At 36.3% G+C, this 72,089-nt stretch overlaps 1 protein-coding gene and 1 long non-coding RNA gene across 2 annotated transcripts; one reads left to right on the top strand and one right to left on the bottom strand.

Moving 5' to 3' along the window:
• Window positions 1–3,207: 3,207 nt before the first annotated feature.
• LOC111897117 (uncharacterized) lies at window positions 3,208–4,337 on the bottom strand. Its single transcript, XM_023893082.3, has 2 exons — window positions 3,737–4,337; window positions 3,208–3,671 (listed from the first exon to the last, which is right to left on the bottom strand). The coding sequence occupies exons 1-2, from the start codon at window positions 4,335–4,337 to the stop codon at window positions 3,208–3,210; spliced, it is 1,065 nt and encodes a 354-aa protein (XP_023748850.3).
• A 16,126-nt stretch (window positions 4,338–20,463) lies between these two features.
• LOC122197674 (uncharacterized) lies at window positions 20,464–23,826 on the top strand. Its single transcript, XR_006191297.2, has 3 exons — window positions 20,464–20,831; window positions 20,928–21,451; window positions 23,622–23,826. It is a non-coding gene; the product is annotated as an uncharacterized LOC122197674 (long non-coding RNA).
• The last annotated feature ends 48,263 nt before the right edge of the window (window positions 23,827–72,089 follow it).

Consider the following 72,089-nt stretch of genomic DNA (forward strand, 5'->3'; position numbering starts at 1 on the left):
AACTCAGTTTCAAGAACTTGATGCTGTTATGGGCACAACTACATGTATTCCAAGATTGATGTCTGCTGAAGGTTTTCCCGAGTGGAAGTACAGAATAGAGAAATATATTAAAATGAAAGATTTCAAGATCTGGAGAAGCATTCTTAGAGATCCTGTCAGAATCACTATGAATGTTGGAGGTCAATTGGTTGACAAATCTATTGACAACTACACTGATGAGGATTTTGAATTGATTGAGGAACAGGAAAGAGCATTAGCCACTTGAACCATGGCATTATCTCCTGATATTGCTCAAGGTTTTCGTGAGTACACTTCAGCTAAAGCTCTATGGGAAGCTCTTATTGAGGTCTATGAGGGCAATGAAGATATGAAAGAGAGTCGGTAGGACATGCTGAGACAAAAATTCAACATGTTCAACTACATTCCAGGAGAGACTCTTGAAGCTCAATTGCAAAGGTTCACTGCACTCACAACTGACATGAATATTTCAGGGATTTTTTTGACCAAGTCAGAAATCAACAAGAAACTTCTGAATGCTCTTCCTAGATCATGGGATATGAATGTTGCTGTGATTAAGAAAACCAAGGATTTGAATCGCCTCTCTTTTGAAAAAGTCATGGCAGTTATCAAGGCCTGTGAGATTAATGACAAACAGAGAGAAATCAACCATGTGAATTCATACTCTACTACAAATCTTGGAGTTTCATCCAACAATGCTCTATCATCTTTCATAACTCCCTCAGGACAAGTTTTCGCAGTTCAACAACCTCAGATTCAAACTTTCAATGTTGTACCATCCATCCCTCACCATCAAACTCCAAATGTGCCATTTGCCATTCCTCAAACCGTTTTTTCTCCCAATGTGTCAGCTAAAGCCTGTTCTTTGAACTCCAAAGAATCTGATGAAAATCTGGCTCTAGCCACCAGGCTAGTTAACTGTTACAATACCTTTGTAGCTGGAGATCTTCCACCTCAACTATCATTTGCTGATTTGGACCAGATACATCCTGAAGATGTAGAGGAAATGGACATTACATGGCAAATTGCCATAGCTATTTTCAGAGCCAAACAATTCGCCAAGAAGAACGGGAAAACAACTGGGCCATGAATGCTGACAAGAAGGTAGGATTCAATAAAAGCATGCTGAGATGTTTCAACTACCACGAGCAAGGTCATTTTGCTCGTGATTGCCCGAAACCAGATCGCAGAATCAACAACAACAGGCGGATGGTTGCAGTGGGAAACAATCATGCAGGAGCTACAGCTAATGGAGAAACAGCTATGGTTGCTCAATCATTTGACTGGGAGGACCACATTCAAGCCTTGAATATCTCAGGGCCAGAAAATGCTCACCTAGATCAAATTGATGATACTGCTTCAAAGAATAATGATGCTGATCCCGAAGCAGAGATGATGGAACTACAGCTTGCCCTAATGGTATCTACCTCTTCCGAGCCCAAGAAAAGCGAGGTAAATCTACCATCTTGTTCATTTGCTTGTAAAGAATATGGAAAACTTCTTCGTGATGAAATACAAGTCTTACGTAGGCAAGTAGAGGACCTTAAATATGAGGGTTATCAATTTAGGAAAGGACAAAAATCCCTTAAGGCCCAACTAGAAGCTAAAATAAAGGACTTTAGAAAAATTCAGTCAGAATACAGTGAAAAATGTGAACTGTATGATTATGTTAAGAGACAATTTGATGCAGTAACCAAAGAACTTGACGCTTTGAAAATTAAGAATGATAAAATAGATGTTTGTTTCAAAAATTACACTGCATCAAGTAAGACAGTTGAGTCCTTGTGTGAAGCCCAATTAAAATTTAAAGAAAATCAAAACAAGGATCTAGGGTATGATTGTGTTCCTCCACCTTTCAATCATAACTATACATCCATCCCTATGACACATGACGAAATTGACAAGGAGCCACATCTTCGATATGGCAAACCAGCCGGTTTTGTTTCAAGAGGTTTTATTAACATTGAAAGTACTAATGTTTCGACTTCCTCTACAGATCAACCATTAGATCAGGCAAAGCGTGAAGCTAGAGAATCTATTTCTGTTTTTAAACCTGATGTTTCTGTTATGAATAATTTTGAGTGTGTTTCTGATGTTAAGACTGAAAATGTTTCTTGTGTTGGCTCATCATCTGATACTGTTGAATTTAATTTTTTCGATATGTTTGATGAATTGTTTGGTAATTCTGATGCTTGTGATTCTCATGAAGAATCATCAAATCCGCAAGTCAAAACGAATGAGGCACCTTCACTTATTTCTCAACCTATTTCTCATGCATGTTCTTCTGAGAAAAGTAAGAGTGTCTGTAAAGAAAATAAATCTGAAAAATGCAATACAAGTTCAAATAATAAACAAATTTGTTTTAATTGTCGTGTTGGTGGTCACATAGCTAGGAATTGTCAAAATAGGATCTTTGTAAACTATTTGTCACCAAGAGGGGAGAATGAATCTCGAGGAAGGTCTTTAATTAGAAAATCCTCAAGAGCTCGTTCTCGGAATAATGATCAGAAAGATGATAAAATCAGAAAAAGGGCTGGTTTTCAATCAAATAAAAAGGTTTTTACTAACAAAGCTCAAAACAGTTTGCCAAAACCGAACACGGCTCCGCCAAGATAGGTTTCGTCAAAAAGCAATTCTAGATCTTCATCCAGTTTTGGTAGAACATCCAGAAGGTTTGTGCAAACTCCTATGAAACCTACTTCAAAACCACCAGAGAATGTTGTAAAAGCTAAACTTCAATGGAGGCCCAAATCACTTTCTAATCCATCGTTACCACCCTCTGAAGTGATTAGGAATGAAGATCCTAATTTGAAAATTTTAAAATCTAAATCAGAAAAAGTGAAAAGGAAACCCATGACAGTGATGACCTGGGTTCCTAAATCTAAGGTGTTGTTTGTTTTTCTGAAGTGAAACTGTCTGAAGTCTGCGGACCACCTCTGCAACCCTCTGCAGCAGAAGAGGTGGACCAAAGTGTTGCAGACTATAATGAGAAGCATGTTTGTTTTTTTAACGGCTGCAGACTGCTGCATATATTAAAAAAAATAATAATTTAATAAACCGATAATAGTTTTTTAATACCAAAAATTTAATAATTGTAATCTTAAAACATTGAAATAAAATTCAAACAACCAAATTAGTCTTACAATAACATTTTTAAATAAAATTCATACAACCAAACTTTAATAATTTTCATTCCATATTTTGCATCAATTGTTCGGCAATTTCATCTCTTAACTGAGTCATATATTCACGATCCGCTGCAGTACCATGTGTTGGAATCTCATCTTCATCATTATCAACGCCTACATTGTTATTCCGAACCGAGACATTTGGTTCGTCATATCGTGCAAAAAACTCATCATGTAGTCCCTCTCTTCTTATAAAATTATGAAGCGCAAAGCATGCTAGGGTAATGTTTCGTTGTGTAACCAATGAGAATGGTGCCATCCTCTTCAATATAGGGAATCGTGCTTTCAAGACACCAAAAGCACGCTCAATGACATTCCGAAGTTTTGCGTGTGCATGGTTAAATTTTTCTTTATTCGTTAATGCACGTCTTCGACGGAAATCTCCAAGCCAATACCTCACATTACGGTACGGTGCCATAAAACCTCGAATGTTTGCATAAGCGGCATCACAAAGATAATATTTATCTGTAAAAAAAAGTCATTTATTTTTTCAAGCTAAGATAAAACTATTTCAATAACCATAAATTTACCTGGTGGTGGAAGCGGGAATGGTGCATGTGGATTTGCTAATGCTTCTAATAAAATTCTAGAATCGTTTGCTATCCCTTCCCAACCGGCCACAACAAACGTAAACATCATGTTGAAGTCACATATTGCCAATACGTTTTGGTAACAATCACCTTTTCCCCTACTTCTATATAAATCCCGTTTGTTTGCAGGGACAACAGCATGTATCAAGGTGCCATCAAGTGCACTAACTGCTCCCTTAAACACCCATCGTAGCCTCCTATTATGTCCTGGAATGTTTGGATTCGGATTAAAAGAAGTTGGCACTATAATGTCATGTGCGAAAAGCAGCATTTTGTCCAACACTTCATGAAAAAACTTATGAACTATTTGCTTTGAGTGTTGAAATCTCCGCTTGATAATCACATAACGTTGGTTATGACCGATCATCATCAAATACATAGCCATCTTCTCCTCAACCGACACATGTTTGCTATCATTTAACGCGTAGTTTACTCTAAAATGAGCATATAGTCGGACAAATGATTCACGGTACATGCGTAGCACTTCAACACATTGTAGAGGATTACGGTGAAGTAACTCTAATGTAAATTCATGTCCCATCATTTCCGAATCGTTGTCCCGCACTTGTTTTACACCCCTTTTCCAAAAGTAGCGGACGTACAAGTACATTAGAATTATGAGTAGTATCTTTTTGTCGTGATCCATTAGGAACCTATTAATCAACACAAGTACCAAATATAAAACTCAAGTACCAAAAAACCAAAATATATAATCACATAGTTCAAGTTCCAAATAAAAAAAATATAAAACTCAAGTACCAAATAAAAAAATATAAAACTCAAGTAGCAAATAACATAACCAAATAACCAAAATACATAATCACATAGTTCAAATTCCAAATACTACAAATAACATTCAAGTACCAAATAACCACATACTACAAATAACATCCAAGTACCAAATAACCAAAAAACATTACCACATAGTTCAAATCCAAATATGTAAACTTAATGGACAATCTTTCCATCCTTCAATACTCCTAAACTTGTAGTTGTCATCTCGATCCACCCTCTTAATATTTGTGGATCATTAGGCAAATTTACCCACATCTCTCTCATATTCATGGTCCCTCCAAAAATATGATAAGCAGCAAATCGTAGAGGGTCAAACGGGCCTAACTCGAGTAACTCTAGCTTCTCTAAACATTGGGGAATTGTTGGCCCTCGAGTCAAATGTCGTAGAGCTTGCTGCATCTCCAATGCTAAATCATCAGTAGTAATAGAAGCTTTAGGGGAGGCACTAGAAGGTGGCTCAGGTGAGGCACTAGCTCGAGGTCTAGGAGTTGAGGGTTTAGCTCTTTTGTTGGGGTTACCAGAAGGTGAAGCAGCAGAAGGTGAAGCAGCATAAGGTGGTGGCTGAGTGGTATGATTGGAAAAGAAATCATCATCATCTATGTTAACAGAAGGGGTCTCCATAAGTTGTAGTGGTGTGACATGGAAAGAAGATGATCCATGTCCCGATGGTGTTTGGGATGTGCCATAGCTTAGATTACCAGAGGCACTATTTCCATCAAAGAGTTCTGCACAAAGCTCTAGAAACAACAATGGGACAATTTTCAAAGAAGCGGCTTTTGGATGTCCCTAAACCCAATCAATGTAACAAAAGTAGTATAAGAATAAATGACAACTATATAAACAGAATACATATTAATATGTGTGTGTATATATATATATATATATATATATATATATATATATATATATATATATATACCTTTTTAAAGTCCTCCCACTCCTCATTTGTTAGGTTAAAAGTGTTTGTTTGAGGATTGTAAAGGTTGCTAGTTTTGTTTTTCAAGTATAACCATCCCGTGTATTTAGCTTTAAGGTTGTCATAGGCGTTTTTCAATTGTCTTTGAGTCAAATCCACACCAAACTTTTCCTTAATAGCTGTTCCTAACTTGTTCCATGAATTTTTGTGCAAACTCAAACCTTTTCTACCCACATTTTGTACTTCTTCAATGCAAGTGTTCAATAAGAATTTTGTTTGGTCATTGGTCCACGTATGTTTATCTGCCATTGCTAATAAAAAAAACCATATGGAATACATACTTTAGCACACATAACCTTATACCAACAACTTTCAGCATAATTACAACTTGTAATTATGAACATAATCAATTTCAACAAAGATTATTCATATTTCAGCAACAATTATGACACTTCAGCAACATTTTTTGACATTTGAACAACATTTCATGACATTTCAGCAACAATTTGTGACATTTCAGCAACAATTTGTGACAATTCAGCAATAATTAGTGACAATTCAGCAATATTTCATTACAATTAAGCAACAACATATGACATTTTAAGCACAAATTGAAGAAATTGGGGCAAGAACAAAGATTCAAGAACAACTATTTGATATAAGGCATGAACTATTTGATAAGATTAGCACCAACAAGCAAAATCAAAGATTCAACAACAAAAATCAAACAATTAAGTTGAAGCATGAACAATGAAGTAAAACACCAATGAAGTTGCACAACAAAAATCGTTCATTGATTCAGGAGTCAAAAATCGTTCATTGATTAAGAGCCAAAAACGGAGCCAAAAATCATTCAAGACAATCGCTGCTTTCAGCAGCCAAAAACGGGAAAAAAAAGAGCAAGAAACTAACCTGGAAGGACGACCGATGAAAGGGGAGAGGCCGGTGGGGGTTGCGCCGGTGGGTGGTGGCTGCGCCGGTGGTCGCTGCGCCGGTGATCACTGGTCTGAGAAGACGCGATGTCGAGAGAAGGTAGCTCACGATCGACTTGCTGGAAGATCGACTTGCTGGAAGAATGGAGGTGGCCGCTTTTTTTAGGGTTTAGTTTTGAAGAGGTTAAAAGCAATTTTCAAGTATTGTCCCAAGCAGAGGACGGGAAGAGGTTTTTAATTTCGAAGGCTGCGAAAAAACAAACAGCTGCGGGAAAGAAAGTGTTGCGCGTGTGCTGCGCCGCGCAACATGAAGAGGTTTGAAGAGGTTTTTAATAAAAAACAAACAAAACCTAAATGATTCCGCTCATTTTGCAGGGACAGTTGCGGAGGAATGTCGTTCGTCCTTGGTACGTCGACAGTGGCTGCTCCCGGCATATGACTGGAGACATCTCCCAACTGAGCGAAATTCAATCTTTTAACGGGGGTTATGTTTCCTTTGCGGGCGGAGATGATGGAAAGATCACACAGCGCGAAACTGTTACAAATGGAGTGTTGAGCTTCGAAAATGTCAACTACGCTCCCGAGTTAAAGCACAGCTTGTTGAGCGTTTCCCAAATATGCGACAAAGGCTACTTTATCCACTGATAAAGAGTGTATGATTCTCAAGCCAGGCATTGTCATCCCAGAAGAATGGATTCTAGTCAAATCTAAACAGGATGGGAATGCTTACATTATTGATATGAAAAGTAATCTCCCTGAACAAGTCACTTGTCTATTCTCAAAGGTCTCCGAACACAACGCAATGCTATGGCATCGAAGACTCGGTCATGCTAACGCGAAAAACCTGAATCGTCTTGTGAAAAATGAGATGGGCTGAGGCCTCCCTGTCAGAGACTTTATCACATTTAAAAAGTGTGTTTCCAGTGCTCAAGGCAAACATCATCGGAAACCACACCTGCCCAAGCAATTCAACTCCATAAGTCAAGTGCTCCAATTGTTACACATGGACTTATTTGGACCGGTCAACGTCCTGAACATTAACCGAAGATCATACTGCCTCGTTGTGATCGATGATTTCTCTCCATTTACATGGTTCTTCTTCTTATCCAACAAAGCAGGGGTTGTTGATCTGATAAAGAAGTTTGTGGTGATGATTGAGAAGTAGACCAACAATCAAGTGAAGGCGCTTCGCACTGACAATGGAACTGAATTTAAGAATTCGGTTCTTGATCATTTTTGCATAGAAAAAGGGATAGTGCGTCGATATAGCTCTGATCACACGCCTCAACAAAACGGTGTTGCTGAAAGGAGAAATAGAATGTTGAAAGGCGCCGCAAGGACGATGCTATATGATTCCAAACTACCTGTTTTCTTTTGGGCTGAGGCGATTAACACCGCTTGCTACGTGCAGAACCATGTTCTAATCAACAAAGCACAAATGAAGACTCCATATGAAATTCTTTATGGACACAAGCCTTCTGTCAACCATTTCCGTGTATTTGGTTGCCCTTGCACTCTTCTTCACTTAGAATCCAACCCTAAATTTAATGCCAAAGCTAATGACTGTTACTTCATGGGGTATGCCGCACGCATCGCGTATAGGGTTTACAACAAAAGGACAAAGCAGATCGTTGAATCCTATGACGTGCGCTGGCTGGAGGAGAATGTAACAGACACTCGAGTGGGTCCCGACCGGTTATTTGATTACACATCTCTTTTCAAATCATTTAATGTGTCTTCAGATAGTTCAAGTGGATCCTCTTCTGGTTCAAAGATTGTGTACGAAGACGAAGAAGAAGAAGTTGTCTACAGACCCCCATCGGTTGAGGGGGAGTTCTCTGCTCCACGTGATGAAGAGTCCTCTGCTACACCTGAGGGGGAGTCATCTGATCAACCATCTAGTCCAAAGTCTAAATTTCAAGATGTAACTCCTGATGTTGATGCTACACCTCTTACCCCTATTGAAAGATAGTTCATGTCTAGAGATGCTTCCGCTGCCACTTCAACTTTTATGGAACTACTCTTTCCTGAAGAAATTGCAAATGAGTTTGTAGCAGAGTCATCAAATAGGACTCAATCAGCAGATGATGGAGGTTTCAACATTCACACTCTTCCTGTTTCTCTCAATGATATCAGCCAAGACATACCTTCCAGAATCCAACGCGATCATCCGATCGAAAATGTCATTGGCCAGTTGGGAGATGGATTTAAAACCAGAAGTCAGAGTGGAGATGTTAATGCATGTCTCTACTCTTGCTTTATATCTCAAATAGAGCCAAAGAACGTTGACATGGCTCTAAATGATCCCAGTTGGGAGGATGCAATGCATGAAGAGCTTAATCAGTTTGAAAAGCTCAGGGTTTGGAAGCTGGTTGACTTACCAAAGGGCAAAAGGGCTCTTGACATGCGTTGGGTCTATCGTAATAAGCAAGATGATTCGGGAGTGATCGTCAGAAATAAAGCAAGGTTAGTGGTTCATGGGTTTCGACAGATTGAGGGTCTTGACTATACTGAGGTATTTGCTCCCGTGGCTCGGTTGGAGGCTATTCGCATCTTTCTCGCATATGCCTCTTACATGAATTTCACGGTCTACCAAATGGATGTCAAGACTGCCTTCTTGTATGGCAAGGTGAAGGAAGAAATCTATGTTGATCAACCCCCTGGGTTTGTTGACTCAAAGTTCCTTAATCGTGTCTACAAGTTGGACAAAGCATTGTATGGGTTACATCAAGCTCCTCGAGCATGGTATGCGACTCTTACAAAGCATTTGCTCGAGCATGGATACTCTCGCGGCACCATTGATCAAACTTTGTTCATTAAGCATGTGGGTAATGATCAGATATTTGTTCAGATCTATGTTGACGACATTATCTTCGGGTCAACTTGTCCACAGCTTTGCAAGGAGTTTCAAGGCGTAATGAAGAAAAAGTTTGAGATGAGTTCGCTTGGGGAGATGACCATGTTTCTGGGGCTTCAGGTAAAACAATATTCTACCGGAATCCTTATTCATCAAGCAAAGTATGTGGATGATATACTGGAGAAGTTCGGGTTCAGAGACACAAAACCTGCTCTTACACCCATGGCGAAAAGACCTCTACTGGCTCCTGATCATGAAGGCGCATCCGTAGATCAGACGTATTATCGATCGATGATCGGTTCGCTCATGTATTTGACTGCTAGTCGTCCAGACATAATATTTGCAGTCTGTCAATGTGCACGCTTCCAGGCCAATCCTAAACTTTCTCATCTTATTGCTGTTAAACGGATTTTTCGGTATCTCAAAGGTTGCCCAAAACTGGGCCTTTGGTATCCGAAAAATCCAGAATTTGACCTTTATGCTTTTGCAGACAGCAACTATGGCGGGTGTGAGCTTGATAGAAAACCGACTTCAGGAGGATGCCAATTTCTTAGAGATAGACTGGTCTCATGGCAGTGCAAGAAGCAGCATACGGTCTCAACCTCAACAGCAGAAGCGGAATATGTCGCTGCGTCTGCTTGTTGTTCTCAAGTCATATGGATCCAACATCAGCTGTTGGACTACGGTTTGAACTTTTTAGAAACTCCAATTCATTGTGACAATGAGGCTGCTATTCAAATCGCTAAAAATCCAGTCCAACATTCCAAAACCAAGCACATTGATATCAAAATTCATTTTATCCAAGATTGTTATGAGCGTTCGCTCATCAGGCTAGAACATGTTCACACTGACAATAATGTGGCGGACCTGTTCACAAAGCCTTTTCATAAAGCTCGATTCGATGTGCTTGTGGGATTTTTAAAAATGATTCGTTTTGAGGATTAACTTTTTTAGATTTTCTTAGTTTAAATTTGCGCATTTTTAGTCATTTCATTCTCTACCTTGCACAAATTTAGGGGGAGAAATAAACAAAAATCCAAAAATATTTTGTTTCCGTTTTATTTTAAAAAAAAAATCCAAAAACATAAAAATTCAAAAAATTCAAAAAATAATTGTCGCTAATAGTTTTGTTTGTTGTTGAAGGTATGGGAAGTGATATTATCTAGTGATAACAGGCAATCTAAGTCTGCGTAACGTACTCGAAGTTGAAAGGTTTATGCTCTGGTTTGATGCGTCGGTAGGCACGAAAAATTCTAAATGGACTTGACTAGGAAAAGCTGAACTTATGAAATCTATAGACTTGACAAATCTTGACCTAGTTAGATCCGTTTGGCCTGACAATACGACGCTTGGATAGGTTGAGCAGGGAGATATATATGGTAATCCACATGTCACATTTAATGAACCCGTACTTGGAACCGTGGTTTAACTTTTCCTCGATGTGCAGATTCTATCCTTAATTCCGGTTGGATGGGACGACTGGTAAATTCCGATAAATTAGGTCTATAGAAAATCGTTTTCTTTCTTTCTGTCTGTTAGTCATATGTTGTTTCCTTTGCGTGACTTTCAATCCGACCTGGTATACAACATATGCAACTCTATTTCTCTGCATGTTATATATATGAAATTCTTCTTATCTGTTAGTCATAAGCTGTCTCCTCTGCGTGACTTCCAATCCGACCTGGTACACAGCATATGCAACCTTCTACTTCTCAAACCCCTCTGAAACAATAAGTAATAGCAATCTGAATCTGTTCTCTCTCTGAATGATTGTCTGCTCACCCGGTGTAAGGAGTACTCTGGAAGTTCTTGATGGCTGGGGCATATCAGGAAGCGGGAAACATGTTCCAGTACAATTAAAATTGAACACTCAAAGATTGTCTATAGATCTCGCTGCTCAATTTAGGTGGACAACAATATCCCTGGTCCTCGTCAGCTAAATGGTCCTTAAGATATAGTATCTAAGGAATTAGGATCAGATAAAATTTCTAGCAACTTAGGATCACTTTGTCTTACAATTATTAGTATGTCTTAAAATGGTCACAATTTTTCGTGTTTAAGTGGATCACAATACCGACGATCGACCAGACAAAGATGTGAATATGAAAGGTACCGACAAGTGGATAAAGATTGTCTAACAACTTTGATCCCAGTATCACAAGATGAAGTCAAAAGTTTACTTACGCGCATTATTTTGTTTAAAATTTCTTTTATTTTATTTTTGAGGTTATCTTTAATTTTCTTTGTTTTATTTTTATTTTTAATTTTTTATTATTATTTTTTAAGTGTCAAATTTTATTTCTTAAATTTTTAATTAGGATAAATTTTTATTTTTATTTTTATTTTTATTTTATTTTATTTTTATAATCCTCAAAAAGACTTTATTTTTGAAATTTTATTTGGAAATTGGACTGTTAATCTAACCGTGTAAGGGAAGTTGAAAAGTCAAAGTGGTATATAAGGAGGAGTTTACTCCGGTAAACCCTCTTTACTGCCTCCTTTCTTCTTAGACCGTAAACAGCCTTTTTTCTCTCAAATTCTCGAAAAATCAAGTGTTAGTTTTCTTGAAATCGCTCAGTCCTCGTTGAAGGTATGTAAAATCCGACCCAGAAAATGTATTTTGTTGTTTGATTCGACTGCAAATCGAAGGAGTAATCTGTGATTTAAGGTTCGTTGGAGTTTACGGTGTAAGGATATTCAAAGACAGTAAAATCATAGACCATAAATTCATGTACAGTAAACTCCCCTTTCTGACCTTGCGACCGTAAAAGACTTTTGTCTTTACGACCGTAAACTCAGTTTGGCCTTACGGCCATAAACTCTGTTTACGGTCGATTGACCAAGTTGACCATAGTCTCTTGCTGATTTGTTAAATACTTTGTTTTCTTACTTGGTTTGTTAGGTGCAAATAATGGCGTTTCTTAAGACTGCTGAGATGCATAACCTTGCCTTTGTTTTGGATGATCCACCAGTGGCTCACAGAGAATTTATGTCAATGATGTACCGGCTTCGAGAATGCTGCCTGGCTCATGCTATAACGATGAATCCTGTTATCTATGAGAGCCTTATTCAAGAATTCTGGAGATCAGAAAAGGTGACAGAGGTGAACAAAGAGCTGATTATTGAAGCAATGGTGCAAAACTGCAAGATCAAAATTTCAGAGAAATATATCAGAGACACCTTGTTAATCCTTGATGAATCTGATTATCCCACTGAAGCTGAAGTTGAAGAAATTCCTCGAATTCTTGACAAGATGGGATACGAAGGTTCTTATCCTCCAACTGTGAAGAAGCTTCTGCCTCCCCACTGGCGTTTCCTGACTCATGTCTTCATAAGCTGCATGTCAGGAAAGAGATCAGGAGCAGATGAGATCTCCATTAGAAATACAGGAGCAATTGTTTCTATGGCTGCCGGCAACAAGTTCAATTTCTCAAAGTATGTCCTTGATGAATTCCTGGTGAAGGCACCAGGACACGGGGAAATAAGGATGCATTTTTGATGTATCCCAGATTTATTCAAGTTTTTATTGATGACCAATTCCCCGATATGGTCAAATTTGGTGACAAAATGGACACAAAATCCTTGGGCCCTCACACTGTTGGTCTCATTAAACAAAATCGAAAGGGAAAGGTAGTGTTTCAAGGTCTGCATCCTCTGGTGAAGTTTGGACAATTTGCAGAGATTAATGAGTCTTCTAAATCTCATGGAAATTCTGAGAAGACTTTATCTGAACCAACTTCATCTGAACGAGTGTCATCTGAATTTATCATCACGGCCTCAGAACACGAAGATAATGAGACTCCTGATCCAAATGCTCGAGTCAATGACGAACACGAATTACAATCAGTTCAAGTACAAAGTAATTTCGACAAGGGAACAGGAATCGATGATGAAGGGCTTAAGGATGTTGATCTCACGGGATTTGATAAGGATGATATCCCGTTGAATTTTGGTAGTAATGACGATTATTTGAACGAAGTAAACCTCGACAGTTTGCTTGACAATGTCAATAAAGTTGTTCATATGACAACTGAGACAAGGGAAGTAGAAGCCGTTCTCAAAGCTGCACCCATTGTTTCCAATCCAGAGGCGGAAATAACAACTTCTATGGTGCCAATATCAGGGATTCCTCCCCTTGATACTGTCTCACCTACTTCTATGCCAATGGAAGATGATCTCACCACCACACAGGCCACTCCTCCTCCAAACAAGCGACGCATACTAGTTCTGAGACTAGCAAATACGAGTACAACGACTCAAGGTGCTACAGCTCCACCAACAATCACGCCTATTATTGTCTCAACCGAACCTATCAGTGAAGGTCCCAGTATTGTATTTGAAGCTGGTGGTTCCTCATTTCAAGCAAACCTCTCTCCTCCCAGGCCAGAAAAAGATGATGCCTCAGTTAGGTTAGCCCGACTATTGGCTGAAGAACAATTCTCTACACCACTTTCTCGTGGCAAAGGAATTTTTATTCGAGGTGACAACACAAGAGAAGAAACCCCTTCACTCCATGGACTCCAGAGTCAGATTGACGTTTTAAATCAGAAGAATGTTGATCTTGACCAAAGGAATATAGAGCTTGTCATCAAGGTCGCAGAACTTCAAACTGAAAATACAGAGCTCAGTATCCAAGTGGTCGAGCTTCACGAAGACAATGTTTTGAAGTCTAAGCAAATTGCCGACCTTCAGAAACAATATGGTCACTTGGCTGCTAACTTCTTGGAGTTACAAAATAAGCTTGAAGAATAATTTAGTGATGAATTTAAGTCAAATGTTGAAGAACCACATGTTGATTCCCCTATTCCAGATGCTCCAAGTGTTGATGCTCCTGCTAGCTCTCAACCGATCAGATCCCCCATCATTGTGGATCGCTTTGAAGTGGAACCGGAACAAGATCCAAGAGCAAATGCTTCAAAGAGTTCCAAGAAGAAGAAGAAGAAGGTTGTTATTGAGGATGACAAAGGAAAATGGCTTTTCAAACGAAGTGTGGATCATAAGGCACCCTGGGATCAGCCACGAATTACTCTTACTGATCTTAGCACTCAAACTTTCAGGGATGTCTATGGTGATAGGTCAGGAATCGTATCGTTGGGATTCCATGACACGCAGAACATGTTTATGGTGAGAAGGAAGAGCGGGAATAAGGAACTATACAAGGATGCTCATGATTTTCATTCTTTTACTAAGGTTGACCTCATTGAGCTATCCAAAGCTCCCTTTTCAAATCCATCAGGAAATCCTAAGGCCAGTCAGTTCAAATCTTTCTTGGAAGATCAAGTCGCCAAGGGGTTTCCATCAATGAAGACTGCAGAGTCTGTTGTCAAGGTTCACTCCAAGATATTTGATACCTCAACAAAACAGCCAATTACTTCTGTAATGTGGCCTGCTACAACTGAGGTTAAGAAAGTCCCTGTTCTTCAAAATTACCCTGATGGTTCTCTTGCATCCATGCTTTATTGGGTGTATGATGAATCCACGGATGGTGCAGTCATCAAGCTAAAGGAAGATTGCATCCGTCTCTATGAGAAAAGGGATTTGCTTCAATTTCACAAGTGGGACATACATCACCTTGCTACTAAACAGATTGTAGTTGCTGAATCCATATTTGAACCTGCTGCGAAAGAATATACGGCGATGGTGGCTCAAATTATCGAAAAGAAGATGTGGAATGGAGCAATGGGGAGATCTGATGTGCTGGTCGTCGACAAAGACTGAAATCATGCTAGCACCAAACCAAGGGGGAGATTGAAGGGTTTGATAAATGGTTTGGGCTAGGTTTTATGTGATTTGTTTGGTTTTGAGTCTGTAATAGTATTTTTGAGTGTTTACTGTTTTGTCATGTTCACGACCGTAAACGTGTTTACGGCTGCAAACTCAGTTTGTTGTCTAGACTAGTATATAAAGGCTAGGAGTTGGTCATTTGAACGGTTGGTTGCCTGTTAGTTTACGGCTAATACTTGAGTTTTACCAGACGGTTATTTGATATAAACGTGTGCAAGCTCAAGTATTTTCATCTCATTGTTATTCTCGATTTGTGATTGTTTGATTACTAGTATTAGATCCAGATCCGGAACTAACAATTTCGTACTTCGGTCCTATGCCGAGGTGGTCCCGAGAAGTAGTTATGAATGCTTGATGTCTTCGTGATTCATGCATGTTTATGTTATGTGTATATGTTCCGGACTCCGGTCCGATGCCGAGCAAGCCCGATGCAGTATATGTGATTATGTTATATGTTCATGCTTATGTTATGTTTAGTTTATTCCGGACTTCGGTCCGATGCCGGGCGGGGCCCAAGTTATTCCGGACTTCGGTCTGATGTCGGGTGGGGCCCGATGCAGTGGGCGGGGTACCAATTTATGTTGGACTCCGGTTCGATGCCGGGCGGGGCCCGATGCAGTGGGCAAGGCCCAGTATTTGTTATATGTGTTATTGTATGGTATGAGGTAGTTTGGGGGAGCTCACTAAGCTTCGTGCTTACAATTTCAGTTTTGGTTTTAGGTACTTCAGTTAGCAAGGGAAAGGGCTCGGGATGATGGCATGACACACATCATAATTTTCTTAGCCTGGGAGTTTACTCTAATGTTTTATATGAGATTGTGTTACGATGACAAAATTTTATGAGATTTTGAGATACATGCTTTATGATCTTATACCATGGCGATGATACTTATGTTTGTTAAATGATCTTGAAAACGATATTTTTGGGTTGTATTTATGAGATGTTACACTAGCTGAAAGATATAAAAGTATATAAAAAGACATTTAAAAGAATATGTGTCTATAATTAATAAAGGGGTATATTTAAATTTATTTTAAAAAAACTCCTAAAAAACTCGTCTAACTAGCTTTTTAAAAAGCTACCTTATCAGCTAGCTTATAAGTTATTTTTTAGTTTGCCAAACATGACAACATAAAAAACTCGTAAAAAAACTAGCTTATCGGCTAACTGTGGCGCTCTAAACACAGTCTTAGATGTCCATATATGCACATTTCTATAATAAAGTTCGTCAAAACTTTTTTTGGAGCGTGGATCGCTCTTAGATGTAGCTTTAGTCCACTAGCAGTCTTGGTTTTGAAAAATGATGAACGAATTAAGAGTTCGTGAGGTCTCGCAAATATTTTGGTTTTCACAGGACTTAAACATATGTATATAGTTAGAACCAAAAAAACCCTAAGAATTTTAAAACTTTTTTCAAATATTTTTTTAAAAAGAACAAAAAATTAGAATACATTTATAATTCGACTTAATGAATCACTAAAAAAACATTTGATTTGTTTTTTTTTTTTTTGTTCATTTTCATATGAACAAAAATATATGTAAATAATATTTAGTCATCTTGTGCATTGTGGTGGATACCTCATTGGAATGTGTATCACAAAAGTATAAAAATAAAGTTTTGATCCAATAAATTATGTATGGAGGAGGTGGACAAAAATAAAGTTTGAAAGTGTATTTTGTTTGTTACAATACCACAAATGACAACTAATTAAGAAATTATAAAGCTTAATGTCACAAAAGTCCTTAAATTTGCAGGAAATTGTTGGTTTTACCAAAAGTTGAATTTTAGGGTCCTTAATGCCCCTCAAACTTGGATAAATTTTGTAATTTTTGCCTTTTTATCCGGTTTAAAACTTCTCAGCCGGTGACCGGATCCAACTGGGACGCTTACTAGGCTATAAACACTGACATGAGGCTGAGAAAGCAAGTCATGTCATTGTTGCTCCTTTACTTAAAAAATAAAAAATAAGTTGGCGGAATAAAAAGAGCAGCCTAGATTCGAACTCAAATATCCTTTACATGTTTCACATTCCAATTTACTATATATAATGTATGTTTACCGGATCCAAATCCTTCACTATTATCATTATTAATAATACTAAGTGTGAAACCCGTGTGCTACACGGGTTGACTAAAAAAGTTATATATAAAGATATAAACTTTAAATATTTTTTTAAAGAAAACATTAAATATCAAAGTGTAAACATTATAAATTTTTTAAAATAAAATTTCAAAATATATATACAAACAAAATAATGAATAAATAAATAATTCAATTTATATTAATAAAACAAACTAAAAAAAAAAATATTTTGACCAGATAACAAATTTTTTAGTTTGTCAATAAAAAATAACAAAGTTTGATTTTTTTATATTGATTATTTTGTCTAAAATAACAATAAACTTTAAAAGAAACATGTCAATTATAAATTATATATGTTTTGAAGGAAACATATTAAAATTTCAAAATATAAGGAAACAAATTAATGACACATTGATTACTTTCTATAACATAAAAATTAGATAGTTAATTATGAAAATTAAAAATTACCACAAAATGACAAATGGAAATTAATTTTTAAAAATTAACCACAAAATTACATGTGTCTAAATACATAAAAAGTTGACAAGTGGCAAAAAAATTTTATTTATTAGGAAGGATTATTGTTATTGGTATATGGATTTAAAGAAACATATTTTTTTTATACATACAACTATGAAAATAGCATATAAATATTTATTTATTTTTACATGTATAAAAACAAATTTATTTCGTATTTAAACTATGAAAACTTAATTAAACGTATGCATACATACTCGGATAAGGTTTTTATATATTTTTATAAATAACGTTTTTATAAATAATATTTTTAAAAATGGATATGTATTTCTATTTAAATAAAGTGTTTTTTTTAATTTTTTTATATGAATATAATTTGTTTTTATATGTATAAATAACATCTTTTTATAACATATAAAAACATTTTTATACATATAAAAACGTTTTTTATACATATAAAATATAAAACTATGTTTTTATACATATTTATATGTATATTTTATGTGTAAAGATATTTTTAGTATATTTGTATTTATATATTATGTAAAAAAACGTTTTTATATGTATAAAAAATAAATATTTATATGGTATTTTTATGCTTATATGTATGTTTAAATACATTTCTATACAAAATAAATATGTTTTATAAATGCATAATAATAATAATAATAATAATAATAATAATAATAATAATAATAATAATGCATCCGCTACATTTTATATATAAATATATTAATGCGTTAAGAATACATGAAATCGTCCTCGACTTGCTGTTAAGTCCCTTCCTTTGTGTGTGGTAGGTCATGTGTTCCAACCTCCACCTTGTAATTTTCTGTTTTAAAGCTACTAATTTTTCTTGTCTAATTACGAAGCTGACGTGGCATGTAACGTTAGCAGTTATCAGAAAACCTCTATCTAAAATTTTGTGATGACCGGGAAAACCTGCTGCAATGACAAAAATGACAAAATTTATCCAAGTTTGAGGCATTAACAGATCTAAAATTCAACTTTGGATAAAACCGACAATTTTCTGCAAATATAAGGACTTTTGTAACATTAACCCAAATTATAACAATAAAAAATAATATTAATAAAAGCGAAAACTATAGAAATAAATTATGTAAGAGACAAAAAACAAATAATTGACAATTTAGTAAAAGAAAAAAAAACAAACAAAACTTATTAATAATTTACCTTTAAATTTATCATGGTTGCAAATTTTTAGATTAAAATTATTTGAGGCAAAAAAGATATAAATATGGAAATATGCTGTTAGCATAGACAAAATCATTATGTCCGAAAAAATATTTATTTTGCAACTTATATTGAATATGTTAAAGGGAAATAGGGAAATCTCCGAAATAGTCCTAAAGTTTTGACCTATTTTACGGTTTAGTCTCAAAATAATTTTTGTTAACAGAAAATGACAGAATACCGGCTAATGTAATCAGTTTAATCCTTTTTTACCTACTCAACAGGTAAATGCTGACATGGCATCTGACTTGGCGATAAATGCTGACCTAGCAGCTGACAATGCATACCACATCATCTTTTTTATGTCTTATTGAAAAAAAAATACGGATTAAAAGGAAGCAAGGATCAAACCCGTAACTTTAAGTTACAAGGGTCTCACACTTAACCATGAAGCTAGACATACTTTATGTCATAAACTTTTATATATATATATATATATATATATATATATATATATATATATATATATATATATATATATATATATATATATATATATATATATAAACTCGAAATGAGGAAAAAGTAACCAAGAGGAATTGAACTCATTTTATATATATATATATATATATATATATATATATATATATTAAATCTAGAGGAAGTTAGTAATGATAACTTTATGTCTTTAGGTTTTTGTCACAAATGTTTAGTGAATTTGACACTTTTAGTCTTTAAAGTCAAAATTTTTATATTTTTGTGTTTTGATTAAGTTTTTGTGCTTTTAGGGTTTTGCCACAACTCTTTAGTAACTTTGACACTTTTCGTCCTTGCAGTGAAAAGGTTTATATTTTAGGGTTTTTGCAACAAATCTTTAATAAATTTGACATTTTTCGTCCTTGTAGTCAAAACTTTTATATTTTGACATAAAAACACAAAAAACCTCATTTAGAATTTTGTCACCATATTTTCCCAACTTTAGCAACTTTCATATTATTGCCACAAAATTTTTGGATTTTCTCCACCAGTGTCCATTATTTTGGTTGTTGTACCCTTTTAACATCTAATTTTAGGGATTGTCGACTTACTCTCCTATTTATGGTGATTTACACTTTCAACACATATTTTTTAAAATTTGCCAATTTTCCCCATATTACCCTTAAAGCGGCGTAGCCGCGAGTTCTTTGCTAGTGACCTATAAAAACTAAACACAAGGATTTAGCCGCAAAACTACAAGTAGTCTAATGATTCTACCTCTGATGTCTTTTATATATCGTGAAAAACTGATGAAATTCATTTATATTATTATTATTATTATTATTATTATTATTATTATTATTATTATTATTCATATTATTATTATTTTATTGAAAATGCAAAAATGAAATTCTCTTTTAAGTTCGTATAAAAACATATTTATACATAAACATATTTAAATTTTTATTTTTATGTATAAAAACATATTTATGTATTTAAAAAAATGAATTTAAAATCTTATTTTTTTTAAATATATTTTTACAACGTATTTAAAATTGTATTCTTTAAGAGGTACTATACCTACTGCATAATATAATTAACTTTTGCTAATGTTGAAATATATGTATTACATTTTCGTCTATGCTCTGTTCCTAAAGACTCGTATTCTCTCTGGATCAAATAGCAAAATCCTAAAGTTATAGAGCCGAACTTGCATCTAATCCGCCCAACTCATCGTCATCATCACCCGTCGTCTTCACCATCTCTATGCACTTGCAACAATTTTCCGGTGACCAACCCCTACCACGATGCACATTTGCCTCTCTTCTCTACTCTAACTTACTATCCAACCCCGCCACCACTCATCGTCACCAACAATGCAATTGCTGATGCCCCCATCTCAGCCACCATCCGGTGGCTAAGCGTCGACGGTCACCCTGCTTGGACTGTGACATCGGTGACCTGACTCATTCAACCGACCCTAAAAGCCCTTTTTCTTCTATGCTAATATATATCTAAGGTAAATCACAATATATGCTTTTTTTTTGCAAGATTTCTCTTGGTTTGTTGTGTAAACATAACGATTCTCAACAATTCTGACTTTTTAAATTGATAGGTTCGTCTTGGTTGTAGGTGATCAACCCATACTTGGTAATATGCTTCCCTTTTTAGAGAAATTTTTAATCTTTTAGGGCATTTTTTTAATCTTGGTTGCAGGTGTTCAGCTCCTAGCACAAAAGTTTGTTTTGAGGTATTGCAATAAGTTTAAGATACATAAAGTGGTCGGTGGTTATAGAAAATAGGCTTTATGTTTTGGTACTATTTGAGGCGAATCTAATTCTTATATTATCATTTTTTTCAGTATTAAAAGTCTGCTCATTGTTCAAATACCTTGAAATTTTCTTCAAAAATCTATTAATCATATGTTGTTCTTTCAATAAGCCTATTTCTTATTTTGTTATTCCTTCTTTGCAGGTTATTTGGTTATGGTTTTGGACTGATGGAATTAGATAAAATGATAGAGCCAGCTTAAAGCAGAGTTTTTCAGGTGCTCTCCAGAAACCCTGGTCCTCACAACAATAATTGAAGAAATTAAGGGAAAAGGAACCTATTTAGTAAAAAAAGAAAATCTTCCAAAAGGTAAGCCTTGCTTTGTTTAGACTTCGATATGATGCTTCATTTTAGTGTTCTTTTTCTATTATTTTTGTTTTCCTCCACTAACTTATAAGATACAAAGAGGAAGCATTGGATTTCCCTTTTGATATAACTCAATTGTTTTTATAATTTTACTGTAACTCATTAAAATAAGTTCAAAATATGTTCCAGGTTTACTAAATGTTTTCGGATTTTGATTTTTGAACATAGGGTCTACCGCAAGAGAAAAATAGGAACAAGGGTGGTTCAGTGAGATGGTGCATTTTCTGTTAACATGTAACATCCCCTCCCCCAATACACACACATATATTTTTTAGACATAAAAAGGACCATATCATTTATTGTATGAAAATGCCAATAGTAAGATCACTATGCAGGGCCGGTACTAAGGTGTAACATACACGTTCAGTTTTCGTGTTATGTAATTTTAAAAGTGAAAAATATAATGAAAAATTATATGAAGTTGAACATTGAGTTCTAACAGATAGTTTTTACTAGAAATGAAGTAAACTATGTTTAGAATCACTTGGAAAATACTGAAAGTCTTATGAGATTCCAATCTAATGTCAAATATTGAAATTTAACGAAAAAATTAAAGTTGAAAATAAGTAAAAATTATAATACTGAAAGTTGTAAAGAATCTCATTAGAAACATTTAGGCGAAAACCTCATCGAAATCCGAGTTATAACAAAGAAGTTATGACCAATCGAAGATTCGCGACAGAACCGACACAACGTTGTATGACGTAAAAAGTGAGTTTTTGATATACTACTTTTTAGCTTTAGTGATCTAAACGAAAGTCGTAGTATTCATTAAACCGAGAATTTTCATAAAAAGAACATCCAAATCTAACTTTGTATAAGGAAGTTATGATTTTTCTAAGTTTCAAAATAGTAGTAGACAACTAAAAACTCGAAATAAAGATCGGGTGATTTTTAGCCGATGCAACCTAAACGAGAATCGAAAGTCTCGACAATAGTAGTACAACGGTAAAAAGACAGACGAAAACAGACGTCGGATGAAGAAATTATGAATTTTTAACGGACTTTTCCTATCCCGGCTCGTTAAAAATATAATATTAAAAATAAAGTCAAAATTAGCCTATGGAGTCTAAACGAAAGTTGTAAATCATAATCTCACCTACGCGTGAACATAAAGAACGTCAAAAACGGAGCTCGTATGCAAAAGATACGAATTTTTGAAGTTTGGAATTTCGGAGTACGCCCAACATACTCGTTTTCACGGTCCAAGATTGACCACGTCGCCCAAACTCTCGCATACGACACGTATCATGCAGGTTCGACACATCTGATGCCACACATCAGGGTATGCCCAGCGTATAGAGCCGCATTCTGTACGCCCCGCGTACTGGAATTACGCCCAGTGTACGGAGGGTTTTCAGCCACTATAAATAGAAACCGAAGGCTTCCGAATTTGGTTTACAATTTCACTCTGTCTCACCCTTTTACTCTCTCTCAAACTCTCCTAACACCATCCGAAGTCCCGGTATCATTCCCGACACCTGAAGCAAGTCCTGACGCCCCGAAGAGCCGAGAAAATAATATTTTCAAGTTGAAACTGTTCCATGGCAAGGCCTGGTTTTCAACTAAAATCCCCGGTTTTGTCACAGAAAGTCATATAAAAGTCAAAGTGCTACCCAAATTAATACTTTAATCCCCGGTTATTTCACGGCGAATTCAATATATAATAACAATTGTATGTTATGTGTTATATGTGTTATGTGCTTTTCCATGTTATCATCTTGTGTTATTATTTCTGCTATTTTGATAGCAAAGTTGTACCTTTGGCCATGTGATCAGTGAAAGAACTTAGATTCACAATGATATTGGTATGTAGCCTCTGGCCGTGTAGAGCACGTCTCGTAAGAGAATGAATTCTACCGCTATGACATTGGCATAAGGTTAGATATGGCTGAAAGCCTGATGTTATTGATGTTTATCAAGTATCGAAATTGTTATGTCTCATTGATTGTTATGGAAAGCCTGTCGCATGATTCACATATGATTTTGTTGTTCCTTGTTCCCTTTTGTTTCTGCCATATTAAAGTATATATATGGCATAATGTTATATTGTATCTATTATTGAACTCACTAAGCATCACTGCTTACCCCTCTCAGTGTTTAACAATTGCAGGTAATGAAAATCCATTATAGTCATATATTATTGGAAGATTTAGAATAGTTTATACTATTATTTTTGTACTTGGGTTTACGTTTGTATAAAAGCTTAAATATCTTGGGTAGTTATGTAATATACTAAAACTCAGTCGGTTTGTATCCAGAGTTTTGTAATCAAATTATCAATGTAAAATATTGTTTATAAATATTCATGTAGCATGTTTTGGAGTAACAATATTGTGAAGTATCAAAGCACTAGTTTAAGCGAACTAAATATCACAGATTGATATTTAGACTTAAGTTGTCTAACGTTCAATATATGAACGGAGTCATTTGTATGTATATAGATACAAACCATAGGAAAGATTTAAGTGGGGTATTGAGTAGTGATAAACCCTAGTATTTTAAAATATCAAGTTACTTCAAAATTTTATAGAATTAGCTTAAGTGAACTAGGAATTTTGAGAATTTCTAGACTTAAACATGGATTGCTAAGGGATGATGGTACGATATGTGCCTAGTATATTTTAGGTTGAATACCTAAATGAACACATGCACTAGAATATTAGAGGATATATATGCCTTATATTCTAATATGTACTAATTGATAAATGGATATAGTGTGCCTTAGGTTGCTTACCTATATTACATTTACTTGAGAAAGTTTAAGGTCTGTTGTCGACCATAGTATGGAAGAGGAAATTTTATGTATTCCAGATTCTAAAATTTCTATATTAGAACTGATATGAAACCTTTTGAAGTGATAAAAAGACTTATGATAGTCGACATCGATAATTTTATAGATAAACGATCGAGGGATATCGTAAAATAATATTTATCAAGTGAAATCGTAAATAGTGAATTAATACCCATAGAGTGGTATTGTACATTTAAAGTATGTTTAATGAAATAATAACATCTTTGGAAGAATGATGTGCATTTGAAACACATTTGGGCGAGATAAATGTGTTGGTGAAATCTATGAAGTTGTTCCACCGCTATCCAGATTGAAGCAATGATTGCTTATAGAGTAGGAAGAACCGAAGATGTGATCAACACTTTAGAAGTATCGCAATTGATGTTGTTCAAGATTTAGAAGAATTAAATGAAGATCAAAGGAAAGGTTAATGAAGTTTTCAGACTCAATAGGCCAAGACTTTGCCTAAACATTTGATGTAGTATGTAGTTCAAGTAGTAACCCTATACATGATGTTCAGACTTAGTATTAGTAATATTGAGTGACGATTGACTTCTATCACATCCTTATGAAAGTTCCATTGTGTGTTAAGCCGAATTTAACATACATGATTAGGATGGTGAATTAAGTCATTTAGTGGTAAAAGGCTAAGTAACTTACTTGTCTAAGTAAGGTAGAATGCTTAATTGAAGAAGATATACATTCATAGTATTGTATGAGAAGAGATGTTGTAGCTAGGAATGATAGAGAATCAAGTTGAAGCTAGTAGAACATGTTGAGATGTAGCTATAATGCAGACTTCCTTGGATAGACTCCTAAGAAGAAGACTTAATCATATACAAGAATGACGATATCATGGAAGAAGAATGAAATGAATAAATGTGCATGGTTATTTGCATGAGTTAGAAAATGATGCAGATAGTTGGAGATCGTTCGTCTTCACACTACTAGAGTAAATTCTGGTATAATATGTCTTGTAAAGTAGACACTACCCGAGAAAGAATTTATATGAAGAATTTGGAAATGAAATTCTCATCGACCTAAGAAAAATATTAGGATATGCTAGATCGAGCGTATGCATAAAAAGAATTCTAGAAGGTGAATTTAAGAAATCCAAAATATGTTTGATAGAAACGTGAAAGCTCTAATTGAGTCTAGGAGAAATTGTTGTATATAGTTGTTTGAACACACTCAGGTGTGAAAAGTTTCTTTGTGAAAACTTTTGAATGGTGACTTGGGAACCGCGAGACAATACTTGGGACGAGTATGAGTAGGTGTGAATAGTAGTAGAGGCCTATACTACTGGAAGCACAGGACTCACAGTTGGATCAGGGAAAGTCACAAAGTCACCAAGAAGCTAAAAAAATTGATTCCGTTTTTGTTTGAGTATGTCATTACCTTCGTTTCGGTGATGACTAAGAAGATGATTTTCGTTCAAACCTTATTGGTCATAAAGAATGGAGTCCGATTAATATAAATTTCCGAAGTGGGTTGATTGATTTAGAGAACCATGTCTCGTGTAGTGACGAAATTTCAGTCAGAGAATTGAAGAAAGAGATGGTCAGACGGAGAGAAAAATCCAAACAGTAGAAGATATGCTTTGTGCATATGTCTTGGAGTTGGTGCACGTAAAGTGGAAACACCATCAACGCCCAAATTGTAATTGGGAAAATAAGAATGATATAAGAACGAAATATCCCTATTATTTTATATCGATGTGATTTCGGGGACGAAATCCTCACAAGGAGGAGGTATCTGTAACATACATGTTCAGTTTTCGTGTTATGTAATTTTAAAAGTGAAAAATATGATGAAATACTGTATTTATATGAATTTGAGCGTTGAGTTCTAATAGATAGTTTTTACTAGAAATGAAGTAAAATTATGTTTAGATCGAAAAATATTGGAGGTCTTATGAGATTCCAATTTAATGTCAAATATTGAAATTTAACGGAAAAAAAAGTTGAAAATAAGTAAAAATTATAATATTGAAAGTTGTAAAGAATCTCGTTAGAAACATTTACGTGAAATCCGAGTTATAACAAAGAAGTTATTACCAATTGAAGATCCGCGACAGAACCGACACGACGCTGTATGATGTAAAAAGTGGGTTTTTGATAAACTACTTTTTAGCTTTAGTGATCTAAACGAAAGTCGTAGTATTCGTTAAACCGAGAATTTTCATAAAAAGAACATCCAAATCTGACTTCGTATGAGTAAGCTATGATTTTTCTAAGTTTCGATAGCAGTAGACAGCTAAAAACTCGAAATAAAGATCGAGTGATTTTTAGCCGACGCAACCTAAACGAGAAGCGAAGGTCTCGACAATAGTAGTATAACGGTAAAAAGACAGACGGAAACAGATGTCGGATGAAGAAGTTATGAATTTTTAACGGACTTTTCCCGTCCCGGCTCGTTAAAAATATAATATTAAAAATAAAATATTAAAAATAAAGTCAAAATTAGCCGACGGAGTCTAAACGAAAGTTGTATCATAATCTCACCTACACGTGGATATAAAGAACGTCAAAAACGGAACTCGTATGCAAAAGATACGAATTTTTGAAGTTTGGAAATTCAGAGTACGCCTAACGTACTCATGTTCACAGTCCACGATTGACCACGTCGCCCAAACTCTCGCATATAACACGTATCATGCAGGTTCGACACATCTGATGCCACACATCAGGGTACGCCCAGCGTACCTAGCCGCATTGCGTACCCCCCGCGTACTGGAATTACGCCCAGTGTACGGAGGGTTTTCAGCCACTATAAATAGAAACCGAAGGCTTCCGAATTTGGTTTATAATTTCACTCTCTCTCATCCTTTTACTCTCTCTCAAACTCTCCTAACACCATCCGAAGTCCCAATATCATTCTTGACACCTGAAGCAAGTCCTGACGCCCCGAAGAACCGAGAAAATAATATTTTCAAGTTGAAACTCTACCCGGGCAAGGCCCGGTTTTCAACTAAAATCCCCGGTTTCGCCACAGAAAGTCATATTTAATGTCGAAGTGTTGCCCAAATTAATACTTTAATCCCCGCTTATTTCACGGTGAATTCAATATATAGGAACAATTGTACGTTATGTGTTATATGTGTTATGTGTTTTTCCGTGTTATCATATTGTGTTATTATTTCTGCTATTTTGATAGCAAAGTTCTACCTTTGGCCATGTGATCAATGAAAGGACTTAGATTCACAATGATATTGGTATGTAGCCTCTGGCCGTGTAGAACATGTCTCGTAAGAGAATGACTTCTACCACTATGGCATTGACAAAAGGTTAGATAGGGCTGAAAGCCTGATGATATTGATGTTTATCAAGTATCGAAATTGTTATGTCTCATTGATTGTTATGGAAAGCCAGTCGCATGATTCATATATGCTTTTGTTGTTCCTTGTTCCCTTTTATTTCTGTCATATTGAAGTATATATGGCATTACGTTATATTGTATCTATTATTGAACTCAATAAACGTCACCGCTTACCCCCTCAGTGTTTAACAATTGCAGGTAATGAGAATCCAGTATAGTCATATACTGTAGGAAGATTTAGAATAGTTTATACTGTTATTTTTATACTTGGGTTTACGTTTGTATAAAAGCTTAAATATCCTGGGTAGTTATGTTATATACTAAAATTTAGTCGGTTTGTATCCAGTATTTTGTAATCAAGTTTGGGTGCTGACATAAGGTTTTCTGTGCCCTGGGCGAAATGACATAATAGTGCCCTATTTTTATATGTCAAACTATAAAGAAAAAATGTATGTTATAATTTTATAAAGCAATAAATCATTCATACTTCTTAAATATACCTTCATTAGAAGTGAAATCATTAACATCATCTTCAACATGTTTTTCAATATATTCATTAAAAGTGTTCTGCTAACAACATCATGCTAGAAGGGGTACTTTTGGTATTTAGTTCTTTGAATCTGTTCTAGGAAGTTGCTATTTGGGAGTGAGAGGAATAAGGTTAGTTATCAATTTGTTAGTATGTAAATTCCCCAAAGAGTCTAGCATCTATAATAACTAGAACAATAGAACTTGGAGTCCCTTTCAAATTTAATTAAAGATCAAATTTTCCATTTGGTCTGTTTGTGTTTACCTCTTTAGTCCACATCACAAAGACAATTAAACAATACATAAGCATTCAAAATAAAACATGATATAAGCTATCTAATTTCTTTATGTTAGTAAACTAAAACATTTAGAGCTATAGACAAATAACATGTGCCATTTCTACTTCAAACCCCACTAAACTGTTGATCTGAAAAGCAAAAAAAAAGGTATTAATAGTTTAAAACAAATAAAAAATTTCCAAATGCCAATAAACAGACTTCTAAAAGGAGATGAACATTTGATAGATTATACCAAGTAATCAACATTAATCATGATAAAACCAAACAAAATTAAAACAATAAATAAATAGGCAATTGAAAGTTGAAATCTTTGAACAACAAAAACAATAAATAATGAATACCTAAAACAACAAAACATGAAACGTATTTAAACAATTACCTTAAAGCATTACATTGACATCTTTGATTTTACTTCAATTGAAAGGCCAAGAAAGCTTATCCTACTTGTTTGCCTATTTTGGGGAACGAAGGGGCATGAACAGAAGGCAACATCCTTTGATTTTTGTTATGTTATTTGGATTGTTAGATGGCGAGAGGGTGAAACAGAATAATGATAGGTAAAAAGAGTAAAGTAGGTTGTTATTTTCTGCAATTTGCAAATAAAAGTATTACAATAAAGAGTTATATTTTTTGCTTGATTGAAAGATTAATGTTTTACATTATACTTTCATGGTAAATAAGAGGGAATGGTGTATTTAGTGTCAAAGTGCTGTAGGGGGTCATCAGAGCCACTAATTGTTATTTAGTAATGGTTTTGTTATTACATAATGGTTTATTTGTCGGTTTTTATTTATAAGAGGCATAACTATTCCATATAAAAGCTAGAATAACAAAATTATACTCACAGTTTATAGAAATTGTAAGAATGGATTGGACATATATAATTCTACCGTTGATAATGAATTTCAAATTGCCTAATTATTTTTTGTACAATCAGATGAGGCTTATTGGCGATTGACAAATTATATCGCTACAGACAACACTTTATATAGTTAGACAAGACTTTATATAATTATAAGACAAAACATTAGTTTCAAAAAATAAATTTTTTTTTTTGCAAATTTATTATTATTGTAAGGTCTATTAACTTTCATGTTTTATGTTAGTTAAAACCATTTATATTAATAAAATAGTATCTTTCTTTACCATTAGGCAACAAATAGGGTGGGCAAAATCGTTCCAAAGCGAAACAGACATTTGATAAGTGATCTTGGATCATTTTCTAAATCGATCCAAAAAAAAAAAAAAAAAAAAAAAAAAAAAAAACTAAATGAATACAACAAATGAAAAAACAATTGATATATTAAAAAAACAATTTTTTATTTTTGTCAATTTCTTCATATTCAAACGATATAATAAAAATACACCTCCAGCTAATATAAAATCGAGCAATAAAAATTGTGTCTGCCACGTGTTTTTTAGAATATGGCATATTCGAAAGAATGCTATTCGCCGTTAGCATTTTTAATGGGTACCAAAAATATAGCTATAAATGATATAACTTCCGTGAAATGAATCCATCGGAAGAAAACCCATACAGTACACACAAAAAACTATCAACAAATTAAAATGCATATCCAATATACACAAAATACTCTTCCAAAATTCAACTTCGATCAACCAATGCATTATGTGTTTTTTAGAACATGTTTTTAAACCAAAAAAAAGAACAAAAAAAAATACTTTTTTTAACCTAAACTACCAAAATACTTAATCCTCTCTAATAAATGAAAGTTTTTTTTTTGCCACTTGTCACTCTTTGTATTAAATTGGATACATGTTATTTTTTTGGTATTTTAAAATAAATGTTTTTTCCATTTGTCAATTTTTCATTTTTTATCTTTTTCTTAATTAACAAATTATATTTACACATCAATTAATAATTGCCTTAATTAAAAATAGTCAATAAGTTACAATATTAGTACTTATATATATTGTATTTAATATGTTTCCTTTTAAATTCAAAATTTAAATTTTAAGTTTCAAATCTAAAATTTCAAATTTAAATAAATTTTTATATAAACATTCATGTTTTATTTTTGTTTTATTTAACTCGTATAACATACGATCTTACAACTAGTTACTTATATTTTAACCAAAAACAAGAGTTCCCCTACTCACTTTGCTTTCAACCAAGTAAATGAGCCAATGATTGCCTCGGCAAAAATGCCGGAGGATATAAAGGGGACATACTATTCTTTTGAACCCAAGACAAAAATATATCTTTAATTTTAATCAAAAACTATAGAATATTTTGTGTTTTAAACCCAAAACAATATCATAGTTTTTATTTTTAATATTTTGTGTTTTAAACCCAATACATTTTTGTCTTAGCCACCGATGTCAGAGTGGTGACCGTCGACACTTAGCCACCGGATGGTGGCGGAGATGGGGGCATCAGCAATTGCATTGTTCTTGACGATGAGTGGTGGCGGGGTTGGATAGTACGTTAGAGTAAAGAAGAGAGGTAGATGTGGATCGTGGTAGGGGTTGGTTGCTGGAAAATTGTTGCGAGTGCATAGAGATGGTGGTGACGACGATGAGTTGGGTGGATGAGATGCGATTTCGGCACTTCAACTTTAGGGATTTTTGCTATTTGATTCGGAGAGAATGCGAGTCTAGAGGGACAAAGCATAGACGGAAATGTAATACATCCATTTCACCATAACCAGAAGTTAATTGTATATTATGCAGTAGGTATAATATGGTAAGACCCAGTTCGAGATGGGTAGTCTCCACAGCAATTAGAGTAAGAAAGCAACAAGAAGATGGAGCAATTTTCTGATGATCTATTTCCAAAGCAAAAAACAAACTAAATACTACTAGTGGTCTCCACGATTCCCACAATTCTAGGAACTGCACTATCATGCTAGACTTATTCAAGGAACTAAAGAAAAACATGCAAAATAAAGAAACGTTCAAATACGTGCAGAAAACGACTACTTATTGACTTGGTCCTCCACTACCATTTAATCTTCATAACGGGCTAGCATGCGAATGTTCCTCCTAGGTCGGTTATGGGCTAAGCTCGTACCAACTCCCCCCGTCTCGAGATTAACCTTGTCCTCAAGGTGTGTGGGTATGTTAGTGAGATCAAAATCAACTTTATTTTCCCATGTAGCTTCTGAAATGTCCCTATCTTTCCACTTAATGAGGATTTGTTCGATTGGGTTGTTATTTTTGCCGATGGTTCTATGATCAAGAATAACTTCTGGTTCAATGACGGGAATGTCTTCAATGTAGTTTGTAGGTAGGGGAGGATCGAGGGTGTCATAGAACCATAACAGGGGCGTAGTAGGGAAACATGGAAAACCGGGTGTATTCTTGATCCTGGGGGCAGCTCAAGACGATATGCAGCTTGGCCGATGCGTTCCAGAATTTTAAAAGGGCCGAAATATCTCTTGCAAAGCTTGTGAGAACTCCGTTTTTTCACCGATGACTGACAGTAAATTCTGAGTTTGAGATGAACCAGCTCACCGGGTTGAAATTCTTTTTCTTGTCGATGTTTGTTAGCTTGATATGTCATGCGTTGGCGGGTACATTCCAAAGTGACTTTGAGGTGTGAGATCAGTTGTTGGTGGTCTCCTAGTGTTGCATTAATTGAGGCCACTTTCGAGCTACCACTTGTATAGTGAGGAAAAACAGGTGGTAGCCTTCCATACAAAGCTTGGAACAGTGTCATTTGGATGGCACTGTGATAACTTGTGTTGTACCAGAATTCAGCAAGGTAGAGGTACTTGTTCCAATGGTTTGGCTCGTCACTTGCAAAACATCGAAGATAAGACTCTAAACAACGGTTCACGACTTCCGTTTTCCCATCGGTTTGTGGGTGATATGCACTTGAGTGAATCAGTTTGGTACCCAATGTCTTGAACAATTCCTTCCAGAATTTACTGAGAAATAATGGGTCGCGATCTGATAGAATGGTTTTTGGTAGCCCGTGCAATCTGTAGATCTGATGCAGAAAGAGTGTGGCTAGTGATGCAGCAGTGTAAGTGGATGGTAGTGGAGTGAAGTGTGCAAACTTGGATAGTCAGTCCACTACTACCCATATAGTTGACTTTCCATTAGAAGTTGGTAAATGGGTAATGAAATCGATAGAGATTTCTTCCCATACTTGGCTAGGAATTGGTAATGGTTGTAGGAGTCCGTAGGGTTGTTGTGTCAAATATTTTGCTTGTTGACTATTCAAACATTCTCTAATGAAACGTGTGACCTCTTTTTTTAGGTTGGGCCAAAAAAACGCCGCATTGATCCGGCGTATGGTTGCGGTGTTTCCTGAGTGACCTCCCCTAGTTGATGAGTGAAATTCGTGTAGGAGTTTGGATCTTAGTGATTCTATTGGTGGGATGAAGAGGAGTTCTTTGAAGTAGATTAACCCGTCATGAATCTGGTAACCTGGGCAATTGTTAGGAGTGGTTGAAACTCGTTGTAGCCAATTACGCCCCTCAGTAGTGGTGGTGTGTACTCACGGAGTTCTTGTAACCATGGGGAGGTGGGGAAAGAGAGCACCAGCAGGTGGTTATCTTCTTGGCGGCTTAGGGCGTCGGCGACGTGATTATCTTTGCCCGGTTTGTAGAACACTTCAAAGTCATATCCTAATAGCTTAGCAGCCCATTTATGTTGTTCAGGGGTCTGGATGACCTGTGTGAGCAGGTGCTTGAGGCTGCATTGGTTTGTGAATACACGGAAACGACGACCTAGGAGGTATTGGCGCCACTTTTTGATTGCTTCTGTTATGGCATAAAGTTCCCATACATATGTACAAGCTACCTGCATACTTGGGCATAATTTTTTGCTAAAGAAAGCAATCGGTTTATCAGATTGAGAGAGTACCGCTCCAATACCCGTTCCAGAAGCATCTGTGGTGACATCAAAAACTACATCAAAGTTTGGCAATGCAAGGGTCAGCAATTGAAGCATCGCCGTCTTTAGCTCTTCGAAGGCGGTGGTGGCCTGTTGTGTCCACTATAATGTGGACTGCCTGAGTAGGTCGGTTAGGGGAGCTGATATGTGTGAATAATTGCGTACAAACCTTCTATAGTAGCCTGATAGGCCCAAAAAGCCTTGTAATCCTGTGAGTGATGTGGGTTTGGGCAAGTCCTTGATTGCTTGTAATTTTTCTGGGTCCGTTGCCACACCATCCTTAGAAATCACGTGCCCTAAGTATTGAATTTCATGTACTCCAAATATACATTTTGACAACTTGGGAAAATATTGGTGTTGGGTGAGTGTTTGAAGTACAAAGCGAAGGTGTGCATGGTGTTGGGTTCGAGATCGGCTATAGACAAGGATGTCATCGAAGAAGACTAACACATATTTCCTCAGAACCACCCTGAAGATGTCATTCATCGCTGATTGGAAGGACGAGGGCGCGTTGGATAGTCCAAAGGGCATGACGCTAAATTCATAGTGCCCATCAGTTGTTCTGAAGGAGGTCTTGTGTATGTCAGCTTCGTGGACTCTGATCTGGTGATAGCCTACTCTCAGGTCGAGTTTAGAGAATATCAAGGCGTCATGGAGCTCATCCAGAAGTTCATCGACTGTGGGTATGGGAAACCGATCTCGTATGGTTATGGCATTAAGGGCTCGGTAGTCCACACAAAAACGCCACGTGCCATCTTTCTTTTTGACTAGCAGTATCGGTGACAAGAATGGGCTTGTACTTGGTCTAATGATTCCTTCCTTGAGCATGGATGTAATGAGGTCTGTCATGACCTGCTTTTGGAAGTGAGGGTAACGGTATGGCCTTACATTAACTGGTGTGGAATTTGGTTGTAGTGGGATTTCGTGGTCATGTGGTTGAGATGGTGGTAAGGCGGTGGGTGTTGTAAAGATATGATGGAATTCTTGTAGAAAGGATTGAATGATGGGGTCGGTGGTGGTTGACTCTGTTTGGTGAGGTTCAAAGAGCAGGGAATGCATTGATGCTATCAATTGTTTTTGTAGAAAATGGTAGATAGAGCTAGCGGTGGCCGGTGATGCTAGGGGTTCTCCCTCTAGTGTGACGGTTTGATCGTGGTGTTTGAATGTGATTTGGGGAGTCGAAAAGTGTGCTGTGATTGACCCAAGCGAGCCCAACCATTGAAGACCCAACACTACATCAACGCCTGCTACTGGAAGGATAAAAAATGGGATAGTGAAGTTGGCTGAGCGTAAGTGTAACTGGACATCTGGGCAATACCCATTGCAGTAAATGTGGGACCCATTTCCCACCATGACTGAAAACGTGGATATAGGCTTCGTGGGTAATTTTAAGAATGTAGCAATGTGTGGTTGTACAATATTGTGCATGCACCCGCAGTTGATCAAGACAGTGACGGGGTGTCCCTCGATAAATCCCGTGATACGAAGGGCACGGGGTAAGAAGGAGCCAAGCAGTGCTGCTGGAGACAAGGACACAAATTGTGGTTCTGTTTCTACTTGGTGTTGGTGTTGGGTTTTGAGCAATCTAACACTTCCTAAGTGTGCATGCAACCCTAATAAACCTTGGATCTATGTTTGTCTAAATACATGCAAAATAATAATTTTCCAAGGTTTATAACCTATCTAACATGGCATGGGGAACATTTCAACATAAAAGAGTTAGAAGAGATTACATACCTTTTTGATGAGTTTGGTTCTTGAGGAGTTTGAGGGCCAAGCACCAATAGTGTGAATGCCTCAAATGGAATCACAAAACACCACAAACTCTTGGAAAACTTTGAGAGAGAATACACACTTGTATTTTCGGCCACACACAAGCACACACACACACACACACTAGTTCACTAGTTTCACTAGCCCCCATTTCATGCTCCATAAGCATGCTTATATAGTATGCATGGTTAGGGTGAAACCCTAATAACCCATGTCTTTTCCTTTCCAAGGATCCATGGGTTAAAAGCTCCATGGATCATCCATGGACTTCCATATAAGCCTAGCCCATTAACAAATGAGTATTAGCCCACACTATATAAAACCAATAGCCCATAATCTAATTAGTCTTCTTTTTAATCTCTAAATTAATTCATAATTAATTTAAGACTAAGACTAATTAAATAACATAACTTCATATTAATATATTATAACTTATAATATATTAATAAACATATGTGTATAACTCTCATAAAATTATCCATAAATAGTTTGGATGAGATGCAACCCAAATGGACCATGCCGGGTCGGGTCAAGTATATACCAAATAAGTTATGGACTTAGACACCTTATCCAACAGTTGGTCGGTGACAGGGACAACCTCCATGGATATGAAGGTGTGACCATCTGTTTCCGTTGGCATTTCATCTTCCTGGGTTTGTTCCTCATTATTAACAATGATGAGAAATTATGGTGGGCTACACTTGTGACTAGAAAGGTATTTTTCCGGACAGCGAAAGCATAATCCGGCGGCTCTTCTTTGTTGCATCGCATCAGGTGAAAGGATTGTGAAGGGTAAGGCCGATTTGGGTTTATGTGGGGTTGGGAGGATTCTGGTGGTAGAGGGTGGTGTCGTCGTTTGTTTAGGGTTCGTGGTGGGGGTGGTTGGAGTGTTGATGATTTTGGTGGTAGATGACCACTAGTTTGATGTAGTGAAACGAGTCCGGAAACGGTTGTCATTGTTTTTGTCTTCAATGAGTTTGGCTAGCCCTATGGCTTCTGTGATGGTGGTGGGGTGGATGATCGCTAGCTCCTGGAAAATGTCCGAGCGAAGGCCTGAGAGAAAACAATTGAAGAGTGCATCGTTTGGTAGTCTGACGATACAATTGCTAAGTCGTTCGAATTCGGTTTGGTATGCGATGACTGTGGTGGTTAGGCGTAGTTTAAATAGGGTTGCTTGATGATTGTCGTAGGATGAGGGACCGAATCGTGTTTCCAAGGCCTTGGTGAATGCGTCCCATGTGGTTAACAGGTTGTTATTGAACATGTATTTGTACCAACTCAAGGCGTCGCTGGAGAGGTGGAATGCGACCATGGATAATCGTTCCGGTGGTGGAATTTGGTAGAAGGCGAAATATTGATCTTCCTGGAATAACCAGTCCAATGGGTTTTACCCATCGAAGGTGTTGAGGTTGAGTTTGGGGGGTCGAAGTTGAAGGTCAGTTTTGGGAGTTTTGAATTTTGGCTTCGGAAATGAGGTTGAAGAAGATGGTGTTTCAGGTTTTTTGATCAGTGTGGCCAGGAGGGTGTTAGTTTGTTCATATTGAACCGTTAATTGCTTCATAATAATGTCGAGTTGAGACTGGGTGGTTGCTTGATTGGCGGTGGATGAGCGGACTAGGTGAGAGATGTTGTCTACCATGGCTGCCATGGAAGCTTCAATGGTGGGTGATCTTTCGGCTGGGGAAAACGCAGCTGATGATTCTGGTTTTGGAGGCATGACTGAGGACGAATTTAATGAAAGCACCAATTGGTAAGACCCAGTTCGAGATGGGTAGTCTCCACATCAATTAGAGTAAGAAAGCAACAAGAAGATGGAGCAATTTTCTGATGATCTATTTCCAAAGCAAAAAACAAACTAAATACTACTAGTGGTCTCCACGATTCCCACAATTCTAGGAACTGCACTATCATGCTAGACTTATTCAAGGAACTAAAGAAAAACATGCAAAATAAAGAAACGTTCAAATACATGCAGAAAACGACTACTTCTTGACTTGGTCCTCCACTGCCATCTAATCTTCATAACGGGCTGGCATGCGAATGTTCCTCCTGGGTCGGTTATGGGCTAAGCTCGTATCATAATACCTCTTAAATTTCAAGAAATGTCTAAAATGCTTTATATATATATATATATATATATATATATATATATATATATATATATATATATATATATATATATATATATATATATACGTGTGTGTGTGTGTGTAAATGAGTAAATTGATGAAAGTTGTGCAGCCTGAATGGCTAGAAGTGTGTTTTGGAAGAGTAACTACCTGAGTTCGAGTCAATTTGTCATCATTTTTTCAATGTTTTTAAAGTTAGAGTTTATGAATTATAGATATTTGTTCCACAACAAAAGTATCAAAATCCTTCTAGCTTAGTGGTAGAAGTTGTTGTTTGTGTTTAGGAGGTTGAAGTTTTGAAATTCCCCCACCTTTAATTTTTGTTGAGAAAATCCAATTTTTTTCAAAAAAATATATATGCATGTTGACATATCAACGCCATATCAACAACTTTTCCAACATTGCCTGCTAGGTAAGCAATTTAACTGCTTAGCAGGTAAAAAAAGACTGAATTGATTACATTAGCCGATATTCTGTCATTTTGCGTTAACAAAAGTTAAATTGAGACTAAACCGTAAACTGAGCCGAAATTATGGGACTTTTTTTGGAGATCATAAAAGTCCTTATGTTTTGGCTTTATTGACAAAAAAGCCATCCATGATATTTTTTGCAATTAAACCATTGAAACCGGCTATTACTTGTGAGCTCAATTTTCAGGTTAGCGCAAACAATAGTAGATTTCGATGGCTAAATTCTAAACAACATATCAGTAGTGGCTTTTTTGCCAATAGGCCAAAATATTGGTATTTTTTTCAATACATAATAAATTTTAACCTTAAGTTTTATCTATTTTAAGATTAGGAGGGTGTTTGAGATTTCATTTTCAACCTCAAAAGACTTGTTGATGAGTTTTCTAATAAGTGTTTGGATTAGCTTTTATGATCGTAAAGTCAATAAGTCAATAAATTGTTTTTTTCAAAAAATGTTTGTTTGAACTTATATGTTTTCATATTACCATATACTTTTTTAACTTATTGACTTTTCAAAAATATAATAAGTCAATAAATTGTTTTTTAAATGAAATATCAAACACTCTCTAAATTATAATATATTTTTGTTCATACAACCATTATAATTTGTTTGGTATTTAATATATGATAATAAATAAATATATAATTTTTTAATTATACTTCTCCTTAATAAAATATGAAACCGATTAAAATATAAAAATATATTGTTATGAAATTTATATGTCACATTTTGATATTGGAACTAAATCAAAATTTGATATGAAATATACATCCACATATCAAATATTTTGTTGAAAATATAAGGACTTTTTATGCATATTTTCTTATTTTAAAAATAAAAATATGATCAAGATTTAATTCTTAAATATAAGGACTTTTATGTATATTTCTCTATTTTAAAAATTATAATATGATTTAGATTTAATTATAAAAAATGATTAAACTAAATGAAAAACTATACTCCCATCACATCATCGAGTTTAATATTTAATATTTTAATAGGATGAATTCGGCAAAACTAGCTGGATAGCGGGTAACAGATAACGCTAACATATAACTTTTAGATTTGAATCGTTTAAAACATAACGTTTTGTCAAACGCAAAAAGTTAGAAACTCAGAAACACTATCAAACCCTTATCAACGATGTCGATAATATCGGATACCCTAAATAAAGGAACTGGTTATCGGGTTCCCCTGCTGAAGAAGTTTCTTGATGTTGCCTTTACAAAACGTTTTTCTCATGTTTTAAAATAATTCCATAAACTTTAGTTTTGTCCACATGTTAAGTTGCCCACCACCTATCACATGAGGGTACTACCATAAACACGATGAAATGATGTTCTTGATAAAGAACATCTTTCAAATGTCCCTACCAATCTATTATTGTCTTTTATTTTTATTTAAGCCTATCATTTATAATAATAATTTAAAATGCCATAAGTATATAAAATATATGATTTTTAAAATTTTCATTTAATTATTTAATTATTAATTATGTTAATATTGAATATTACTCACACTTTTAACAGGATGAGGATGCAAACATCATACTTTTTAATGGTTATAGTCTTAAGAAATGTTTATTTTATTTTATTATTATTAATAAATTTGTTAATATCAACATTGTGAAAATCGTAGGGCGATAATTCGGCGTTCGACTGATCTTAAATGATTAATCGGACTAGACGGTAATTATCCGGAGATTAATTAGGGACCCTAAATTATTAATATAATGATTTAAAAAATTAGTATACCCAAAAATTTAAGTATTTGAAAATTCAATATTTTAAAATTTTGAAATTTTGAAAATTTTAATATAATATTTTAAATTTTGAAAACTTAAAAATTTAAAATTTTAAAATTTTTGTGTAGTATTTGAAAAATAAAAAATTTGAATTTTTTTAAATATTTCCTACAGAGGACCCCGAAACCCGAGTTTGACCAACTTTGGCTAATTTCCGTCAAACATCCTAATTGTAATCGGTTCAAGGCTACCAAACGATTAACCGCCGATTAATTGGCCGTCTAGGTCGATTTCTGCAACACTAGTTAATATAGATGATGACTTACCACTAGACATAGGCCAAGTGACACGCATCTGCTCCCAACATTGGACGGTCGTTGGCGCAACGTGGGACTCCCGACAACAGTTGGCGATCGAATCCCCATGCCTGCGGGTGACTGTCTCACTAGGGGGACCCACACGGGCTGTAACTCCCCAACGGACACTTTCGCCTCACGACAAAGGTAATGCTTAGAGCATTACCACTTAAGCCCATCACAAGCTCTGACATGATAAAGAACATGATCATCCAATCAATGCGCCCGATCCTTTTCAGGTCTGATGCCTTCGGCGACCGTACAAACTAGCTATAAGGCCTAAGTATAAAAGGTGACCCTTGTCCATAGAAAAGTTAAGCTCTCTCCAACTTAGACTCTCATTACCACCACTTTCTCACGTCACTAACTTGATTGTTAGAGCGTTCTCCCGGGATCCCCTACCGGAGATCGGCTGACGGATTGTTGTCTGTTGTGATTATTTAGGTGTTCATCATTACCGTTGGAACTAGAATAAAAGTTGGAGATTTGAGTCACATCATTTGGCGCCGTCTGTAGGAATCGAACCCACGCCCACCGACATGTGACAGCCAATACTAAAAACCATACATCAAGCAACTACCGAAATGGCGAACGAAAGAACCAGCGAAAGAAGTGAAGCACCTAGGAGGCCTATATGTTTAATGTCATCACTGAAAGTGACACCATCAGCACTAGTTCTGACAGTTACCGGCACCACACCTTCACTCGACGTTAAGGAAAAGTTTACTATACCGATAAGCGATATATGGAGACCAACGATGTGTATCTCCACATCACCTCTCCCAAATTTCATACATCATCCTAAAATTCGAATTCCACTACTAAACACCATTACCCCTCATGTGGTCGTACATCGAACAATAAAAGCCTATCTCATTTCGCAAACGAAATGCTCGACCATGGGATACCAAACATAATGAAATTGCCACACTTGAAGGCATACAATGGCATCACAAACCCGAATAGTCATATATACACGTACGAATGGACAATGACCTTATTCAAGATCGACGAACAGTACTGGTGCACATACCTCCCCACAAAGCTTAATGGCAACGCTGTAACATGGTTCAAGACACTCCGACCAGGAAGCATCTACAACTTCGGATAGCTAAAGTATTTTTCCTAACAAATTTCATGTAATTGAAAAAGTACAAAGGAGATTCATAATCAATCATAGGATGTACACAACGGGAAGGAGTTTCATTTTAGCACTACTTCAAATGCTTCACGGACACCACGCTGGACATACCAGGCCATGACGAGGGGTTGATCGAAGGAGCCCTCACATGGGGCCTCCTATTGGGCCCCATGTCCCAAAAGTTCATAGGGAGGAAACCACAAAAAAAATGATGAGTTAAAGGAGATGGTAGATTACTACCTAATACAAGAAAAAAGGGAATCGTCAAAGAGAATGTACTTAAACGCCATGGCAACTCCCCAAGTGAAAGAATGCCACCATCCAACGCCTACTAGGAATGCTCAAGCGGACACTGGTATGATGAAAGATGAAGGAGACCACTAAGACAGTTCTACCCATTCTACAGGGATGAAAGTAAGGGTGACAATCAGAAATCTATATTATGAAGGACAAATATGTTGGAAAGCATACGGACGTGGAAACTAGATACTATAAATATCATTAGCTCACATCTCATGACACGACTAACTCTATGCTAAAATGAAAAATGGAAAAGAAATAGTTGAAGGGAAACTTGGTCGAGATCGAAAGAAGCCTACATGCTAAATCGAAGCAAACCACTCCAGAGAGAACGGGCGAGACAATGACCGCACCCAGGAAATCTTAGCCATATGGCTCAACCGTAAACGGGAGGCCATCAGGGGTTCCATTAGTGTTGATAATGTCACCAATAATAGGCTAAACCTATCATTCTTGGCAGTACTCCCACGCCCTACATAATGGTGTGGGGACGACCCACTCATCATCCAGGGGTCAATAAAGAATATCAAGATACGTCGAGTATACATCAACATTGGTAGCTCTGCAAACATCATCTACAAAGACTACTTCTGTATACTAGTTGACTGTTGGAAGGAAGGCCTTAAACCAATAAATGGAAAGATTGACAGGTTTCATTGGGCACAATATATGGGCTTTACGAACAATCCATCTACCCTTCATGCTCACCAGTCACGACGGGCACAAGAGGAAGAAAAGTCTAATCGATTTTGTGGTGATCAGGCACCTGGAAAAACACAATATCATACTAGGGAACACAACACTATTTAGGTTAGGGGTAGTATTGTCAACCATACACGTTATCCTAAAATTCTGCATAACCGAGGGCCTAATGACTTTCTTATCCAAACCACCAAAAACATTTCAATTTCATCAGATTATGCAACCGTCAGACATCACCAGGGGGACAAAGAGGCCAAGATCAAAAATGCCAAGTGAAAAAGAAGTCATAAATGCCAGATATCCTGACCAACCAATACGGATAGGAACTAACATCCCTCCAGCTTCAAGGGAAACACTGCTAGAGATTCTCAATAAATACAAGAACATATTCGTATGGAAGACTATAAACATGGTGGGGGTCGACATGAAGGTGATAGAGCACGTAATGAACATCGAAATTGGAATAAATAAGTCAAACAAAAGTGTAACACCCGTTATCCAGGATTGATCGATTTAGGGTTTCAAGGAGTAGAAAGGTTGATTCTTGAGGAAAATCAAGTGCCACAACATTACCGATGGGTAGTCACGAAGTGACAATCAAAATACGAGAAAGCGTGTTTTGGACCATTCTCATGACGTGAGACATAAGGGCTCATGACGTGAGAGCTGTTGCAGCCCACCCCATGATCTTTAGGGGTTGCTTCGTATTTAAGCACCCTCGACTCGGTTTTATGGTTCATTCCTCAACCTCATCTATCTAAATCTCAGAAATGCTAACCGTAGTTATTTATGGTGGTGTGTGATGCTCATTTAGTGATTTTTGGTTCTTTGAAGAAGAAAAATAATCATTGGGTGCATCCTTTTGGCAATCAAGCTCCTACCTTGTTACCTTACAGTGCTTTTGGACCTTTGTATGTCATAAAGTTTCTACTTTTATCTATAATGAATGCTAGATCTAAGGTTTATGCTTTCCTTTTTATGTATGGCTTTGATAGCATGCATGGGATCCATAAATTTAGCAACTTTATGTGTCATTGAGGCATTTCCTTCTAGTATGAGTTCAGATCTGAGTTTTGGTATTGATTTAGACTCCAAGCATGAGTCTTGATCTCATTTTCCCTCTTATTGACCTAATTGGTGTTCAAGTCATGCATTGAACATGCATTGCTGTAAAGCTTTGGTTTTTATGGTACTTAGGGTTAGGGGAGACCCTCTGGAAAGTCTCAAGTAATGGATTAAGGGATTAAGAGATTAATGCTCAAAGTTGGCCAATGCATATATCACGATGTAAGCAGCAACTTGTAACATAGTTAGATGTGGTGTTCGTGACTATTTTGTTCTATTTCAATCATAATGTGACCTATGGGTGGTCACGACGTGACCATTGGTTGTTGTTGACTTTTTGACCATGGTTGAATTTTGGTCAAACTAAGGGTTTTGGATTTCAGACTGACAAGGTGCTCTTTATTGATGTTAAGTGCAAGGTATGATCAGTCTTTGATAACTGAGAACTGTGGAATTTAGCTGCTACTTGTGAGGTGAGTTCTCTGAGTATACTTGCCTGTGTGGTAATATGTGTTGACCAGGCGAGTCTTATTTGTTGGTTATTATTGCATGTGAATTGAGTTGCTAATAAATCCTAGACTACTGTAAGTCCACATCGTTGCTGATAAACCGTGAGGTGTGCTAATATTCCAGAGGGTGTGCTGTTAGCCACTAGGACTGCTGATAGTCCCCAGGGTTGTTGAAGACCCATAGCTATTATATTGCCCGTTGAGAGTTTTTATAAACCTTTTTAGAAAAGATTCATTTCAAGAGCAGAAAAGGGCAAATGCGATGTGTACGGTTAGCTGGAGCTCGAAAAGTGATTTCCCAAATATCCATATTTGCTTTATGTACTATAGTTGACTTATTGTTATATGTGTTATAGTATGACGTGTAAGCTTTAAGATAGGCTAAGGATATACTCACGGTTGCATGCTAGAGTGCCTGCTAGAAGCGATGTCATTCTGTGTGTATGCTATATATGCTGTTAGAGATGCATGTGTAGGCTAAGGATCCTCAGGAATTGTGTGTTAGAATTGCCTGATTTTTATGATGCTTTTTACCTATTGGTATTCTGCTCGAATGTTGGTTAGCTATTAAGTGAATACGTTAAGTTACATGCCATGAGGATTAAATAGTTTTATAATGTCCGGTTTGGCGTATTGTGTCACACCCCCGAACCAGACGGCAGAACGTCCGAGGGCTCTTGTGACTTAAATTGAATACCATCACAATGAATATACATGAATCTTAACATAAATCATCACCATGCATTAAAATAATACAACTAATATTGTTTACATCCAGTACATTGTTTTGAACATTTCAAATTCATAACATAGATTATCTGATAGATATCATAAGCAAAACACCCAGACATTACTTGGTATATTCTTCGGTTTACCTGTTACCTGAGAATACAAGTTAATTTGAAAAACGTCAACATATGAAATGTTGGTGAGTTCATAAGCAATGTTGTGATAAAATGATTTGGTGTAGTTTGTAAAACCCAGAAAATCCGATATTTTCTGAAAAGATCATTGTTTATAAAATACAAGTGTGAAGATCCGTAAATATATGCTTGTTGATTTTCAAAACATGTATAAATGTTGAAATTTAGTATAAATCGCGCAAATGAAGATGTTGAACTTTCTAGGAAAACCCGATGTTTTCCCAATACATAAAATACAGTGATTTCTTAATTGTTATACCGTCACGACGAATGATTTTGATTACTCGGGTGGCGTTGGCTTAATTTGGGTTTGTGAGTTGTTATAACCACGCATTAGAAAATGACTAGTTTATAACTACAGATTTCGAACGATCCTTAAAGGCGTCGCCCGTTAGTACTCACTTAATCCACAACCATAATTACTCTTGAATAACGTCCTAATTCTGTTTATCTTGATTTCTCGTAAGCCTAACAAACGAGGAAAAAGGGGAAGTACGAAGTCCCGTTATTTCCGTGAGTTATTTTAGGCTGTCGGGGATGCGAAAGGCACGTTGGCCCAACTCGCATTTGATTTCTTGACCTCACTAGCAACACTAATGGGCCACTAGGGCCCAATAGCACATTAGAGCCATTGAAGTCCTTTTACATGAAATTGGGTCATAGGAGACCCAATAGCACATAAGCATATTCCCTTTGGGCCCAAAGATCATGTTGATGGGTAGCAAGGCCCAACAAGCATGATTTGAAACTTCCAAGCCCAAAGTTTGTATATTGGCTCATCGTAGTTATCGCGTATTTCTTTAGGTGGTTTGGTTTAGCGCTTGTTGTTTTGTATTGATTCGAGACCGAACTACTTCGTTTGTAACGATATTTGTTGTTGAAAGTATATTTGTTTCCCGTATCGTTGGTAGTCGTGGATCTTGTATTTTGTATTAATGCATTAATTTGTTTAAAAGTGGAATTTGACCTTTTCACTACCTTTTTTTTTTTTTTTTATAAAAATAACACTTTTGGTCCTTTTATATAAAAGAATTTCATTTTTATTTCCTTAAAACATTTTCTTGACACTTTTGTATCATAAACTTGTTGAAAATACACTCTAACCCAAAATTTATTTTGTTGGAAGCTTCAGCCCTTCCAGAATGGTGTTTCTCGGTTAGAACCCCATTTTTCTCAACTTTTACAGTTTTGGCCCAAAATTTAAAAACTTTGCATTTTTGGTCCTTTTTGACAGTGAAAAGCATTTTTGACCCTTAAAATATTTTGTTATGCTAATCACCCCCTGTTTTACAGAAAGTTTCATTTCAGCCCCTTAAATTTATCATTTTTCGCATTTTGAGGCTTATTGGGCCGAAAAGCCCAAAATTATCCCATTAAGCTAAAAATTTACATTTTAAGTCCCTTGAAAATTATATTATTCAGAAAAATGATTATAGAAACTATTTTGGCACTTTTGACCCTCAAGAAACCGTGACTTGTCGATTTGTAACCCAAGTTTTGTATTTTTGACAATTTAAGCCCTAAAATGGGTTTTATGTTAGAATATGTTCATCATAACCTTATAAGCTATCATTCTTGACTTGTTTGGTGTAAAATAGCTTAGATTATGTTTGTTTCCTTTCTCATATCATAGATCTCGGGTTTACACCCCTTTTGTTAACATATTCATCACAAAAACACATGAAATCACACACATACATGCATAAAATCACACATAGCATACACATACACATAGATCTACACATTTTCTTGTATTCTCCCCCATAAAACTCATGAAAACCGAAAAGAAAGGGGTATGAAGCTCACCTTGAGTTGTAGTTTCGGTTTTTGAAGAGAAGAAAGAAGAAAATTTCGATCCAAGTAAGTCTTCTTGGAGGATCTCGAACTTAGATGCTTCTAAGGTGTAAGATCACAAGATTGAATGGATTTAGAAGAGATTTTTAGATGAAATGAAGTAGCTAGATCATGGATTTAACATCAAATTACCTTAGATGATGTGTTTGTGGGAAAAATCTCCTTGAAAGCTTCCTAGTTCTCGAAAATTTGGAGAGAAATGGAGAGAGTTTCTTTGAGAGAATTTTGAGTGAAGTGTGTGTGTGAGTGTTTGGGTTCGGCCGAGAGAAAGAAAGGGAGAAGAAGAGAGAAGGGTGATGGGATTGTTGCATGGAGGCATGAGAGTTGCATGGAAGTCCTTTGTGTAAAAATGAGGTGGCAATGAGAAAGTCAACTCTTCTTTCTCTTGTGGGTTTGGGCCGAAAATGGAGAGGGAAAGAGAAGGTTTTTGGGCTTTGAATGATTAAGCCCATTTTATGGTTAAGTTAGGTAATTTTTGGCCCAAATAAATAAAAATATGATTTTTTATGACCTATTAGGGCTAAATTAAATTGATTGTGACCCATTAAGGCCCATTTAAGTTAACCTAGTGTATTTTGGGCTCCTAAGGCCCAAAAGTGTTAAGTTTCATGTATATGGGTCCAATTAGGGCCCACTTGAGAGTTCTAGGTTCAAGATAGTTAAATTGGAAGCTCATTGGTCCATTAGGTCCAATAAGGAAGTCCTACTTCAAAGTGAACTCATATTGGAGTTTCACAGGTTTCCAATTCTTTGTTGACCATTTGTAGGGCTAGAATGAAGTATTTGATGAAGTTTTGTTGTTTTAAAATAAGCATCATACATGCTTTCACATTGTTGGTTCACATTTGTTATCATTGTTCCATGTTTACAAGGCATCGAATTTCCTAGTTGTGACATATTGCGCAACTCTTATTTGAGTCCAACCGTTATAGTGCAGGATCTTTCAGTCGAATGACTGTTTAATCCTTGCTGCATGTAGTTGTATTTGTAAGATAGTTAGTTGGCATTGGTAGAAGTTTCTTTCGTAGCTGATAGAAGGGTGGGGGTGGGTATTCCTAGTGATCTTGGGAAAGTACTAGGGTATGCTAGTGTGATCACTTGTGTGAGAGGAAGTCTAAGTTGGAAATCTAGGCAGTTGGTGGTGGCTTTTTTAAGCTTATGGGTGTGCTGATACACCTGGCAGTGGTGGAGTTCTTAGAAAAGCATTCTAATGTGTGCTGATACGTGAGAAGAATCCTAGAATGAAAGAGTCTAGGATGGGCAGTAGTGTGTGCCTATGGTGACACATGTATATGAGATTGATAATGGTCTGGTATAGTGACTTAGAGACTTGGATGCAATTTTCAGGACATGTATGGATAGATGTGGAAGGTAGTAGGTGTTGGGTTTTAGTATACTACAACATCCTATGGTGCACATACAACCCTAAATGCTTTGGATCTATGTTTTCTCTAATTATACATGCAATAAATATCCAAAGCATTAGCCTACAACTATCATATGCTTTGATGCTTGGATCATATAATATAGTAAGAATAATTACCTCTTTGTTGTAGCTTGATATATTTGGCCTTTAAGAACTTAACACCTCAAATGTGATGCCTTAGACGGTTCACAACACACCCTTGAACAATTTGATGACTTGAGAGATATTACTAGGCACAAAAACAGTTATCAACTCCAAGAACACTTGTTGTAACCGATTTTAGCCATGTGGTTATGTGTGTGTGTGTGTGTATATATATATATATATATATATATATATATATATATATATATATATATATATATATATATATATATATATGTAGGAATCAAAAAGTCATGGGTAAACCTTAATCCATACAATTTGGGTTATGGTCCATATTTCATATGGGCTAACTCTACATGGAAACTTACATAAACTTAGCCCATCATGGATCAATAGCCCAAACCATATATATATATATATATATATATATATATATATATATATATATAGGAGTAGGATCAAATGAGAACACATAAAAGGTTGAGAACACGAGAACATATCTAGACCATCTAAATATTCAAATCTAAGGCTATTATCAAACATGCCATTTATGTAAATTTTAAAATTGTTAGTATAGTAATGTAACTTTTAAAAAGTTAAAAGGATACGATGGTAATTGCAACTTTAGTACATTCCTATAATTTCTCGGTCTATCTCGTATTTCCTTTCAAAATTCCTCTTTCTCTCTCTGGTTAAATCAATAATAAACTGCCTCCATCATCTGCACACCACGATCTCTTCCATTGTACCGTCATTTGCCGTAGACTTGCAGCCCTAATCGGACCATCCTAAGTCGAGAACTCAAGGCATTTATGGGTTATGCATCTTTTCATGTTTGGCTGGCAACGCTTTTGGTTCAGCCGACGATCTACCACCAACAACCATTAATCATCTTCTATGAACAATAACCCTTACCTTCTATCATCAGCAAAACCGTAGTTATAAACCACTCGTTAATTCTATGCATAATCATCATAGATTAGACAACGTCCTAAGCGACGATCGAAAATAACATCGACAATGAGGGGTAGGCTTCCCTTTCTTTGATTATCCATTCAGTAGATATGACACGTTCTTCATATGATTTGATCTTCATACATTCATCTACTCCATTCATTATTAACTTTGTGAACTAAATGTTACCCTTGTATTCGATTTTCCCCAAAGTGATTGCATCATATGTTAGTGAATCATTATGTTTCATATGATTTAGTACATAATAAGTTTTTTCGATATTGGATTTGTTGTTTCCCTTTTCACACTGAGATAATCAGAAATTATTCTATATATTAACAACTCTTATGCTTATTATTAGTATTTGTACGGTTCACATGTGCTAACGAATACTTATATGCTTAATGTAACCTTCATATATTGGACTGTAGATTCTTAGAATATGGAATGGTTAAGCTTGATATGATGGAGTACTTATTGTTCGATTAATAACTTGTATATTTTAGATGTAACTGTATTTAGTTTCAAGAATTATCAATTTAATCATAAATGATTGTTCAGGTAGTCGTGTAGTTTTAACTTTCATGCCCTAATTTCAATTTTTTCTCAGATACATATACATAACTTGTAGTTATTTTTATTTTTTAACTTTAAAGTATATTTATGTTATTGGGGTTGTCATAATAGATTGTTCGGGCTCTCATCTTCTTGTTGTTTTGATGGTGTTGTGGTTAATTTTGTGTTGGAACATACTAGAATGCGTAATCTAAAATGATTTATTGTATTCCTTCAATTGGTGTGCCCTGGAACTCGCATGCTTAATGATTATAAACTTTTCCAATTGTACATGTGTACTTTCTAACACAATATTTCAATAATCATCAATGATTATACACTTTTTCAATATTATATGCTTGTGTATTCATAAATGACTTACTATATGAAATATTGAGTCATGAATGAATGAATTTGTTTGCTTCATATGTTTTCAAGGGTTCACTCTATTGAAAGCTTATTGTTTTATTAATTTTCTTTTTATATTCATGCAAGCGTATTCATCACGTTAGTTTGGTAAGTTACATATATTTATTAGTTAAAGTTTCACACTTTTGTTAGCTGCAACCATCTATGATTTCACCATTTTATTAACTTCTCACACCTCTCCATACTTTGTTACTTACCCATCTATCCCTTTGCATTTTGAAACATTTTTTTTCTACTTTTCAGTTTTTCCTTCCAGTAATTTGATTGTTTTACATTTTCCTTTTTGTAATCAATATGCAACAACCCGAGCATCTAATGATTGACAGCAGAAAAGTTTATGACCATGTTGAAGTTAGATATGGTTCATTGCCCGAGCTTATTGTAAGTAATCACCCTAAATTACATTACTTAATAGATAACATTTCTTTATCACTTACCAATATATTTTAATATTTTCAGCAAATACACTTGGTTGATTACTTGCGATCTGTTGACCATTCTAAAATGTTGAGGGGGCAGAAATCGAAAAAGTTCCTACCAGACAATATACATAAATAGATTTGCCAAGGAAAACATTCATGCTAGATTCAATGATTTTAGTTAAAATAGACTACGTGTTACGTGGAAGTTTTTTATGTTTTTTTTGTTCCTTTTTGATACAGACGAGGAGCAATCGACAATACTCTCTTCGTCAAAAACAAAGGCTCAGACATGGTTCTTGTTCAAATCTATGTCGATGACATCATTTTTGGCTCTCCAAATGAGAAACTGAGCAAGGAATTTGCAAAGATCATGTCTCAAAGGTTCGAAATGAGCATGATGGGGAAGATGACCTTTTTTCTTAGGTCTTGAAGTTCAGCAACAAAAATCAGGTATTTCTATTTGCCAAAGTAAATATATTTCTGACTTGCTTGTTAAGTATTCTCTCAATGACTGCAAACCAGCCTCTACTCCAGTGTCCAAGACTGATAAGATGCACGCTGATCCAACTGGAACTGATGTCAATCACTCTCTGTATCGAGGAATGATTGGATCTCTTTTATATCTCACGGAAAGTCGTCCTGATATCATGTTTGGAACCATTCTCTGTGCTCAACTCCAAGCTAATCCCAAGGAATCTCATCTCATGGCCGTCAAACGTATCTTTCGATACTTGAAAGGGACTCAAAACTTAGCACTGTGGTATCCTCGCGACTCAGCATTTGAACTTTTTGGATACACTGATTCAGACTATGCAGGATGCAACTTAGACAAAAAGAGTACGTCTGGTGGATGTCATTTCCTTGGAAATCGTCTCATCAGCTGGTCTAGCAAGAAGCAAACATCAGTAGCCATCTCGACTGCAGAAGCTGAGTATGTTGCAGCTGGGAGATGTTGTGCTCAGCTCTTATGGATTCAAAATCAGCTTCTAGACTATGGGATTAAGTTCTCAAAGACTCCCATATATTGTGATAACACCAGTGCCATTCAAATCACACAAAACCCTGTTCAAGACGAAGCATATCGAAATCAGACATCACTTCATCAGAGATAATGTTGAGAAGGGAAAGGTTGTTCTTGAACATGTCAAGACTTCAGAGAAACTTGTTGATATCTTCACCAAGGCACTGGATTCTCAAACAACTGCTTACATTATTGGAGAACTTGGAATGATTACTTTGTAATTAATTTTGTTGATTAATTTTGCTAATGTTTGGTATTGTCTTATAAGCTGATGTACATTGTGCTAATGATGACATGCTGGTGATATTTGCATACTGAGTACTTGGTTTGATCTCCTATCTCTCTCTCTTCTTCAACTCTTCTAAAGTAAAGTTGAATGATTCACTATATTAAACCATACACTGATAACAACTTGAAACTCTTTGCCGATGGTTAGATCAAAACACCAAGATCTATCACACGCAACTATCTCTTCTTACCAATCTTACACTGATTTTGTGATTCAGTGTGACAAAACACACGCTGATGAGAATTTCACAATCTTTGCTGATGGTTAGACCAAAACACCAAGGTTTATCACACGCAACAATCCTTTCTTTACCTTCTTCTCATTCAGTGTCTAATGATTCAGTAAGATAAACCAGTCACTGATAAAGACGCAACACTCTGTGCCGATGGTTAGATAATACAACTAGTATCTATCACACGCACCAATCTCCTTGCTAACAACAATCAAGCAAGTTGTACCTTGAATTGACGGAGAATCATCCTCAGCATGTAACTTTTGTGACACTGATCTCAGCGCTTCCGCAGACACTGATTGACGTTTCATCTTTAGTCAACAGCTCTTTTACCCAACGGCTATTTTTCTGATCTGACAGGTTGTTACGATACGCCGTTATTTTTGAAGAAGATAATCATTACCTTTTTAAAGGCCCGTTTAGTTCCATATTTAAACCTCTTTCCACCCTTATTTCAAACTTTCCTTCCCCAATTTAAAATTTCTTCACTTATATTCAAAACCCTAGAACTCTAAAACTCTCTAATGGCGGCATCTCTGTTCACTTTCTCCTCTACTTCACGAAGGGTAATCCCTGCCCCAAACTCTCCTCCTCTTCCAATATACATCAAAGCCACCAACATTGTTTTCAACCCTGATATTCCAGATGTTCATCGAGGTCTTGGACTCGATGATTTTGTTAATTTCTTAGCCTCCTGCCGCCTACGATACGCCATCAGTGACATTCCATCAGAGTTCTTCCCTGAACAAGTCTGTGAGTTCTACTACACCGCAACAGTCAATGATGAAAACAATGTCATCACCGAGACTATTGGCCGTGGAAGACACTCTGTCTTTATTACCGCAGAACTCCTCAGTGCTGCACTCAGGTTACCTATCTTTGAACCATTCTCTGAACTTCCTTCTATTAAACGATGTCGACGTCTATTCGATCAACTGGGATATGATCACTCAAAGGCTGGTGCTCGATCAGCTCTTGTTCTGCGCCAATGTATGACCCCAGGATGGAAATTCTTCACCGGTGCTCTGTGCAAATGTGTAGGTCATAAGTCTCGAAGTGGTGATCAACTGAGCACTTATGAGCAACAAGTCGTCTGCTCACTTCTTCATAATAAAAGACATGATTATGGGGCTTTATTCTTTGATAAACTTGTTCAGCTTCTTCATGCGAATGTACGCGCTAATCACGTTCCCTTCCCACGCTGGATTGCTCTTGTGCTCGATAAATTTTTTTGCTGCAGATTACTTCTCACACCCTGGAAATCCCATCCAATGCCCTCGCATGTCTATTCGAATGTATCAAGATGATCCGCTGGATACTGACATCGGAATCTCTGATAAGATGAGAGAATGGATTGCAAATCCATACACTGTTCCTTCACTCACCGCTGATACTGATGAAGGAGCTGATGGTAACCATGCAGATCATGCTGGTCAAGAGGATGAACCACATGATGGTGGTCATTTCTCTCTTCAACTTTCTCATCATATGGTCTCTGTTACTGAGAAAGTTCCCTCAGCTCAAAAGGATCCACTAATTCAGGGGGAGCACCCATCTTAGGGGGAGCATCCTTCACAGGGGGAGAATCCACCCCAGGGGGGCCAACCTTCTCCAGGGATGCAACCACGCTCACAAGCAGCTCCAGGTACTTCATTCCTTCAAATTTCAGTCTTAGCATTTAATGAACTTCTGACACTGACTCGGGACATGAGTCAGGGTCTTCTACGCGTTGAGGCTGATGTTCATCAGCTAAAGGAAGTTCTCTTGCATACTCCTTCCTCTAGCCCCCAAACTCATGATGCTCAAAAAGGGGGAGATACTGATACTGATGATGATGCTGATGATGATGATAATGTTGATTATGATAATGCTGATGATGATCCAAAAGAGAGAGACTCCGAATATGTTGACAACTCCTTAGTTCAGTCTGAGCCACCAAAGCAGATGCACGAGTCTGACTTCGCGAAGCCTAATAGTCCAGCAGATACTGAAAAGCTTGTTGAAGATAGTGGGCATGATGATGAACAAGATGATGAATGTCAAATACTGGATATGAACTTCATTGATCCCTTTATTCCAGTCCAAGAAGAAGATTCAGATGATCTTGATAATGAATCTCAAAGGCCAGACATGAAATTCGTTGATCCCACTGTTGATCCCATTATTCCGGTCCAAGGAGAAGATTCAGACGTTGCTAGTGAAGATTCTCATCCGCTATCTCGCAAGTGCAAGGCAGCAGATACTGACTTGGCTCCTTCACACACTGATACTTCTTTGTATTGCAAGAAACCCAAGTCCACAATCAGTATATCAAATTTGGCGGCTGAATGGAACATGTCTCCTGATCAAGTTAAACAAATTCTTGATGAAGCTAATCAAGCTCAGCTTCTAAAGAACATTGCTCAAGCTGATGAATCTCTCATTCAGCATAAACTTCAGGCCAAAGGATCTTTTGAAGCTCAGATGCAGAAATTTTTGGAATTTCAGTCCAAATCTCAATCTTCTCAGCCTCCTCCTAGCAGCAGTAAGCCTAAGACTGATAGTGTTCTAGACAGGATTGATCGAAAGAGGTTTGAAGATGTTCTTAGACGACGAGTGTGTAGTGATAAAATCATCAAAGTTAAAGCTTCCAAACCACGCAATGAGAAAATTCTTACATTGCTGATTACTCGTCAAGGTCCACAACATTCATACACTGAAGTTGTCAAGAGGGATGAGCTGATCAAATATGGATATTCTGAATGGATGGAATTACTCGAATTAGAATCCAAGCAAACCTCAGCTCACTCCTCTGAACTGACATGTGCTCTTCATCTGCTGATCAAGAAAGTTCAGCGTTTGGACCTTGTTCCTAAAGAACGACCACAACATCAAGGCCAAAGGTCATCTGTTCCTAGAACTCGAAGAACCAAATTTCAAGTTGATTGTGAAGATGTGTTGGTTCTGGACTTTGGTGCTGGTGGGATAAACAACTCTCTTCCTATCAGTGTTGACCCAGTTCAACATAAATTTATCTCAGTTCCTCAACACGGGATGTTCTATCTCGACAAAAACAGAAAAATGTGTCTTCAGCGAACTGCTGAGATTACAAAGGCTCCAACCACTCATCTCGTTGGCTTAAGGCAAATGTGCATGATTCATCAAGATCTCTCCGGAGAGTTTCACATCCTTATTGCTATGGAGCTGCTGAATAGAAGACAGGAGTTGCTGGATAGCCCTTACTGGCCAGTAAAAATAGAAGCTGAAGCTGAGTATGAAGAGTTCTTGTCCAGAGGTGTTTTAATTTAGTTGGTTTTGAACATCATCATATTGGGGGAGATTGTAAGGTCAAAACTTGAAATATGATGATGTTTGAAATAAATCTTTCAGCATCAGCGCATATCTCAGTATCAGCATCAGCGTTTCAGCAGCTCAGTGTGTTTAGTTTATTCAGTGCATTGTAACAGATTTTGTATTTATCTTGTTTCCATAGTTAGCGTAAATTAGTTAGCTGGCATATCCCTTATTTGTAGGGATTGTCTAGAATAGCAGTATATAATCTTTTGTATCGGTTTGTGAAAGGTTACGCCTTTCACAAACCCTAATAGCTGCTTTGTGCACACGATAATCTCTTTGTGAGATTATCTTTCTTAGTGAAATTTTTTTTTGTGAATTCTTCTTATTCTTATTTACTGTCGTTGTTTGATAAATTGATTGATCTAAGGGCTTTTCACATTCATGACAGTCTAGCTTCAATACCTACTTCCAAAGTATGATCGACTGTGGATGGTTTGAACAACCTAGTTATTCGAGAAGTCAAAACATGCAAAGTGAAGCACAAGAATAATCGAATCACAACATGCAAAGTTCCAAAGTGTGATCGACTGTGGATGGTCTTAGAACTTATGAATATAAATAAAACACCTTTTATTTAATCACCATATTGATTACACATTATTCATTGTATAATGTTTTGACTAATAAACTTTACACTTGAATTAAAACAATAGTTATGCCATGCTCCAATCATGCACACTATGTTTGTCTATGGTCCTTCCTTTGTGAAATAGACCAATTTAAATCATTTCAATGACACTCATTTCACAATTCCAAATCCTTATCGTAAATGTAAGAATACCAAATTCTTGCCATTTTCTATAATCTGTTAGATTTCAAACTTATACACAATGTGTTAGTGTCAAATATGTTGTAATGTGTCGAAGTTATTTGTGTCAGTTTTGAAAGTCATTTTATCTATTTACTAAGGCATATTAGTTTCGAAGTCTTGATGTTTAGCCCTTAGTATTTTTTGTATGCTTTCATATTCTCCTATAAATAGGAGTTGTACTCAGAGTTAGATAGAACTTTTCCAAGTCATTCTGTCTATGATTCTCTTTGTATACGAAATTATAATCAAGCTATAAACCAAGATCTTATTTACTCTCCGTGTTCATACTACTTTGATTACTCTGATTACATTCATACTCAATTACAATTGGTATCAGAGCAGGAATCATACTACAATGATCTGATTTTCATTATGTATCAATCGTATTTTGAATCTCATCTTGGATTAAAAAAAATTTTGCACCATTGATACTGAAAATCATCCTTGATCTTAAGTTGTGATCCGATTCTGCAACTAGTTAGTTTAATCTAGTGTTCTTCTTTTTCTTTCTGTTCAATACACCCATAAATTATCAAATTTTCTAAAGTTTTTTTGAAAATTTTTCCGTACATCCATGGCGAATTTTAACATGAACGCGATGACATCGTATTCTCATCTCCTTGGTTCGTCTACGAAGATTCCAATGCTGATTCTAGAGTATTACGATCAATGGGCTGATCGAATAGAGGATTACTTGAATGACATAGATAAAGAGCTATGGAAATGCATTACTAATGATGTAATTCCACCTTCTTCTATTGAAAGCATGGGTACTTCTTCATCAACTCCAAGTGTAGCTGAACAAAATGATAGGTTGAAGAATTATGAGAAGAAATGCACGAGAGAGCTTTGCGATGCTCTTCCTCCTATGGTGTATATTCGTATTCACACTTGCAAAACTTCAAAAGAGCTATGGAATATGTTGAAGGAAAAGTACCAGGAGAGTGAGAAGACCAAAATCAGCTCTGTCAAACAATGTCTGATTAAATTAAGAGAATTCAAGCAGAAAGATGGAGAAACGATTGAAATGTATTACGATCGTCTGAACGAGCTGATCTACAAGTGCACAAGGTATGCAATCAAAAGGAATAACATTATTTTTGTTATGGGTCGTCGCAAAGAATGGAAGAGTGTAAGCTTGATGATTAAGACACAACATGGCTTCAATTTTTGTACGTTGAATGATGTCTACAACCAACTAAAAACTCATGAAACCGAAGTGAATGGAATGGCAAAAGAGTCAAGGATCGGTATGGGTGGTCCTTTAGCTCTGGGATCGAAGATTAATGGTAGAGAAAATGAGAAGGAAGTTGCTGAAAATGAAGGTTCTGAGGAAAAAGGTCTTATTGTCAATTCGGACGATGAAGTTGTTGCATTTTACTCCAACAACAAGGTGAAGAAGTTTTACAAGAAGCCATTTAATTTGAAGATAAAGTCTGGAGAAACGAAGGGAAGTTATTCTGGGAAGGTTAGTGAGGAGAAGAGGTTTGAGAAGAAAGAGTTAAAGGTTGAGGATTCGAAACAAGAGAAGAAGCTGAAGGGTGATTCAGGGATAGATTGTCATTATTTCCATGGAGCAAACCACATGGCTAAGGATTGCATGCTGAGAAAGAAAGAAGAAAAGAAGAATAAAGTGAAGGATGAGGTTTATTACTCTGAGAAGCTGGAGGAAGTTAAGAAGAAGTCAAAAAATATTTCACTTGTGGCTAGAGGAGAAGATGAAGATGAGGGAAAGTAGGGAATATGACTTATTAAGGTAATTCTTACCCAACGTGCCTAACTATTCAATATGCCATATGAACTTCAATTGAATTCTATAAAGAGGTTGATTTGAACTAACTATTTGTTTTGTTATATTTATTTATCCTAAAAACAAGTAGGAGGAGGAGACTTTTATTTTTCAGGTGGACTGTAGGGTCCAAATGGAAGTAGAAGACACCTGGGAAAATGGTGCAAGATAACGATAATCCATCTTGAATATCCAGAAAAGCCATCAAGTGATTTTATTGTTGCTTCATCTGATGAAACAGGGACTATAGTTTTCACTGGAAGAAACAATAAAGGTATAACTTTTACCAACTATATAATAAATTAATCGTATTTTCTTTAAATTTGTTCCATTCTCATGGTTGCAGTGGACTTCATGAAAGATGATAGCACTGTAATTTTGCGTAATTGGATGCTCCAAGTTTTGTATCTGTCATGCAACATGCCAAAGCCGACCTTTATAGAGGGAAATTTAAGATGAAACTTCTTCAAAACTCTATGTTTTCTTTTCAAATTAGTAGAAAACAATAAATAGTACCATATGCAAAGTCCATATTGTAATACATAATAAGTTTAAGCATGAAATATCCATTTTCATATTTTAGATCCTTTTGATCAGGTGAAGAGCAAGGAAGAAAAATAAAAGGAGGTGCATGAAGTTGGATTAAGTTCTATGTAACGCCCGTGTTTCTAGGCTAGGCATTAATAATAACATAATGGTATAGGTTAACCTTTGTAACTCATTTAGAAGAAATGAAAAGGAATTATGTGAATTTTATCTGAATTATGTGTTTTATGCTTAATTATTAGGATTTAATTAATTAAGAATAAAAATGAGCGTCAAAATTTAAATTTTAGATACAGTCGATATCTTTACATAAAGTTGTAGTGGTCGAAACAAGGATTTTAGGGATATAAAGAATACCAAAATCCGAGTTATAACGAAGAAGTTATGACATGTCGAAGTTTCACGACAAAACCGGCACGGTGCTGAATGTTGTAAAAAATGAGTTTTTGATAAACTACTTTTTAGCCTTAGTGATCTAAACGAAATTCGTATTATCCGTTAAACCGAGAAGTTCGATAAAAAGAACGCCCAAATCTGACTTCGTATGAGGAAGTTATGATTTTTCGAAGTTTCAGCTTAGCAGTAGACAACTAAAAATTCGAATTTTATATCGAGCAATTTTTAGTCGACACAACCTAAACGATAATCGAAGGTCTCGTCATTAGTAGCACAACGGTAAAAAGTCTGACGAAAACGGATATCGGATGAAGAAGTTATGAATTTTTAACGGATTTCCTGTCCCAGTCTGTTAAAAATAATAATAAAAACATTAAAGTCAAAATTAGTCGACGAAGTCTAAACGGAAGTTGTAGAATGTAGTTTTAGCTACGCGTGCATATAAAGAACGTAAAAACAGAGCTCGTATGCGAAAGTTATGGATTTTAGAAGTTTTTGCACAAAAATCGAGAAAATTCGCATAGTCACATTTTTGCCACGTCACCTTCGCTGGAAAAGTGCCACGTGTCCGAAATTTGGATGAGTCATCCGAGCTGCTGAGTAATCCCAAGGGGTCCACTAGGAATCCGACGCGTGTCCAGAATGTTGCTGAGTCATCCGACGCGTGCCCCCTTTTCCTTGTGTTCGAACCCTCGCAGAAGCCACGAGCTTCCCTCATTGGACCCGGACTTCGGTCCAATCAGATCATGCCAGCGAGGGCCTCGCATGCGCAGCCACGTGTGAGCCTATGTCCAGCGAGCTTCGGATCTTCGCCACCTGGAGGCTTCTCAGCCGTCCGATCAGAAGCTTCCCCCTATAAATAGAGGGTTGCGAGACTTCCCGGGTAATTTTGGGATTTTACCGTTTTTCACTCAAACTAGTATCTAAGTCTTCTTTTTGTACTGTGATGATGAAACACGGATGCACTACTGCTAAGTTCTTATGGTTATATCACTTTTGTTGATGATTTTCATCTCCTTCACATTTTATATATTACATTTATCTACCATTGGAACAATAAGTTGTATGAAATATTAAATTTTATGTAATGGATAGTATTTTTATATATGATATTTTAATTTGTATTATGAGACATTAAATGTGAGATTAATTTGAAAATTAGTAAATCCAAAAAAATAATATATATATATATATATATATATATATATATATATATATATATATATATATATATATATAAATTAAAATTATGAGACATAAATATTATTGGAATAAGCGTCCAAGGTCAAAACTAAATTGATCAAGGTCACGACTAGATTGATATAACTTTATGAAATAAAAATAATTTTTTTGGGTTGCCCTCATAATTAGATATGACTTTAGGAGAGAGATAAATGATTTATTAATTTATTATGTGATTAATAAATTAATTAGAAATATACTGATTTGATTAATTACTAATCAGAATTAATATGAAATTAATTTGAGATTAATTTGAATTAATTAAAAATGCAAGGGGTGAGTTGTAATTGTTCAATAGTTGAACAAAAGAGGCAATGGCGGATGGTTTTATGGGAAGCCTAGAAAGGTTCTAAAATTATCCTGGTTGCTGATAAAGAAATGATTTGAACTGGTTATTAAATCTAATATTTAATTGTTCAAATATGGATTTATCTGCAAGCTACCTAACCTATAAATATGACCCATTGGCTAGCAAATTTCGTTCATAACCTTCATGGAATGATGAAATCCGAATTTCATCATTGTCACCTATCTCCTTTCTCGATTTCAAGTGTTCTAGGGTTTTTGGTGTGAGCATTAGATGCATTCACATTATTGGTGCTTCATTTCTGTAGACTTTTGAAGATTAGAGGATTTTAACATATTCAGTTATGTTAAAGGTATGTGTTCTAATATAATATTTTCAATTTCATTAGGTTAGAAGTTTTGTTTCTAAAAGTATGTAGCTATAGTACTGAAAAAACTATGGATCCTTTTAGGTTGTATGTACTCATAAGTGTTTATGCGAAATTCTGCAAATACATCATTTTTATAACATATAAAACACATTAGTGGTATCATAGCATAGGCTATTCATTTATAAGTGCATAAAGATGAAACTGGAAAACGGAAAAAAAAAACTTTTATGGAATACGAGTATCATTTTCAAAATATGTCCATTGGATTTACTGTAAATATATGTGGAGCCTCATATTAACTCTCCAAAAGATCCTTTATGGAGAAATATAAACTCCATTGGACCAAGACACACCGATATGGGATACACTAATATTCTCCTGAGAGACGAAGACTCTCTGAGGTCAGACAAATATGTGTTCAGACACGGGGGTGCTAACGTCAACTCTACACGATGAGGCCAGACAAAGATGTGTACAGCCATGGGGGTGCAGATGTCAGCTCTGATATCATATAAATATATGTGAAACCTTTTGTTAACTTTTCAAAAGAGTCCTTATGGAAAGAAAAGAAAGTTCAACATATATAAAGACATATGGGATTGTGTCGCACCAAGAGAAAATACACTAACATTTACAATTTGTTAACACGTTTAATTGGGCGTTGGTGTATTGTTACGTAATATGTTGGTTTATTTTCTCTTCAAATGTAAACACTTTGTTATTTTCATTTTCATTGTAACTAAGATTTTTGTTATTTTTTTAGTTTAATTTCCATCGGCTCATGCGTTAACGTGTTTATTATTATTATTATTATTATTATTATTATTATTATTATTATTATTATTATTATTATTTAACGTGTGTTCCTAATTCTGATGTGAATTATTTGCTTGGTGGTTGAAGAAAAAACATCCAAAAAAAATAGGTTCTCCTATTTGCACCAATAAATTTGTGTATAAACATTATATTAAGACAAAATTGCAAAAATGGTCTCTGTGTTTGGCAAAATTATGCGACTTTGGTCGAAAACGAAACCTTGATGCACCACTGGTCCAAAATTGGATTTTTCCATTGTTTTTGATCCCTCACACTAACTTCCATCCATATGCTCTGTTACCTGCAATATAGACGGCGGGTATTTGTTGGAATAGTGTTTAAGCCCGTAACTATATTTGGTATGTACTTGACCCGGTTGTGCATGGTCTTTTTGGGTTGCCTTCTCCAAAGCAACTTGACAAGGTAATTTAAGGAGAAAGAAAGAATATTATGGTTTATTATTAATGTATTATAAGAATAATATATTAAAGGAGAAATCATATTTATTTAATTAGTATTGGTCATAAATTAATTAGGAATTAATTTGGTGACTAAAAGAGATTAATTAAATAAAGGGGTATAAATTGTCAAATGTATGATAGTTGAGTTTTGGACTAAGAAAACCTAATGGATCAAAGGGTGAACGAAATTATGATGGGGATCCATCAAAATTTTGTCCATAGGCCTTATTCCAGAAGGTTCTATGGGCTGCTTGGTCAATAAGATGTCCATTAGGTTGTTGACTGAAACCCTAGTAAGACCCCTAGGCTATGGAAATCAGCTACCACTTGATTCTAATAGAACCCTAGGCCGATTTCAGCACCTCTCTCACCCTCTCTCATATTGCCTTCTTGCTTGTGGGGTTTGTGAACCATTAGAGGAGTTACATTTGTGACTGTAAGCTCAAGATCAAGAAGATTACACGGATTCAAGCTAATTGAAAGAGGTAAACCACTTTTATCTGTTTTCTTTATGATAATTTCGAAATATATATGATAGATCTAGGTTTGTAAGTCTTGGAATCAAACCATGTACAATAGAGAAATGTAGATCCAAGCATTAGGGTTTGTATGAGCACATAGGAATGTTTCTTATGCATAAAACCCATCAGTGGTATCAGAGCCATGATTGGTTTCAGTTGTATGTGATGCTTAACTGTTTTGCTTGCTAAAAATCGAGTTTTTTGCCTCCGCCCAACTCAACTCAATGAGTCAGTATCTGGACTCGGCGAGTTGGCCCCTACTCGGCGAGTTCAGAGCTGACTCGGCGAGTTTGTGCGTCTGACAGAGGGTATTTCGGGATTTAGCTGCTGTTTTGACTTGGATTTGATGCCTAAATCGGTTTTTGAAGTAAAAATCGAATTTTATCTTAATTAAATGATTATCCTTGCCAAAACAATAGATTATTTCAAATCTTTTTGAATATTGGTTGTTTATAAGATAAGTATGGATTATTTAAAATTATTTGGTAATTATCTAATGACTAAAATCAGATTACGTCAAATATAGATAATTGTGAAATTAATTGTTTAATTTGAATTATTTGTTATTTGATCCCTTATGTTTTGAAAAGTTCAAAACTTGCCCTCAAGTTTTGAAATTTGAATTTTGTGATTAAAAGTCTAATTTTGAATAATTTAAATTTCAAACCCTTCGAATTTTGCAAGTTTAAAATTCAACCCTATACTATTATATATTATTACAAGCTTAACTAATATATATATATATATATATATATATATATATATATATATATATATATATATGCATAATTTAAACTGCTAGTCTTACCGTTAGTAGGCCTCATTCACGAAGCCAGTCTATAAGGTGGGTATAAGGTTGCTGCCTATAAAATGGCGCTTAATGGGTGTACACTCACACCCACCGCTTGCTTGACTGGTGGAGGGTCGTTAGCCGAATGGGTAGGATAGGGCAACCCTCTCCTCATTAAAAGTAGAATGTAAGATAAAAAGTAACTACATGTTTTTCAAATTCCCAATTTAGTTACTTTAATGTAAAATGTGAAAATGATGCTAATCCATGGAATTACACTTCGTACCCTTGTCAAACGTTGGTGGAGCGCGTGTGGTTAACCGATACATCAATTTGGAGATGACATTGGTAGCGAAGGGTGACTTGATGTTTGTCATAGATCAATGGAGCGTGTGTGGTTTACCGGCACATTGATTAGGTGATAGAGACATTAAGTGCACCATGTTGATTCGCATGGTTATTCACAATTTGTTTGCGGTCCTCGGTATCCCAGTCGCAAATTTGAAATGCATATCGAGATTTAAACATGCCATTGAAAAGTTCAATGAATCTCAAAGATCTAGGAGTTTTCTACACATTTAAAACCTAAATTGCTTTTTCGTTTTTCATGGTGAGAATTAGTGAATCGTCATTCACTTACCTTCAAATTATTTACTTTTAGAGTACGTCATCCCTTTCTAAGTTGTGAATAATGTTGTTGGATCCTAGCCCTAATTTCTCATTTGGTGTTTAATTAGGGATTCATTTCTAATCAAACTTTGTTCCTTTCTTTTTCAGATGTCTGCAAACAACAACAACAACAACGCTTCTGGGTCATTCTTGTTGATGAACCTGTGTCAGAAAGTGACATTTGATGGGTCAAACTTCAATGAGTGGATAAGGTATATTCGCATGATCACACGCTACGAGGACAAAGAATATGTCCTTGATGAAAAGCTTGAAAAGATCATCCCAGATGTTGCTACTCCTGAAGAGCTGGCCGCCTTTGAGGCCCACGAGCGTGATGCTACGAAAGTTCACTGCATCATGCTGGCCACCATGAATCTCGAATTCCAAAATTCCTATGAGGACATGTATCCATATGAAATGCATCAGGATTTTCTGGACAGGTATCACCAGAGCGCGAGGCAAGAGCGCTATGAGATCATTACTAACATGATCACCGCTAAGATGGGGAGTGGAGAATCCCTAACCTCTCATTTGCAGAAAATGTAGAGGTATGCTGATCGTCTTCTCAAACTTAATGTTAAGTTTGATGAGGATTTGGCTATCGACATAATCCTCCAATCTTTTCCCTCCTGCTATAACCAGTTTAGGATGACCTACCACATGAACAAAGAGGAGGTCTCCTTGAGCAAGCTCCAAGGACTCTTGAGGATTGCTGAGAGCAACCTCAAAGACAAATCCGTTGCACCGTCCCCTGCTGTGGCCGCTCCTATGATGGCAATAGGTCAAGGAAAGGGTAAAAAGAGGAAGGCTCCATGTAAGAGCCACCATAAGGGGAAGCCCCGTGATGGTTCTTCCTCAAGTGGGACCAAATCAGGCCCTGCTAAACCCTCATCCGATCCCAAGGAAGCAGAGTGCTTCTATTGTCACCAAAAGGGCCACTGGAAACGAAGTTGCCCTCAGTATCTGCAGGATATAAAGGATGGGAAGATCAAGCCCACCTTTTCAGGTATGTATTCTATTAAATCTAATAACTCATCATTTGCTACTTCATGGGTTCTTGATACAGGGTGTGATTACCACATTTTTCTGATATGCAGGGCCTAAAAAGAAGTAGGGAGGTGGAACATGGAAAGATGAACCTGATTATGGGGAACAGAAGATCGTCACCTGTGACCAAAGTCAGTGTTTATTCTTTAGTGTTGAGTAATGGGTTAGGGATAGATTTAAACAATTGCTGTTATTCGTCGGATATGGCAAGAAACATTATTTCATTTCATGGGTTGTTTAGACAAGGTTTCAGATATTCTTTTGATAATAGTAATGGTTCTATTAATGTCTATTTGAATAGTGTCTTTTACTTCAATGCATTACCTTGTAATGGGATTTATGAATCTGTGATGGTTGTTGATAATTTAGGAAATAATGTTTTGAATATTGCTTCGTCTACTAGTCTACACAAAGCATGCTTGTGGCATTGTCGCCTTGGCCATGTCAACAAGAAACGCATAGACCAACTCCAAAAGGATGGAGTGTTGGAGTCATTCGACCTTAGGGACGATGACACGTGTGAATCTTGTTTACTTGGGAAGATGACCAAGTCACCCTTTACTGGCACTTGTGAAAGGGGTGAGGGTTTATTGGATCTCATACACACCGATGTGTGTGGGCCCTTTAGATCCACCACAAGGGATGCTTGCCATTTCTACGTGACTTTTACGGATGATTATAGCAAATATGGATATATCTACTTAATCAAGAAAAAGTTGGAAACCTTTGAAAAGTTCAAAGAGTTTAAGAATGAAGTGGAGAATCAGTTGGGCAGGAAAATCAAGATGCTTCGGTCAGACCGAGGAGGAGAGTACCTAAGTCTTGAGTTTCACGACTATCTAAAAGAATGCGGAATTGTTTCGCAATTGATGTCTCCGAGGACGCCACAATTGAATGGTGTAGCTAAGAGACGTAATCGTACCTTGTTGGACATGGTTCCTTCTATGATGAGTCGGATTTCGTTACCAATAGCTTTCTGGGGGTATGCCTTAGAGACTGCCGCCCATATCCTTAACTTAGTTCCCACCAAGAAGGTTTCCAAGACTCCTCATGAAATGTGGACATGGAAGGCTCCCTCGTTGGCATATATTAAGGTTTGGGGTTGCGAGGCTTTTGTAAGACGAGAGACTCACGACAAGCTCGAACCTCGCAGTGAGAAGTGCTATTTCATCGGCTATCCGCAGAAGTCTTTTGGCTATCTTTTCTATAGACCGAGTGACAATGTTGTCTTCGTTGCTAGAAGAGGAGTTTTCCGAGAAAGGGAATTGATAAGCCAAGAAGACAGTGGGAGGCAAATTAAACTTGAAGAGATTCAAGATCAAATCGATGAAGAAGCCTCTGACACTGGCACTCAACTTGAGGAGGAAACTCATGTTGAACCTGTTGACGAGTCCTTACCTCTTCGATGTTCCACTAGGGCTAGTGTTCCACCCCAGTTGTATGGATTTCATATTACTACTGAAGGGGATACATTTATTAGTGATAGTACACTAGTAAATTTGGATGAACCTAGCAACTACAAGGAAGCCATGGCAGGCCTAGAGTCCGCGAAATGGAAAGAGGCAATGGACAGCGAGATTCAGTCCATGTACGACAACCAAGTTTGGAATTTGGTTGATAATGTACCGGGTCGTAAGACAGTCGGGTGCAAGTGGATCTTCAAGAAGAAGACGGACATGGATGGGAAAGTGCATACTTATAAAGCGCGATTGGTTACGAAGGGCTTTACTCAAACTCCCGTAGTTGACTATGATGAGACCTTCTCGCCAGTTGCGAAGATAAAGTCTATTAGGGTAATGCTTGCAATAGCTGTGTTTCATGATTATGAAATATGGCAGACGGACGTGAAAACCACTTTCCTTAATGGAAAGTTGGCTGAAGAAGTTTACATGAATCAGCCAGAGGGTTTTGTCAATGCGAAGTATCCAAATAGAGTATGCAAGCTTGAGAAATCCAATTATGTATTGAAACAAGCGTCTCGCAGATGGAATCTTTGTTTTGACGAGAAGGTTAAAGAGTTTGGCTTTCTACGAAGCAAAGATGAATCTTGTGTGTATGTCAAAGCCAGTGGGAGTATAGTGAGCTTCCTCGTATTGTATGTCGACGACATACTACTCATAGGAAACGATGTCCCAACCTTGTAGGAGGTCAAGTCCTGACTTGGGAAATGTTTCACTATGAAGGAACTTGGAGAGGCTGCTTATATTCTGGGAATAAGGATCGTAAGAAACAGAGAAAAGGGACTGATAGGACTCAGTCAGGATAGATACTTGGACAAGGTACTAAAGCATTTTAGTATGGAAAATTCCAAGAAAGGGGAGTTGCCAATCCAAAGCAATACCAAGCTGAGTAAGACTCAGAGCCCGTGTACAGAGGCAGAGATAGCTGATATGAGCCGAGTACCTTACGCTTCCGCAGTAGGCTCTATCATGTACGCTATGACTTGTACTCGCCCTGATGTGGCCTTCGCTTTCATCATGGTCATCAGATATCAGGGGAACCCAGGTAGAGCTCATTGGATTGAGGTAAAGAATATTCTTAAGTACCTACGAAGGACCAAGGAATGGTTTCTAGTCCTCGGTGGGAGTGATGACTTAAGGGTACGAGGGTACAGTGATGCTAGTTTTTAGACGGATCGGGATAATTTCCGATTGCAGTCGGGCTGGGTCTTTACCCTAAATGGAGGAGCAGTGACTTGGAAAAGTTCCAAGCAGGAGGCCGTAGCTGATTCAACGTGCGAATCAGAGTACATTGCGGCGAGCGAAGCGTCAAAGGAGGCTATATGGTTGAAGAACTTCGTTGGAGACCTTGGAGTTGTGCCATCCATAAAGGAGAAGATGGAAATTTTCTGTGATAATGAAGGAGCGGTTGCCTTGACCAAGGAACTGAGAGATCATGGTAGATCTCGACACATTGACAGAAAATACCATTTTATCAGACATCGGGTAGAAGAGGGACTCCTCGTTGTGAAGAGGGTATCATCAGAAGAAAATCCAGCAGATCCCCTTACGAAGGGACTGAGTAGGGTCAAACACTTGCAGCACGCTAGGAGCATTGGGCTGAAGGATGATATAAGTTTGGATTAGATAGGAAACGTGTAATAGATAGTTTGTTCTTGACATTTGATGAATAAATAAAGTTGTGTTATGTATAAGTAAAGTTACTATCTTGTGTTAGTTATTTATCTATTGTTTCCATTTTGCATGTTTTGACTTCCTGAATAATAAGATTATTCAAACGGTCCATAGTCGTTCATGTGTTTGGAAGTAGATGTGAATGAAGACTTTCATGAATTGATTGTAGATTGTCTAAAAGGTTTTGGGCATAGCAAAGGTTTGCTGCAAAGTTCGTGAGTGCTTATGAATATGATTTTAGCATTGGAATAAACCTGCGTTTGCTAGTATCGCTTCGTGGTGTTTTGCCTTAAGTGATCGCAAAGCGATAATATCATATAATCTTAAAACTTAGAGATATGGTTGTTGTTTGTTGGTTGGTTATGCATTGATGATGTGTAAACGCATCAGTAACTTGATGTTATAAAACACATTATTGTGCATGATTCAATCAGTGAATTATAGATGCATATGAGTCGAAGTTGATCTGTTCCTTTTATTCTATGAGAATAAAAGTGATATCTTAGCCACTTGATGATTTGGTTTGACTTATGTGCCGGGACCGGTCAGAATGAAGTTGATGTGTTCAACTAAATTCTATGTCAAACAAATCGGAAATCGAGAAAAAAATGCTGGACAATAAGCATTGTCAGCATGATATGTAGAACGGAGGATTATACGATCCCTTATCTGATGGACAAGTTGATCAGAGTTGACAACAAAGTATAAGAGCTACAATTGCTAATCGGATTTTGAAGTCATATGTGAGATATAGCTACTAGACTTATCCAAGTGGGAGACTGTTGGAATAGTGTCTAAGCCCGTAACAATATTTGGTATGTACTTGACCTGGTTGTGCATGGTCCTTTTGGGTTGCCTTCTCCAAAGCAACTTGACAAGGCAATTTAAGGAGAAAGAGAGAATATTATGGTTTATTAATGTATTATAAGAATAATATATTAAAGGAGAAATCATATTTATTTAATTAGTATTGGTCATAAATTAATTAGGAATTAATTTGGTGACTAAAAGAGATTAATTAAATAAAGCGCTATAAACTATCAAATGTATGATAGTTGAGTTTTGGACTAAGGAAACCTAATGGATCAAAGGGTGAATGAAATTATGATGGGGATCCACCAAGATTTCGTCCATAGAAGGTTCTATGGGCTGCTTGGTCAATAAGCTGTCCATTAGGGTTTTGACTGAAACCCTAGCAGCCAACAGTATAAATAAGACCCCTAGGCTATGGAAATCAGCTACCACTTGATTCTAAGAGAACCCTAGGCTGATTTTAGTACCTCTCTCACCCTCTCTCATATTGCCTTCTTGCTTGTGGGGTTTGTGAACAATTAGAGGAGTTACATTTGTGACTCTAAGCTCAAGATCAAGAAGATTACAAGGATTCAAGCTACTTGAAAGAGGTAAACCACTTAGATCTGTTTTCTTTCTGATAATTTCGAGATATATATGATAGATCTAGGTTTGTAAGTCTTGGAATCAAAGCATGTGCAATAGAGAAACCTAGATCCAAGCATTAGGGTTTGTATGAGCACATAGGAATGTTTCTTATGCATAAAACCCATCAATATGTTCGTCTTTCCACCTCTATATCATCGATTACCGCCATATTGAATGATATACACAGTTAATGACCCTTCACTCTACCCATTAAACCCATTTTGTTGATGGAAAACCCTAATCGTTCCTTGAAATCCTGCATTTGATCATCAACTTCAATCATAAGTTTGAATCCACGAGTATGCTCCAAATGTGGGAAATCAGGCCAAGAAATCAGTGTTTTGATGCAATCTGAATTTACGGTAACGTACTCTGTTCTTACATATTTCTTTGAAACAAAAAAAAACTTTTACAATTCATATAAAGTAATGTTTTTTTTGGTTTGGTTCATGATTTTTTACAGAAGGATATCCCACGATGTTCACTATTGAGCTCCAACATGGAGGGAGGTTCACAAAATTCCCAGGGATAAGCTACATTGAAGGAAAATTAGACCACGTTGACTTGGTAGACATGGATGAGTTCTCTGTGCATGAGTTGGACGAGGTGATGTTGAAGCTTGGTTATGAGGTACCACGAGTCATTTACTACCACTATCAATTGCCAAATAGAGATTTGGAGTTTGGTCTTAGAGCTCTAGGGAATGATGTTGATGTACTTAGTCTTGCACAGTACATTGAACATCATAAGATCATCAAGGTATACACTGAACATAATGAAACTAAGTTACTTACATACTTTATGTCTCCAAGAGTTAAACCTAGGGTCATAATTGAGGAAATAGAAGATGATGTGCCCATACCAAAATCAAATTCAGCAGTGGTTGATTTGTATCCAGTAAACCAAAACCAGGAAGATGTTCCAAATCTTGAATTGTGTTTGGTAAGGTATGAGACACCCGAATACAAATTAAATAGGAGATGAAGGTTAGTTGAAGGGAGTCAATCATGTAGTAAGAAATTATGTTTCAAATTGTAACACACTACAACTGTTAGTGATCAAGATGCACATGTTGAAATTGGTAATGAAGGTGCAAATATTAGTGATCAAGGTGCACCTGTTGGTGATCAAGATACAAAAGTTCATGATCAAGGTGCAAATCTTGGTGACCAAGAAGTAAATACAAGAGTGTTTGATACCTTTGATGACCAACCATTTCAATTTGAAGACTTTGATCCTTTCTTTGATCAATATACTTTTAATGATGGTAATGATCAGAGTATGGGAGTTGGTGCAGAACTTGGCACAAGACTAGGTGAAGTTTAATTTGAAAGTGAGGGAGTTTGTGAAGGACTTGGTGAAGGAGGTAGTGAAGAGGGTAGTGAAGGGAGTGAGGAAGATAGTGACTTTCTTGAAGATGAAGAGAATTATGTAAGTGATATTAAGGTGGACATGAGTGATTTCTATATGAATGTTGATGTAGATGTTGAATATGCTGACAGAGGAAAGGTTGTTGAGACTAAAAAGGAAGATGTTGATACTGAAGATGTTGAAGATGTTGAAGTAATTGATAATGATGAATGGGACTCATTAGGTGAAGATATTGATGATGAAAGGAGGAAAGCAATATTAAAACAGATGGTGAAGGAGAAGAAGTGCTCTCTTGGTGAAGTCCATGCAGTTACTTTTCAAGTGGATCAAAAGTATAAAACTATAATGGAAATTAAGGACAAAGTTAACAAACTCACCATTGAGACTAGAAGGAATCTTGGCTTCAAGAAAAACGACAAAACAAGGCTTAGGGTTGTGTGTAAAGGTAATGTAGATAATGTAAATGCAAGTGGGGTAGGTAAGGGCAATAAAGTGAATTGTTCTTGGTCAATGCAAACTTCAAGGTCAAAAGATAGTGATTGTTGGTATGTGAAAACCTTACGGGACAAACATACTTGTGTTCAAACTAGAAAACTTAAGGCTTGCACTGCGAAGTATATATCAACAGAAATATTAGACATGGTCGAGTCTAACCCTACAGTACCCCTTCTAAGCATTCAAGACCAAGTTCAGAAGAGGCTTCAAGTTGGTGTATCGATATACAAAGTACAGAGGGCAAAAGCAACAACTACAAAGCAAGTGAGTGGTGACTACACAAAGCAATACAAGGTGTTAAGAGATTATCTTATGGAACTACAAGCAACTAATGTGGGTATAATTGTGAAGCTTGAGGTTGTTAATGAGCCTAACAGTGCTAGAGAAACAAGGCAGTTTAAAAGGGTGTATATTTGCTTAGGGCATTAAAGAAAGGGTTTAAAGCAGGCTTAAGAGATATTTTGGGACTAGATGGTGCTTTTATGAAAGGACCATTTCCAGGCCAAGTACTCACAACAGTTGGATTGGATTCATACAATGGCATATACCCACTTGCATATGCCATTGTTGAGACTGAAAATAGGAGTAGCTGGAAATGGTTTCTAGAATGCTTGGGAGATGACTTAGAGTTGTACTCAAATTCTAACTTTACTTTTATGAGTGATAGACAAAAGGTTCTATTTTCTTCTTTTTGTATTACTAATAGTTTATTTGTATATGAATCTTGCAATCATTATGTGGGATAATCCTTTATAGGGACTCTTACTTGCTATTGCACAACTATACCCACAAGCTGAGCATCGATTCTGTCTAAGACATATTTATGAGAACATGA

Source organism: Lactuca sativa, chromosome 4 (assembly GCF_002870075.4).
Source record: "Lactuca sativa cultivar Salinas chromosome 4, Lsat_Salinas_v11, whole genome shotgun sequence".
Taxonomy (NCBI): domain Eukaryota; kingdom Viridiplantae; phylum Streptophyta; class Magnoliopsida; order Asterales; family Asteraceae; genus Lactuca; species Lactuca sativa.

Coding starts and splice junctions, on each gene's coding strand:
- LOC111897117 (XM_023893082.3), bottom strand. CDS start 4,337: ATGGGACATGAATTTACATTAGAGTTACTTCACCGTAATCCTCTACAA. Junction 3,672..3,736: donor ATTCCCGCTTCCACCACCAG/GTAAATTTATGG, acceptor TTTTTTTTACAG/ATAAATATTATCTTTGTGAT.